The 72089-nt window shown below is 44.0% G+C and overlaps 1 protein-coding gene across 1 annotated transcript; it reads right to left on the bottom strand.

Annotated features, from left to right (window-relative positions):
• Window positions 1-16258: 16258 nt before the first annotated feature.
• Window positions 16259-51194, bottom strand: RPUSD4 (RNA pseudouridine synthase D4; the record flags this gene model as incomplete). The annotated part of the gene is made up of 14 exons (XM_080719751.1): window positions 16259-16399; window positions 17550-17615; window positions 20154-20272; window positions 21565-21745; window positions 21832-21936; window positions 35679-35834; window positions 38185-38248; window positions 40134-40369; window positions 41888-41985; window positions 44925-45069; window positions 45145-45238; window positions 47615-47816; window positions 50451-50616; window positions 51009-51194. 14 exons carry the CDS (start codon window positions 51192-51194, stop codon window positions 16259-16261), a joined length of 1959 nt encoding a protein of 652 aa, XP_080575877.1.
• Window positions 51195-72089: the final 20895 nt, after the last annotated feature.

Consider the following 72089-nt stretch of genomic DNA (forward strand, 5'->3'; position numbering starts at 1 on the left):
GAGCACCAATGGAGGTAAGGGCCTTTGTGCTGCATCCTGACCCCGGAATGAGCATCCCGTGGGGAAACAGAGCAAGCCTTTTCTTCTTATAAAGCCACCACTGCCATCATGGGGGCCCCAGCCTCATGACCTCATCTAACCTTAACTGATACCCAGAGGTCCGCCTACAAATACATTCATGTATAAATTGGCAGGTAAAGTTTAAAACTCATGGACACCTTCGAATCACAGCAGGGAGTCAAAGAGGACGGCTGGAAGGAGAAGTGGGGGGCAGACCTGGTTTTTAACCTTAGCTACTCCTCTCTGGAAGAAGAGAGGCCCCCGCTGAGCCCAGGGCTGTGCAGACGGGGCCTCAGAGGACAGGCCCCACTCTCCTTCCGCCCTTCTGAGTCTCCTGGCTCTTTGCCCAGAGCCTGCATGGACATGTCGCCCTGCTGGACACCACAAGCCCATCAGAGGGGCCCAGCACTGCGGGAGGGGGATCGACATTTGGGACTCAGTTTTCCTGTCTTGCCAATCCCCACCCCATCTAAAGTGAATTTGAGCTCAGAGATTAAAAATGCATTCCCTTACAGGAAACGAATTGCTGTTGCCAGGACCGCCCAGTTGAGAAAATACGAACAAGATGCCTCGTGCTGCTGATGAAGTCCCAACTTCGAGAGCCGGGCCAGTGGCCCAGGCACTCCCATATTTGTTCTCAGCTGGGCTTCCCCCCTCCCCAGGAGCGTGGGCGATCCCTGGCTATCATGACATCCGCCACGATGAAGTGGCCTGTGTCCCAGGGTTATCATTGCAGAGAGACAAGGGCATGATGTAAAGATGGAGCTGTGGTCACCAGCGTGGCAACCCACAGCTCTGTGACCTCAACTGAATCCATTCATCTTGCTAGTACTTCTTGTTGCTGTTGTTGTTGTTGTTGCTTGGTATTTTTTATGATTATGATTATGATTATGATTAGTTTGGCACTGAGAATCCAACCCAGGGCCTGGCACATGCTAGCCACACAACAGGCCTTGGTTTCTTTTATCCACATAATGAACTTGTTGGGCATCAGAACTACATTAGGTTTCTTCCAGCTCATTTAAATTTCTTTTTTTTTAAGTACTGGGGATGGAACCCAGGGGCATTCTACCTCCGAACATCACCCCCCAGCCCTATTTTTTATTCTTCATTTTGAAACAGGGTCTCACTGAGTTGCAAAGGGACTCACTTAGTAGCTGAGGTTGTCCTCAAACTGTGATCCTCCTGGCTCAGCCTCCCAAATGCTGGGATTACAAGCTTGTGCCATCAGGCCCAGCTCATTTGAATTTATGAGAAAGGAATGGAAAGGTTTATTAATATGACCAGAATCATAGCCCAACAACTGAGATCTCTAATTCAACAGTATTTCTTCCTTCTAGAACAGTGGAAATCAAGAAGATGTCATTTCAAAAGCAAGCCAGTGCTTGCTTCAGGCTCCTGGTCAAGGTGAAAGCTGATGGAAGCTTTAGACTGAAAAGGCAAAATGGTTATCCTTGCATATTTGGATGCTAAGGGTCACCTCCCACCTGGAGTGTGTGTGTGTGTGTGTGTGTGTGTGTGTGTGTGTGTGTGTTATTAGAGATTGATCCCAGTAGCATTCTACCTCTGAGTCACACCTCTAGCCCTATTTAATTTTTTTTAAAACAGTGTCTGGCTAAGTTGCTGAGGTTGGCCTCAAACCTGTGATACTCCTGTCTTAGCCTCTTAAGTACTGGGATTATAGATGTGTGCTACCATACCCAGCTTGGGATGATGTGTGTGTGTGTGGGGGGGGTTGTTTGTTGGTTTGTTGGTTGGTAGGTTGGTTTTCTTTTTGGCCTTTACCATATTCTCATTGCCAGATTATCAATTCCCATGCCAGAAATTCCCAAGTGGCCATTGTTTTCCTGAATGGATGAACAGCTCAGCAACCAAGGCTCCCCCAGATAGATGCTTTCAAGCCAAGCTGTCATCCCCTCCTCCTTCTGCACCCCATATGTTGCTGTATTATTTTGCAACAGAATACTCAACATAGAACATTGTAGCAAAATATTCAGTCCTGCATGACAGACTTGTGCTTAAGTACAAACTAAAGACAAGATTCTTTTGTTTAATAAATACTTAAATATAACTTGTGTCCTATAAGCCTCTGGCCCATAGGTTTGCATGATGGATCTGCCTCCTCTATGGATCTGTGATGATGACAGGATCCCCTAGTAATCAATACATGGAGTCCAGGTGCCAATGGCTGAACACGATCACAATAAACCCCTATTCTAGAGACTTCTTCAGCTCTCTTCAGACATGATCTGGCCAAGACAAAGACAATTAGAATCTATCAAAGGTCCATAACAGACATTCTACATGATTCTCTTGGTTTCCAAGAATTGATATTTTTTTTCAGATGACAACTAACAACTATTAGAGCTACCAACATCTGGGAATATGCTCCCTTACCCCAGAAGGACATTGTTCTGGTCAGGATTCTCATAGCCACAGTTTAAAGATCTGACATGTAACTTAGAGGAAAAAAGGTTTATTTTCTCATGATTTCAGGTTCAGTCCATGTGAGGCGGGGGACCACAGATCTCAGGGCAGTGGGCGGTGGAGAGAGGGAGAGCACAAGCACATGGGCTGTGCTCCTCACATCATGGAGGCCAGAAGCAAGAGAGAGCAGGGGGAGGAGAAACCATACATCATCCCAAGGCTGCACCCCCAAGGATCCACCCCTCCAGCCACATCCTACCGGCCTAGGCCACACCCCAGGTAAATCCATTAAAATAGATTTATATACTGCTGGGATTACAACCCTTATTACAATCCAACTGATTCTAAACACCAATTTATGAGCTCTTCAAGAGGCCATTTTTATTTATTTATTTTTTTTTTTATTTTTTTATTTTTTTATTTTTTTTTTTGGTGGTACTGGGGGTGGAACCCAGGGTCTTTTCTACCTCTGGGCTATACTCCCAGACCCATTTTATATTTTATTTGGAAACAGGGTCTCACTAAGTTCCTGAGAGCCTCACTAAGTAGCTGAGGCTGGCTTTGAACCTGCATGATCCTCCTGTCTCAGCCTCCCAAGCACGGGGATTACAAGCGTGCGCCACCATGCCCGTCTAAGAGGCCATTTTATATCTAACCATAATAGACAAGTTTCTTTTGTTTGTTTGGCACTGGGAATTGAACTCAGGAGCATTCTACCTCCAAGTTACAACCCAGGCCCTACTCCCCCCTTTTTTAAAATAAAAGACATGGCAGGGTTTTTTTTTTAGGTACTGGGGATGGAACCCAGAGGCATTGTACCTCCAAGCTACACCCTCAGCCTTATTTTTCATTCTTTATTTTGAAACAGGGTTTCATTGAGTTGCAAAGGTCCTCACTAATTAGTAGCTGAGGCTGGCCGCAAACCACGATCCTCCTGTCTCACTTCTCAATTGCTGGGATTACAAGAGTGCATCACCTCACCTAGCTAGGAGGACATATTTTTTGATAGAGTAACATGATATCAGGAAAAGCTATCCTAGTCTGTTTTGGATTGCTATAACAAAAAATACAAGAGGACTGGATGATGTGTAAAGAAAAAAAGCTTATCTAGCTCACATTCTAGAGTTCCAAGAGCATGGTAGTGGCATCTGCTCAGCTCTGGTAAGGGCTTCACAGAAGATGGCATAACTTAGTTGAAGTGTGTATTAGAGAGAGAGGGAAGGAGAAAGGGAGGAGGGAGATTGCATGGTAAGGTAGGATACAAGGAAGATTCAGAGTATGTACCAGGTTCTCTTATAACAACACAGCTGGCTGTGGTGGTACACACCTGTAACCCCAATACTTGAGAGGAGGGTCGCAGGTTTGAAGCTGGCCTCAGCCACTTAGTGAGACCCTCAGCAATTTAGCAAGATCTTATTTCAAAATGAAAAAGGGCTAGAGGTGTCACTTGGAGGTAGAATGCTTCTGAGTTCAATCCACAATACCCAAAACAATAACAACAACAAAAACTTTTTTTTTTTTTGCATTACTGGAGATGGAACCCAAGGGCATTCTACCTCTGAGCTACACCCCCAGCCCTATTTTTTATTCTTTATTTGGAAACAGGGTGTCACTAAGTTACAGAGGGCCTAAGTAGCTAAGGCTGTCCACGAACCACGATCCTCTGGTCTCAGCCTCACAAGTATTGGGTTTACAAGCAAGCACCACCATATCCAGATTTAAAAAAAAAACAACAACACTTTTAACAACACACTCTCATGAAGAGAAAAAGAAAGGGAGAGGGAGAGAGCAAGAAAGAATGGGAGGGAGGGAGAGGGAAGAGCGAGAGCGAGAGCAAGAGCGAGAGAGAATGCCCTTAATTTCTAATAAATAGGATACATTTATTACGTATCCTATTTATTAGGATATAACTCCCTCCTAAAGAACTAATCACCTCTCAATTGGCCTCACTTCTTAAAGACTCCACCACCTCTCAACATCACCACTGGGGACCAAATTTTCAGGTTATGAATCTTTGGGGAACATGTCCAAGCCATACCCAAAACAGCAAGGATGAACATGAAAACCGTATTAGCTATCCTATCCACTGTGGTGTGATGAATTACTACAGAGTGGCTTCAAGCACATGCATTTATCATCTCATGGTTTCTCTGGGCCAGGTATTTAGGTGCAGCTCAGCTGAGTTCTCTGATTCAGGGTTCTCAAAGGACAGTAATTATGGATATGAAGGCGATCTGGCTGTGACATCTGTCACCCCATTGATCACCAGGGTTGATTCGGCTGATCTGGCTGGCTAGGCGGTGTCCCCTTCCTTCTTCACCACTCCACGTGCGTCCCTCCTGAAGCTGCGCACTCGGTAAAAGAGGACAAACTTCCCGGAATAGAGGAGGACTGGTCTGCAGTCAATGTTATACAAGTAGCTGGGCTCCCCTCCTAGGACCTCCAAACAAGCTCTCAAATAGTAATCAGGTTATTGGCCAAGATTGGGGTCTCCATGAGACTCAGATGGGGAAGAATTTGTTTCCACAAAGGACTGTTGGGAGGATTTAATTGCTCAAGTGAAGCAAGGCTAAGGCAGCCCTCAGTTTCTTGCCATGTGGAACTCTCCAGAATGTTCACTTCCTCATCAAAGTGTGCAAACCAAGCTGGGTATGGTGGTACACACCTGTAATCCCAACATTTGGGAGGCAGAGACAGGAGGATTGCAGATTTTAGGCCAGCCTCGGCAATTTCGCCAGACCTCCTCAACTTAGTAAGATCTTATTTCAAAATAAAAAATAGCACTGGGGGCGTAGCTCAGAGGTAGAATGTCCCTGGATTCTATCCTCGGTATCCCCACATTCACCAAAAAAGGTGTGCAACCCAAGAAGGCAATAGAAAGCCTCTGCTGGCAAGAGGTAAGTCACAATCTTAGTAAGTAAAGAAGTGACATCCCGTCCCCTTCATCCTATCCTATTTATTAGAAATTAAGTCAAGGTCCCACCCGTACTCAAGAGGAGGGGACTTCACAAGGTAAGAATATTGGCAGATGGGAATCACTGGAAGTCACTCTAGGGGCTGTCTGCCACTGAGGGGGCACCATGAGAGCATTCACTGAGCCTTGACAGGCAACGTGGAGACAGGTGTCATAGCCAGACTGGCTTACATCCAAAGGACATGTATGCTGGGAGTGAACTTCAGAGTGGTGGCATCTCAGGATGAGATGATACCGCCTCACACACATTGACAGAAAGAACCAGTGTCCTGAGAGACACAGCCAGCATCTAGGTGATTGTGTAGAATATTATTCTGATTCACAAGCTTTACAGAAACTGTTAATCCTCGCAACACCTATGAGGAGGTTAATCATGGTATCCTTATATGAATAAGGAAACTGAGGCTCAGAGAGATTAAGTGGCTTGGGCAAGTCCCATAGTCAGTAGAAAGACAAAAGGGCCCCTGCCTACCCACCACCCAGCTCCAACCTTGCTGTCACCTGAAAACATCCTAAGAGAGAGAAGTTCCAGGTCTCCTGCCTAGAGATAAGCCAGGCACTTGGAAGTGATCCTCCACCTCCAAGCCATAAGTTCAGAGGCCCCACAGGCCTAGGCATGTTACTGAATAGCTCATAGTAAGTGGTGGAAATGATCTGAGTAATTGATTGGCTGATGGAGTGGGTGAAGGGGAGGACTAAGACAAGGTGAATAGAGGAATCCTAGCCCAAGGAATCTCCAAGTCTACCTCCAGATTCTAAAAAGCCAGTGCCTCTACCTGCACCACTTACCTCTCATTGTCTCCCTGAACAAAGAAAAGTTATCTTATTCATAGAAAAAAGAAAAACCCTGTCACTCATAGAAAAGATGTTTTAGTCCAGCAAAGGTGCTCCTGAGCCTAGAGAAGTCCTAATGTATTAGCGATGCTGGGGATTGGAAGAAGGCAAAAAGCTGCCTGTCCTCATGCCTGAGCCACTCAAGACAAAGTATAAAAGGAAGCTCCACTGCTGCGGAAGGGTACAAAAGAGTTAAAAGTGGAAGGGGTCACATCTCCAAGGGAGTTCACAACAAACCCTGAGGAGCAGAAGTGTCAGAAAGCAGAGCGGGTTGTCGTCTATTTCATAGCTTTTATGTTTGTGTGATATTGGAGATGGAACCCAGCGGAGTTCTACCTCTGAGCTACACCTCCAGCCCTTTTTATTTTTCATTTTGAAACAGAACCTTGCTAAGTTATGGAAGCTGGTCTTGGACCTAAGAGCCTCCTAGCTCAGCCTCCCAAGTACTGAGATACAGCTATGTACCACCATGCCTGACCATATTTTTAAAGATGAAAAGATGAGGACTCTCAGACACCAGTTGGCCAAAGGCACATGGCTAATCAATGCTCTTGGGTAGGAGAGGAAGAAGAAGATATAAAGAGAAAGGGAGCTTTTCAACACATGGTGCTGGGACCACTAGATAGTCACATGCTAACCAATGAAGTTGGACCCCTTACCTTACACCATATACAAAAATTAACTCTCTTAAATGTAACAGCTAAAACTATAACACTCTTAGAAGAAATCAGAGAATTCTTAGAAGAAAGCATAAATATTTGTAATCTTTTTTTTTTCCTTTTCTGTACTGGGGATGGAACCTAGGGGCATTGTACCTTTGAGCTACACCCCCAGCCCTATTTTTATTCTTTATTTTGACTCACTAAGTAGTAGCTGAGGCTGGCCTCAAACCATGATCCTCCTGTCTCCACCTCCCTAGTGCTGGGATTATAAGCGTGCACCACCACACCCGGCTCAATATTTGTAATCTTTTTTTTTTTTTCTTGCAGGTCTGGTGATTGAACCCAGGGGCATTCGACCTCCGAGCTACACCTCCTGCCCTATTTCTTATTCTTTATTTTGAAACCGGGTCTCACTGAGTTGCAGAGGGCCTCACTAAGTAGCTGAGGCTGTCTGCGAACCATGATCCTCCGGTCTCATCCTCCCAAATGCTGGGATTACAAGCGTGTGCCACTACGCCCGGCTTAATATTTGTAATCTTGACTTACACATTTTCTTAGATCTAACACTGAAAGCACAAGCAACAAAAGGAAAAGACATAAATAGTAAAATAAAAACCTTTGTGCTTCAAAGAACAGCATCAAGAAAGTGAAACTACACCCACAGAATGCAAATACATTTTGTCAATTATATATTTGATAAAGAACTTATATATAAGGGACTCTTGCAATTCAATAATAAAAAGACAACCCAAAATTTTTTTGTGGTACTGAAGATGGAACCCAGAGGCATTCTGGCTGGCCATGAACTGGATCCTCCTGTCTCAGCTTCCCAAATGCTGGGATTACAAGCATGTGCCACCGTGCCTGGCTCAAATAATCCAATTTTGAAACAAGCCAAGAATCTGAATAGACGTTTCTCCAGAGGGGAAATATGCATGGCCAATAAGCAAATGAAAGGATTCTCAGCATCACGGGAAATCATAAAAATTCAAACCAAAACTGCAATGAGATAGCCCTTGATAACTACTAGGATATATAAAATATTGTTGTTGTTTTTATTGTTTGTTAGGTGGGATTGAATGCAGGGGAATTCTACCTTTGAGCTATATTCCAGCCCTTTTAATCTTTTTTTAAACAAGGTCTTGCTAAGTTGCTGAGGGTCTCCCTAAGTTTCCAAGACTATCCTCAAAAACGCAGTCCTCCTGTCTCTGCCTCCCAAGTACCGGGCTTACAAGTGTGTGTCACCACACCTAGCTTGCTGTCTATAATATTTTAAAAAGACAAATAACAACAAATGTTGGCAAAGATGTAGAGAAATGGTAACTGATGTGCTGCTGGGAAGAACATGGAAGGTTAACAACCCCTGCAGAAAATGATTTGCCGTTCTTCCAGGACAGAACATAATTACTATATGACCCAGTAATTCTACTCCTAAACCCAAGAGGAAAAAAAATACGTACTCATGCAAAAACATATACATGAGTATTTAAAGCAGCATGACTCATAAAAGTCAAAGAGTAGAATCTACCCAAATGTCCATTCATTTCTACATTCCAAAGGAATGAATAAGCAAAAATTTGGCATAGTCATTCAATGGAATATTATTCAACAGTAAAAAGAAATGAAGCACTGATACATGTTACATTATAGATGAGCCTTGAAAACATTAAGTTAAGCAAACGCAGCCAGTTTAAAAGGACCACACGTTGAGCCGGGCGTGGTGGCGCACGCTTGTGATCCCAGCATTTGGGAGGTTGAGACCTGGAGGATCGAGGTTCGCGGACAGCCTCAGCTACTTAGTGAGGCCCTCCGCAACTCAGTGAGACCCGGTTTCAAAATAAAGAATAAAAATATAGGGCTGGGAGCCGGGCATGGTGGCGCATGCTTGTAATCCCCGCGCTTGGGAGGCAGAGACAGGAGGATCGCGCAGGTTCGAAGCCAGCCGCGCACGCTGGCTTAGAAGACCCTGTGTCCAAATAAAAATGTAAAAATAGGTCTGGCAGTGTAGCCCACAGGTAGAAGGGCTTCCAGGAACCCCAGTATTACTACTACTACTACTACTACTAATAATAATAATAATAATAATAATAATAATAAATTTAAAAATAGGGCTGGGGGTGTAGCTCAGACGTAGAATGTCCCTGTGTTCCAAAAAAGGACCACATGTTATATGATTCCATTTATACAAAATATCCACAATAGAATAAGTGTGTGTGTGTGTGTGTGTGTGTGTGTGTGTGGTGTTGGGGATTGAGCCCAGGGCCATTTTCTGAGCCACACCCCAGCCCTAATTATTTATTTGAAAACAGGCTCTTGCTAAGTTGCTAAGAGCCTCACTGAGTTGCTGCGATCCTCCTATCCCACCCTCCCAAATCCTGAGATTACAGGCATGTGCCAACACATCTGGCAGAATAGGCTAATTTTTAGAAATAAAAGGAGATTAATGATTTCCTAAAAATGAAAAGAACAGAAGGATTGGGATGATGGCTAAGGAGTACAGAGTTTCTTTTAGGGGTATTGAAAAAAATTTTTTTTTTTTTTTTTGGTGGTACTGGGGTTTCTGGAAGCCCTTCTACCTCCGGGCTCCACTCCCAGACACCTATTTTGTATTTTTATTTGGAAACAGGATCTCTTAAGCCAGCGCATGCGCCTGACTTCCAACCTGCGCGATCCTCCTGTCTCTGCCTCACAAGCGCGGGGATTACAAGCGTGCGCCACCACGCCCGGCTGAAAATATTTTAAAATTGATTGTGGTGATGGTTGCATAATTCCATGAATATACTACTAAACGCACAAAATCACACTATTTATTTATTTATTTATTTATGGAACCGAGTATTGAACCTAGGGGCATCCTACCTCCAAGCTATACCCTCAGCCCTTTTTATTTTACATTTTGAAACAGTATCTGACTAAGTTGCTAAGGCTGGCCTAGAACCTGCAATCCTCCTGTCTCAGCCTCCCAGGTACTGGGAGTAGAGGTATGTGCCACCATGCCCAGGTTAAACTGCACACTTTACATGGGTAAGTTTTATAGTATTATGAATTCTCAATAAAGCTGTTAAGAAGAGAAAGAAAAAGACAAACAGAACCTCATTTCCCAGGAAATATTCTTAACTTGGGGCCCACAACTCCTCTGATAACAAGATAGTATGCATAAGAGTGTTTGAACATTTTCTTAGGCCTGCAGCTTCCTCAGATTCTCCAAAAGGTCCAAACCACAGAAAAGAACCCCTGTTCTCAAGCTGAGCTGGAGCAGGGCCTGAAGGTTGGGCGGCATCCTTTGCAAAGTGGCTTGGAACCTCCCTCCGTTCCTGGTTCCTCGATGGCCCCAGGTGGGAGGGGGCCTCCGCCCACTTCTCCTTCAGGACCACATTCCATTTCAGCCTGTTTATTTAATCTTCTGCTCAGCTGTGTTGTGTTCGCAGCGGCTCACCCAGAGCTCTGACCACAGCCCGGGGTCTCAAGGCTCTTGCTCTTCCCAGACGTTTCCCCTCCGTGGTAACCTCATCTGCACTATTGCTCTCTGTCCAGGTGTACACACCTGTAATTCCAGTACTCAGGAGGCTGAGACAGGAAGATCACAGGTTCAAGGCCAGCCTCAGCAATTAAGCGAGACACTGTTTCAAAATAAAAAATAAAAAGGATTGGGGGTATAGCTCAGTGGCGAACAACCCCTGGGTTCAATCTCTAGTACTACAAAATATAAAAATAAAAACAATGGTGACGCTCTTCATTAGCCCCCGCTACCCTCCATCACCTCCCAGGCCTCTCTCTTCCTTCAAAACCACAAACCCTGTCTTTCCTATTTTATATCACTAGCACCTGGCATGGATTAGGTGACTGGTAAATAATCCTTTCCAATAAGTAATTTTTGAATGAAGCACTGGCAACATTAGGCTAAACTTCTTTTATTATTTTTAATTACTTAATTAATTAATTTATTTGTTATAGTGCTGAGGGTGAACCCCATAGGTGCTCTACTTCCGGACTATACTTCCAGACCTATTTTATATTTTTATTTGGAAACAGAGTCTCACTAAGTTGCTGAGAGGCTCACTAAGTAGCTGAGGCTGGCTTCGAACTCTGTGTGATCCTCCTGTCTCAGCCTCCCAAGCGCGGGGATTACAAGCGTGTGCCACCACGCCCGGCTTAAGCTAAACTTCTGACTCATTGCATAAGGCTGTGAACCCCACGGACCCCAGGCCTCGGGGTGTGGCATCTCCTGAGACCAAGAAGGGCAGACCCCACTGAAACTCACCCACGTGGGTCAGGAAGAAGGTTGCCAGGCAGAGAAAAGGAATGTCATCTTCTGTGGGCAGAGCTGCTCTTCTCTCCTACTATCCCTACTAACCCTATCATAGCCCCTTTAGCCACACCCATTTCCTCTGCTTCAAAATGAAGGGAAATACTCTTTTGTTGTATGCAAGGGTGTACAGTGAAGATGGAGTTCCCTGAGACTTCGGATTGAGGATCCTTTTACTTTTTTTCAGCCTGACAATATTTACTACCCACCTGACAAACATTTGTTAAACACTTGATACCAGGCCGGTGCCCTGTAGGCGATGCCATCACCAACAAGTCAGACAGGTGTCATAGGGCAGTCTTTAATCACAGTATCCCAACCACCTTTAGGATGGAAGGAGACAGCCACTCCTGGGTCACCTAAGCGGGATATCTGGATGTTAATGGCTACCTTTACATAAGGCCTATAAACCCCAGGAGATAATATTTGCGTGACCATAGAACTTCTTCGGGGGGGGGGGGGGGAGGATTAAACCTAGGGGCATTCTACTTCTGAATCATATCCCCAGCCTTATTTTATTTACTTATTTGTGTGTGTGTGCTCACACTACTAGAGATTGAATCCAGGGGTGTTTTGTTTGTTTTTACCTCTGAGCTACAACTCCAGCCCTTTTTTTTATTTTTTATTTTGAAATAGGATCTCACTAACTTGCTAAGAGTCTCACTAAGTTGTTGAGGCTGAACTCGAACCTGCAATGCCCGTCTCAGCCTCCCAAGTACTAGGATTATAGGTGTGCACCCTCATACCTGGCGACAATAGAACTTCTGGGGTCCAATAGGACCATTTCCAAATCTCAGCTCTGTTTCCCTTGGGCCAGTTATCTGCTCTCTGGCTCATTTGAAATCTGTGTTCCATCATGGAGCAGGGTTCTAGACAGCTCATGAGCACAGTGTCTGGCACTGGGATCCTCAGCAATGCAGTGAGGATTTTCAGATACCCAGTTAACTGATGAGCTCAGTATCAGTTGATATTACTCTGTTCTTAGAGATTGGCTGCTAAATTCAAATGGTTTGAAAAGTCACCAATGGGCACTTTTTACAATTATAGATTACTACCTAGGCGTGGTGGCACATTCCTATACTCCCCAGTACTTGGGAGACAGGAGGATTGCAGGTTTAAGGCCAGCTTCAGCAATTAGCAAGGCCCTCAGTAACTTAGCAAGACCCTGTTTTGAAATAAAAAATAAAGCCAGACGTGGTACTACACCCTTGTAATGCCACTACATGGGAGGCTGAGACAGGAGAATTGTAGGTTTGAGGGTAGCCTCAGCAAATAATGAGACTCTCATCAATCTAGCAAGACCATTTCAAAACAAAAATAAGATTGGGCTGGGGGTATAGCTTGGAGGTAGAATTTCCCTGGGTTCAATCCCCAGTACCAAAAATAAAAATTAAAGAATAAAAAAAGCAGGGTGTGGTGGTGCATGCTTATTATCACAGTACTTGGAAGTGCTGTGCAAATAATGAGATTCTCATCAACCTAGCAAGACCCTGTTTCAAAATAAAAATAAAAATAGTTCGGACAGGCGCGCGGGCCCCACGGTGCCTCGCCCTGATCCCCGGGAGAGCCGTGCAATTAAAACTTTACATACCCCCCCCAAAAAATAGGGCTGAGGTATAGCTCAGAGGTAGAATGCCCCTGAGTTTAATCCGCAGAACCAAATAAATAAATAAATAAATAAATAAATAAATAAATAAATAAATAAGGCTGGGGGTATAGCTTGGAGGTAGACTACACCTAGGTTCAATTCCCAGTACTGAATAATAATAATATAAAATTATAGATTTCCAAACCAGAACCCAACCCACAGAACCAGAAACACCAGGGATGGAGTGCTTCTGTAGAGGTCTCCAGGCTTGCAATCTAGAGTGCTGAGCACTGTTTCTCAAGTCCGGCTGCACCCAAAAGTCCTGCATGGGGCAGCAAAGGTGCAGGAGACCCGTCAGGCCCCAGCCTATGCCCCCTCCCGTCCTCTGCACTGCTTGCCTCCCCAGGCTGTGGTGGGCCTCCCCAGTGCTGCTCATAAAGCTCCTGATGAAAGGCCAGACAGACAGGAGAGGGCAGAGTTCAGACCAGCTGCTCCGCCTCCTGTTCATTTACAAGTGGCAGTCACCTCATTAAACCCCAGCTCTTTCCACCTCACCCACCCTCACCCCACAGCCCACCCCTCACAGCCCACACCCAGCTCCTCCGCCAGCCCCCTAGCTACTGAAAGCAGGTTGGAGAACCAGGGGTCCAGGGGCAGACAGCTACCTTCCTGGCCGCGTCTGCCCACACCCTCTTTGGCAAGACCGTCACTCCCTCCAAATTTGCCCAGTGCCTGGCTGGCCTAGAGAATGCACTCAGCAAATGATTGTTAAACTCAGGCATTTGCAAATTCATAAAGCTGTCATTTGAACAAGCACAGCGTAACTTGTACCTGGTTTGTTTTGTTTTGTTTCTTGGTTCTGGAGATTGAACCAGGGGTGTTCTCCCTCCGACCTACACCTCAGCCCTTTGTATTTTTCATTTTGAAACAGGGTCTTGCTAAGTTGCTGAGGGTGTTGCTAAATTGCTAAGACTGGTCTGGAACCCGTGATCTTCCTGTCTCAGCCTCCCGAGTACTGGGATTACAAGCGTGTGCCACCATGCTTCTCCAGCATGTATTCTCTGAGACGTGCCTACTGCATTCTGTTTAGATCTTAGCCTCTCCCCTCCATTGCTGTCTATTCCCTGCTCAGTTTTCTCTCTGGCCCTGGACAGCCACCCCCATCCTTTGTTGCAATTCCCTTCCCCCATCTGGGTGGCAGCTTGAGCCCAGGCCTCTCTGCAGCCTCCCTTTCACCAGGAGAACCTTCTTAGGGGAGCTTCTGACTGCCTCCAAGGCCTGCTGCCATGCCTGCCTGTTTTCTCATTTTGAAACTAGGCTGGCCTTGAACCTGTGATCCTCTTGTCTCCTCCTCCCAAGTATTGAAATGACAGATATGCACCATGGCATCCACCTTGCAACTTGCACTTGGATAATCGGCCCTTAGCCTTCAGGCAGAGTCCTGGAGGGCAGGAAAGTTGCACACCCAGGGAGCCACTTTGCTGTGTGCCCTGCATGGATTTCCTTCTCACCTCCTTAATGAAAGAAGATTTGATGATTAAATGAGGTGGACCACATAAAAAAAAAACCTAGTTTACTTGTGGATATTCAGTAAATAGGTCTCCCTGAACCCTTGAGGGCAGTGTCTAATAGGGATCAGAGCTTCATGAAAACATTACTGCAATCATGACAGCTACATGAAGGTCTGTGGGGCTGGTGGTCAGGTGGAAGGAGCTAGCGTCCGGAGCAGCTGTGGAGCCGACTCTCTGAGCTAGGGACCACAGTGTAGAGAAAAGCCACGAGGTGTGCAAGCCTATGAGTTTGAAAGGGGCCTGCCCTGTGGGAGGACAGGAGATGGCCCGCTGGGGTGTCTCACTGTGAATGACAGTGACTGAGAAAGTCAGGCAAGGCCTGAGAGAGGACAGTGGGACACACACAGGACCCAGGAGGCCTCCAAACTCCTGCTAAGGGCACTTGAGGCCACAGAGGTGCTCTAGGCAGGGTCACGGCAGGAGTAGATTTTAGTCTTCACACCACTTTATGAGCCATCGAAGGACCCCAACTCTAAAGTTATCCTGCAAGCAGGGCGTGCTGGCACACACCTGGAATCCCAATACTTGGGAGTCTGAGACAGAAGGATCACATGTTTGAGGCCAACCTCAGCAATCTAATGAGGCCCTTAGCAACTTAGCAAGAACCTGTTTCAAAAAAAAAAAAAAAAGGAAAGTTGGCAGTCATGGTGGTGCACACCTGTGTAATTCCAGTACTTTGAAAGCTAAGACAGAAGGGTCACAGGTTTGCAGCCAGCCACAGCAACTTAGTGAGGCCCTCTGCAACCTAGTGAGACCCTGTTTCTAAATAAATAAATAAATAAATAAATAAATAAATAAATAAATAAATAAAATAAAGCTGGGGGTATAGCTCAGAGGTAGGATGCCCCTGGGTCCAATGAAAAAGGATAAGGAGGAGGAGGAGGAAGAAGAGGAAGAGGAAGAGGAGGAGGAGGAGGAGGAGGAGGAAAGGCTAGGAGTGTAGCTCAGAAGTAAAACACCCCTGATTCAATCCCTAGCACCAAAAAGATAAACTCATCCTGCAGGTCACTCCGTGGGATATCGGTGCACAGAAATGCCCTTCTCCTCCCAAACCTGCCTGGCTCTCCACAGCAGGAGCGCTGGTGCCACCCTGGGGTGGTGGGGGTCTCAGCATTCTGGCCAGAGGCGTACAGGGAGGTGGCCCTGTGGAAGGGAGGCAAGGGTTCTAGCTCAGTTTGTCCCTAGATTCTGTGTTTGTTTGGTGGGGACTGGTGGAGCCAGATCAGGGGCCAAAGCACACCCCAGCCCCACAGAGCCTCAGCTCTCATGCAGAGAAAAGGGTGCCATTGCCCCCAGGTTTCTGTAAAGTGTATCCCTCTGGTGGGGACTAGTGAGACAAATGAGATTTTGGGTGTTTCTGAGGAGGCCCTGCTGTGCCACCCACGTACCTCGGCCTGTGTGACCTTACCTCCCTCGGAGGTTTTGTGGGGGCACCCCCATCAGCACCCTGTGCCTTGGAGGCTGTCAGAGCCTCCCCTAAGAGGGTTCTCCTGGTGAACGGGAGGCTGGAGAGAGGACCAGGCCCAAGCTGCCAGCCAGATGGGGAAAGGGAATTGCCACAAAGGAAAACTGAGCAGGGGAGAGACGGGTGCAGCGATGAAGGGGAGAGGCTAAGATCTAAACAGAATGCAGCAGGCCGCCAGAGAACACGTGCAGGAGAAGCAGGAGGAACACCAAGAAGTACTGAGAGGGAGGCAGAGACTCCGGCGGGGATGCAACTGAGGCAGACAAGGATGGTGGGTCTGCGGGGCATGTTTTGGAGCCTGGTCCAGCTGTGCCGATTCTTGATTGGATGGATCCTGGGGGAGAGAAAGAGGAGTGTGCCTTCTCCCTCCCTCATTCTTCTGGCTGGATCTCTAGAGGCAGCTCCAAGTCTTCCACCTCCTGTCTGAGGTCCAGACTGGTGAGAAGGTTCGCAGAGCCGGTGCTGGGCACAGAGTAAGCCTGTGCCCGGCCAGGAATGAAAGGGAGAAACAGCTGAGAAGTACAAAGACCCAGTTGTTAAAAAACAAACAAACAAACAAATAAAGGATCTAAGAGCTGCTGGCCCAGCAGACCTCCTAGGCTCTTTCCAGGACTGACAACACATAGCCTGCTGAGTGGAGACCCCAGACTCAAGAGAGGCTGGGCTCACCTGCTGCTTGGAGACTGGTCCTTTAGTCACTAGCCACAAACGGAATCTAGAGGACTCAGGCCCCTGGTGTCTGTCCCATGGCTCAGAACCACTAAGAGCCACGTGCACAGCTACCCTCTACCTCCCTGGGCCTCCCCAGCACTGCCCTCCTGCCTCCCTCATGAGGGCCAGAGTCCCAGCCCACTAGCCTGGTTTTCCAGGACCTTGCTTCCTCTACAGCTGTGTCTCTTCCTGCCCGAACACCTTGTTGCACTGACAACAAACCACTTTGGGGCCCATCTATATACCATACCACCCTTCCTCTCCTTCCAGAAAATGTTTCTGCACCCTGTAAGGCCTGTCTCCCCTCCCAGGCTGAACTGCATCTTCTTAGAGGGTCAGCACCCTGTGCACATCTACAAGGCATCTGAAACTCAGACTTGCTTACCAAGTCTCCAGGGTATCTGCCACTGCACAGCCCTGAGCCTAGGACCCCAGGGGAATGGTTGGGGGCAAACCAATAAGACCACTCTAAGCTGGTCATGGTGGCACATGCCTGTAATCCCAGCCTTGGGAGGCTGAGATGGGAGGATCTCAGGCTCACAGTCAGCCTTAGCAACTTGGGCTCTTGCAACTTAGTGTTACCCTGTTTCAAAATAAAAAATAAAATAAGGCTGGGGGTATATCTCAGAGATAGAATGTCTCTAGACTCAATCTCCAGTGCCACAAATTAAACAAATAATAAAAAAGAGGAGTGCTGGAGGTGTGGCTCAGAGATAGAATGCCCCTGGGTTCAATCCCCAGTACAACAAAACAAAGAAAACTCCAAGCCATACCCCACTGATAGGTTCCCTGCTTCATTTCTGTCTTTTTGACCAGATAGCAAGTCTCTGGGTGCAGACTTAATAATGTCTTATTAATAATGTCTTAATAATGTCTGATCCTTCTGCCTCTCCCTGGTCCCAGACACTCAACACAGAGAGGCCAAGGTCCTTCTGTGTCCAAGGGACCCACCTGAATTCGTGGAGGCACTTCCAGGCACCAGAGCTGTGCCAGGTCCACCAGGGCTTCTCTCTTTTCCTAGAGACAGCAAAGCTGGGGAGAAACGCCCCCCGCCCCTTCCAGCAGTACCCCAAAGCCTGGCCTGGGGCCCATTCAGGATGATTTCAGGACAAGCCAGCAGGAAGAGACAGAACAGGAGAACTGGGGATAGAGGACTTTTCTTAAAATAACGAGGCAATTAGAGGAGGCGGAGAGCAGTTGCAGATGTGGGTTTTACTGCTGAGACCATGCACAAGCTGCTAATAAGTGAGCAGGCTGGGGAGGGAGGCCGGCTGCAGCTGGCCAGCCATCACGCTGGCCCGCACTGCCCCAGCCACCTGACCCTGTTTGGGAATGAACTGGGCTGGAGCCTGGGGATCTAGAACCCTGGTCTCCAGAACTTCCTCCTAAGACAGAAGGCAGGGCCCCTGGAGCCCAGAAGGACACAAAGGCAGGGGAAGGCACAAAGGCACAGTAATTTCTGCTTCTCTTTGGTTGGGGCCCAGGAGACGACAGCAGGAGCCTCATCGACACCAAGTTATCTGCTGTCACCTGCGTTATTCTGAAGCTTGCTCCTGTCCTCTCTGTGGGCTTCCTGAAATGAAGAAAGACCCTGGAGTCTCGTCCAGGCCAAGCTTTCTAGTGAAGCTCAGTACAGGTCCCTGGGTGAGTGTTGGGGGTTACACATTGTGAGCCCGGGTCCCAAGTCTCACAAAGTCCAGGCAGGGGAGGCAGGACAAGGATGGCGTCCCTTGGGCAGGAAGTGGCCAGTGGCCAGGTGTGCACAAAGGTGGCTGTGTTTCAGCTGCCCCTCCCCCAGCTGCCCTGGACCTGGTCTCCTGGGCCGGTCTTTCCCAGGTGTCCTGGGCTGTGCTTTTCAGTAATTACTGGGATGGGACACTAGCACTGACAGCTCTTATCACAGCCCTCAGGCCTCATTCTTGCTGGGGAGGTGAGGACAGCTTAATTCCCTGCCTTGACACAGGACTGCCTGCCAGAGAGTTCCTGGGCCCACACCCTCCCTCCTAGGAGGTGGGCACAGGGAACAAAACCCCTGGTGTCCCCTCTGCCCTCTTTCCCACTGTGACCTCCCTTCCCCTCTCCCCGCACCAAATAGCAGGTGCCGATGGCAACTAAATTGCCCAGGGATGAGTGACGCTGGCTGCTGAGGAAGAATGGAAGAAAAGTGCCAACACTGGGCGACCTCAGCCTTCCTGCCTGCCTCCCATTTGAAGACAAGGAAAGAAACTGATGACAGACTTAGGGCTTCCCCGGAGTCCTGGGCTTCTGACCCCAAAGGAGGAAACAAAGAGGGCTGGCTTCATGCCGGCAGCCCACCCCACACATCTCAAGGAACCTGGGCCTGCAGGAGCTGGGGGCCATGCTATACACTCCCCCTCCAGGCCGGGGTCTCAGGTCCTCTGCCTGCTCCCCGCCGGGATCCTGGGCTCCTGCTCCTTCTTTAGTTCCCATTCTCAGGGCCATCTCCTAACCTGGTTTGGGGGATCCTCACTGGGGCTGTGTGGGCAGTGTCTGGCCTCTCCCAGTCAAGGCCACCATGCATCCAGCCTGGAGCTCTGCTCTCTGCACAGTCAGGAGGCGCTGATTCCCTTCCTTGTTTTCTTTTCCACTTTGTCCCCAAACTGTAGCAGAATATCCTCACCAGGGCTTCCCTGCATTTCAGGACTCTAGAAAAACAGAGTCCCAAAGGGCCCAACCCAGAGACCTGCCTCCTCTCTATAGGAAGATTGGTGGGGGGTCTTAGACTGCCTCTCTAACAGGGGCAACACAGGCAGTGGGTGAAAGTGTAGGTCCCATCTCAGCTCATCACTTCCCAGCTGCCAGCGCATGGGCTATTTGCCCAACTCGGTTTCCTCATCGCCCAAACTTCTTCTTGACCTGCAGTGAAGGTTTAACAAGGCAGGCAGACAAAGTGCATGGCCCATGCCTGGCATGTTGGAGGTGTCCAACGGAAGCTAGCCGTTGTCACCCTCCTCCTCCTCTTCCTCCGGCATGGATGGTAATGTCAGGGGCTAACCTGTGTCTCCCTGGAATCCATGTGTAGAAGCTCTAACCCCTGGTGTCTCAGGCTGTGATTGTCTTTGGAGATAGGGCCCTTTCAAAAGGTGATTATGTTGAAATGAAGCCACTAGCCTAAATTCTAATTTGAACTGATCTGTATTGTTTTTGAAATCCATTTGGGGAAGAAAAGCAAAGATCTTGTCGCACTGTACCGTGTGTGAAAATCTTGTACACATGTACCATGATGGTGTTTAGAAGCAACTTTCAAGCTGTGTGTAATGGCATATGCCTATAATCCCAGGACTTAGGAGGCTGAGACAGGAGGATCACAAGTTCAAGGCTAGCATCAGCAATTTAATGAGGTCCTCAGCAGCTTAGACCCTGTTTCAAAATTTAAAAATAAAGAGGATTGGGGTTGGAGCTCAGAGGCAAAGTGCCCCTGGGTTCAATTTTTAGTAGCCAAAAAACAGGCACGAGGCCACTAGAGTGACCCTAATAATCCAACCCACCTGGAGTCCTTACAAGAAGAGGAGCTCAGGACACCAATACACTCACCAGCACAGAGGGGTGACCGAGTGAGCACACGGGAGAAGGCACGATCTCCAAGCCAGGGAGAGACTTCAGGAGAAACCAGCCCTGCCAACGCCAGGACATCAGACTTGCAGTCTCCAGAACTGTAAGGTATCAATTTTTGCTATTTAAGCTGCCTGGTCTGTGGTAGTTTGTTATAACAGCCCCAGCAGGTCTGAAACCAGAAGGAACCTTGGGAACTGTCACATCTAGAGGCTGGGATCAGAGACTCTCATTCGTTCCTTTTCCAGGTAAGAACTTGAGGTCCAGAGAAAGAGACAAGGCCCACTGGTGGCAGAATGAACACCAGAACCCAGCTGGCTGGCCCCGCTGTGATGAGACAGCTGTTCTTCCCATCCTGGGTACTCACCTTACTCTGTTCTTTCTGGCTTCTGCTTATCCCTGGTTGGAATCCAGAAGGGCTGGGAAGAGGACATCTGGAACGTCCTGGTTTTTCTGTGAGACACCAGCACCATTGCAGAAATGCAGGTGAAGAGCACAGGCTCCGGAGTGAGACAAGACCCAGGTCAGAACCTAGTTCTGTTGCGTATGGATGTGACCTCAGGAATCGATCGATTCCTCTGGGTTTCGTGTTCCTCTTTTGTAAAATGGAAATGAAAATGGGAAAGAACAGTATATTCCTCACAAAGGAAGTTTTAAATAAGTGAGTACATCTAAGAGGCTCCTCATGGGCATCGAGCATTGAATAGCAAAGTTACCATTGCTATTAGCTTTCTGGGTCTTGTGTGGGAGGAGAAAGAAAAGGAAGAGCCGGTTTGCTCTGCGACTGCAGATCCTTCAAACTCTCTTGCTGTCTTCCCTTCTTGGCTTTTCTTCCCTAGGCCTGAGAAATAGGGGGGATATGCAATATCTGGTTTATAACTCCAGAATTAAGAAAAAAACAGGGAAACTTCTGGAAAATTCTGTAACTTTAGACAGGAAAAAAGCCAGACTCCCTAGCTGAGCCAGGATGAGCTGGCAGACTCTCAGGCCTGGCCCAAGGAGGGTGTGTGTGTGTGTGTGTGTGTGTGTGTATGTGTCCAGGACTGCAAGAAACTTGTGGCAGCCCTGGTGACTCCCTGTCTGTCTGTCCCTCTGTCATCCACCTCCCTTCCTCTGTCCCTCTCATCCTCTCTTCTGCAACATCCAGGATGGGAATGTCAGTGGTCTGCAAGTTCCTTGCAGTTACAGGTGTGTAAGATCAGGCCCCGCAGATATTTCTTAGGAGCAGAGATGAAGGATCCTGCCTCCTCTCGCAGGTAGAGCTCCAAGACTTCTGAAGCCCCTCCCAGCACCGGGCTCCCAGCAGCCTTCAAGGTGGAAGTCCTCCTCTCTGACTCAGAACTGAGCGTTTCAAGCATGAAATGATTACCACATGTCCCTCTAGATTAACTACAGATCGAGTGGGCAGTTGGGTCCGGCCACCAGGAACCCCTTGGGACATAGAATGGAGGCTGAGGGTTGAGGATGAGGAGCCCCATTGCCTGGAGCAGGCCAGAGTTTGAGGAGGAGAACTGGCCCCGGAGAACAGAGAGATGAAAGACGTTACAAAGACACACTGGCATCTTCCCGGAAGCCTACAATGGGAGAGGTGATTGTGTCCAGCTGCGCTCCCCCTCACCCCACGCCCCGACCCTCACCTCCTGCTCCCTCCTGACCTCACATCAAAGTGGGGACCCTTCCCTAGCTCTGCAGCCTGAGCCTCCCAGGTCATCACTGCCTGCACCCTGGAGCTGCTGATGGACAGATGATAATAGCTCCCAGAGTGCTGAAAAAGGACACAGACTTCAGGTCGGGCCGCCCTGCCCGGATCTGTGCTAGGGAAGGCTGCTGTCCTGGTGCCCTGCTTTCTGCATCCACCCTCAGTTTCCCTGGAAAGTCTGGTCAACTCATGCTGGAGGAAGGGGCATCTAGGCAGCTCTGGTGCTGGGTTCAGAGGTCGACAGATGCAGGAGGAGGAAAATGTGGAAGCCGAAGGAGAGCAGCTGAGGACTCCTAAGTCCATGTCAGAGAAAGAGAGCAACTGAGTGAGGATCCTTCAGGAAGACAGGGTGAGAGCCTGCCCTGAAGCAGATGGAGGCTGAAGGGAAGGGCCTCGGCAGGCACTTGCTTTATGCATCTAAAATGAATCCTAAGCATGCACCTTTAACCTCAGTACTTGTAAGGCTGAGAAAGGAGGATAGTAGATTTGAGGCCAGCCACAGTGACTTAGCAAGACCCTGAGGAATTTAGCAAGATCGTAACTTAGCAAAATAAAAAAATAGTAAGATAGGGCTGGAGGTGTAGCTCAGAGGTAGAATGCCCCTGGGTTCAATCCCAGTACCAAAATAACAATAACAACAACAACAACAACAACAACAACAACAACAACAACAACAAAATGCATCCCAGAAGCAGAAGATTCCAAATCTGTCACTCTGATTTTCTCTCCATTATTTAGTACACAATAATTCATCTAGCCATTTTTATTTAGTCAAAGTCATATATAATTATCAATTGGTACATTTGATTAACAAAGAAAGCAAGTTGATATTATATCAAGCCCACATTAAGTCAGCCAAGTGCTAGGGATGCTAGAAGTTTTAGCTACGCCCAGCGGGGAAATATAGATTCTTATTAGGCTTATTGACAGTTGAGAACAGCTTGACTATACTCTTCTCATTCTTATGTAATCACCCTATAATGCACTAATTTATTCTGAGGTATTAGAGATTGAACCCAGGGGCTTTATGCCTCTGAACTACACCCTCAACCCTTTTTAAAAATTTTTTATTTTGAAACAGGGTTTCATGAAGTTGCTTAGAATCTCTGAGGCTGAAAAGGGTGGGTGCTCAGGACAAGAAACACCAGGATTGGGAAGGAGGAGTTAATGTTAGGCGGATCTGACAGGCTGCCTCCAGCAAGAGCAGCAGCCCAGTCCTTTGGTGATACAGGTCTAATAGGGCCCCAGGGTGGGAAACAAATGTTGGGAAAATCTGTTAGGGGTGGGGGTTGACATTTACAGAGTTATTTAGCTATTTTCTGCTTAGTCATGGTCACCTTTCTTTCTTTTCTTTTTTCTTTCTTTCTTTCTTTTTTTTTTTTTTTTTTGGTGGTACTGCGGGTGGAACCCAGAGGCTTTCTATACCTCTGGGCTATACTCCCAGACCTATTTTATATTTTATTTGGAAACAGGGTCTCACTAAGTTGCTGAGAGCCTGGCTTCGAACCTATGGGATCCTCCTGTCTCAGCCTCCCAAGCGCGGGGATAACAAGTGTGCGCCACCATGTCGGGCTTTGGTCACCTGATTTCTGAGAAGCTGACATGGCTGAAAAGTATTAAAATGGCTGCACTTATGCCAGTATTCCCCCTTTTTTTCGTTCCCATTGGGGTAGGAGTAAGGGTGAAGGTCATTCTTCTTATAGCTCCTTCCGGCTGGTAGGGGGTGTAGTAGTCTCACATTCCACTGTCTTGTCTTGTAGGGGGCCATTAGTTACATTGGAGGGCCCTTGGGTAAGCCGTGATATTCTCCTAACATCATCTGATTGACCGTTTAGTTAGTAAAGGTTTTTGCCTTCTCTAGGACTGCCTCTTGGAGGCACTCGAAAAGGCATGGTACTAGAAAGACAATGGCTATAAGGGGGCCTAGAAGTGGGAGAACCCAGGTAAGTACAGATTTCCATAGGGAGGAACACTGGATAGGTTGGCTGGACCCAGAGCCCTTTTGCTGAATTTTAGAGGCCAGATCTTGGAGGGTCTGTATGTTTTGCTCTATTTTGCCCGATTGATTAACATAATGGCAGCATTGCTCCCTTAAAAAGAGTCCATAAGGAGATCCAGGGCCCTTCTATTTTGTAGGACAACCTCAGCAAGTGAGGAAATTTGGGCGTGGAGAATACAAATAGCCTCAGGAGAATGCAAATAGCCTCAGTAGATGTCTCAATAGATTCGGCCACTTCTTCACTCAATCATTCCGACTGTATGGCTAAAGCCAGGCTATCTACGTTCTAGAGCACCTCCTGATAGGCCTAGGGTTGTGAGGGAGGTTGCCAAACTGATTCCCACTAATATGGGTAGAAAAGCTGCTCTTTTTTGTCAGGAGTTGGGATAAGATGCAATGGAGAATTCTGGGAAGCTATACAGAGTAAGCTGGGGGGAAAGCATAATGAGAATGCAGCGGCCCTTGATAGAGGTGTTAATACACATATTTAAGGTATCTGAGCATAAAAAACGAGTGCCTGGTGGGCTGGAAAGGGGGTAGTGGTGGAGTTCATTGTAGTATTAAGGGAACGTGGGAAATTAGAACTCACTGCTCAAGGGGCCCCAGGCCAATCCCATGGAGGGGATGGGAAGGTAATGGGTTAACTTTTATGGGGTGAGAGTACAAGCATTATAAGGGATTGAGACATTAAGAAGCATAACCACTGTAGTAGAAAATCGATTTAGTGGAGTGCAAATGAAACAATCCTTTTGGTGAAGGGTCTGATTGACAACTTGGTGAAGTAGGCTGAGAGAGAAGTTTATGAGCTGCAGCCAAGATAGTGAAGGGTTATTGGGAAATAAAACTGGGAAGCTGTGCCAAGGCGTCTTTAACTAGGTCAATGACAACATCTAAGGATATACCTGGGGCTTGATCATAAGTTCTTACAATTTTTACGGACCCATGTGGGTCTGGGCTTTCTACATACAAGTTGATGGGTTCCTCAACTCTTCGCTCCCACCCATCATCCCGAGAGTCTTTGATATTAAAGGTGAGGTAGGGCATACATTTGTTATGATCTCATTGGCTATATGGGATCTTTGAAAGATGGCCACAGGGGATTCCCTTGCAATGGTAGGTATAGTGATAGTTGCGTGACCAACTTGCACACCCCTTCCAATCATTGTCATTGCATGACCCAGTATTTTCAAATGTAAAGCATAGGTAGAACTGATGAATATCATATCTTTCAGTGATGTATCTGAGCCAGTCAAAGTAGTTAGTTACACAGGCTCTGGAGGAGTTTAAGGTTATGCCAATGGGTTTAGCATATCCAGAGACAGAATGGAAGGTGGAGTTGAGTGAATGGGGGGGGGTGAGAAATCAATGGCATATATTTTAAATTACCAAGCATATTGAGTCTCTGGGGGAGGAGTAAGAGAGGGAGGAGTACACGGAAATTAGAAGAATTAATGGGAATCTCATGGTAATTAGATAAAGGATAGGGGGTGAAATTGATAAAAGGCTATAGCTATTAGGACTCAGGGTCTAAACTGGTATATTGTAATAGGCTTTGGGTGAGCCTTGATACAAAATCAGATTTTTTTTTTGTGTGTGTGTCCTGGATAATTTCATGAAGTTTATCATAATTAATCACCTTGCATGTGGGTGGACTTGCTCAGGCTGGCCAGTTGTCATGTAATGGATCTGTCCCTGCTCATAATTCCGTTAGGGGTGTTATAATCTCATCAGAACTCTCAATCAGGTACAGCCTTGGGACCTAAGGGGAAAGCTGGGTTGGTTTGGTGTACCTCATCTGCATATAAGTGGGCCTGATCCCAGACTCATCTCCCCTCCTCAGGTAGAAGCCAGGATGATACAGATATGAAAGGTTAGGTCATTATAACTAGGTAATATACTGGAACTCCTTAATATAAGTTGTAGGGTTTGAGGTGAAGGAACCAAGATTTTTTTTAATTTGGGAAAGGTCATTATAGGCAAAGGAAATGTAAACCCTGAGTATTCCCTCACCCCAGCCACTTCACACAAAGGAAGGAGGGACAAAAGAAGGAGGGCTGAGGGCTAGGAAAGGGAAGGGGAGAGGCGTTGGGAAAAAGGAGGGGGATCTTGAGGAGCAGGAGATGGAGGGAGTGGGTTTTGGGAATGGCAAGGGGGAGGATCGTCTGCCAGATTGGGAGAGAAAGCAGAGGGTTCAGCATGACCATTGGTGGATGTGGGGGGGACAGATGGTGAATATTTGGGGTCTCTGGAAGTGAGCGTAAGTTGTGCAAGGGAACAAGAAGTACAGAGGGAAGGCCTAGAGCAAAGATAGGAGAAGGCCTGGATGTAAGAAATCTGTTTCCATTTTCCCGAGCGCTGGCAAGAGTTATAAAGATCCCTAATAACGGCGGGATCGAAGGTGCCGTTGCGCGGCCACTTTGAGGCACCGTCTGGGTCATAAGCTGGCTAAGCCTGGTTATAATGGAAAGTAAGTTTGTCTCACTTGAAATCTGGTATCAGCCAGAGACTAGGTTGGCAAGGAGGCACCTGACGGGAGAATAAAAGGGAGCATGTGACTGGGCCGCCCCCATGGTGAGCTCGCAGGTGGGAGTGATTGGAAGCGGGTGTCCCCAGACCCAGATCAAACTGTAGAGTAGGATTAGGGAGACAGGAAGGAGGATACTCACCCAGACCTTTCTGAATTCCGGGCAAAGGCCCATAGGGGTCTTGGTTCCTGTTAGTAGGGCTTTCATAGACTGGGAAGGCTGATCCAAGACCAGAGAGAGAGACTCACTGGGGAGGAACCCAATGGATCCGTTACCCAAGTAAATTGGAGGGCTGGGTGTGGCTGTAAAGAGTGCTCAGTGGAGGAAGGAGGAATGACAGTCCTGGGCCTAAGAGCCAGAGTCCCAAAGCAGCTTGGATCTCCCAAGGGAAAGCAAGGTCGATGGGAGAGCATGGGTCCAAGTCACAGCACCAATGAAAGGGGTGGGCGCTCAGGACATATCACACAAACACCAGAACTGGGAAGAGTTTAGTGTTAGGCAGACCTAACAGGCTGCCTCCAGCAAGACGAGAAAGCAGCAGTCCAGTCCTTTGGTGACACAGGTCTTATAGGGCCCCCGGGGTGGGAAACAAACAGCAAGAAAATCCATTAGGGGTGGGGGTTGACATTTACAAAACTATTTTCTGCTTAGTCATGGTCACCTGATTTCTGAGAAGCTGACATGGCTGAAGAGTTTTTAAATGGCTGCATGTATACCAAGAGAGGGTCTTGCTAAGTTGCCGAGGCTGGCCTTGAAGCTGTGATTCTCCTGTCTGAGCCTTCCAAGTATTAAGATTACATGTATGTATGCGCTACCATGCCCTACAACCTGTAATGCTTTTATAATTGAGTGTGTATGCATCAAATTCTATTTCAAAGTCAGTCAAGGAACCCAAAACATGTCCTTTACCTGCTACTTCCTCCATATCAAGGAACAGAAAAATATACTCAAGTTATCTAAAAAAAAAAAAGGAGGGGGTGGAGATTTATGTTTATCAGGAGATAAGAAAAAGATATTTGATATTTGGTTAGACTGTTTCCACTTTTTGGAATGGCTTAGGCAGGAATGGGACAAAAATATGGAGAATGCTGCCATCTGGTGGCATAATTAGAAAATGGGTTTCAAGCAGGCATGGGGGTGCACACCTGTAATCTCAGTACTTGGGAAGCTGAGAATGGAGTCACTGAGTAGAGACCGGGTTTAGCAATTTATTGAGATTCTCAGCAACCTAATAAGACCCTGTTTAAAAACAAAATATAAAAAATAGCTGGGAGTGTAGCTCGAAGGTAGGATGTCCCTGGGCTTAATCCCCAGGACCCAAACAAAAAAATGCAATTTGCCGGGTGTGTTGGTGCTGCACGTTTGTAATCCCAGCATTCAAAAGGTGGAGACTGGAGGATCAAGGTTTGCAGACAGCCTCAGCTACTTAGTGAGGCCCTTAGCAACTCAGACCCTGTTTCAAACATAAAAAGGCTAGCCGGGCTTGGTGGCACATGCTTGTAATCCCCGCTCTTGGGAGGCAGAGACAGGAGGATCGTGCAGGTTTGAAGCCAGCCACGCTGGTTTAAGAGACCGTTTCCAAATAAAAAAATATAAAATAGGTCTGGGAGTGTAGCCCGGAGGTAGAAGGGCTTCCAGGAACCCCAGTACCACAAAAAGAAGGAGGAGGAGGAGGAGGAGGAAGAGGAGGAGGAGGAGGAGGAGGAGGAGGAGGAGGAGGAGGAGGAGAAGAAGAAGAAGAAGAAGAAGAAGAAGAAGAAGAAGAAGAAGAAGAAGAAGAAGAAGAAGAAGAAGAAGAAGAAACATAAAAAGGCTAAAAAATAGGGCTGGGAGTGTAGCTCATAGATATAATGCCCCTGGGTTCCATCCCCAGTACTGCAAAACAAACAAAAAATACATTTCATTTTATTTGTAATACCACAATAAAATCAAAGTGTATCTCATAAAACTGTCTACATTTAACCCATTGTAACCTTCAAAAATTACAAATTATCAAAATAATTCTATGACGGAAATAAGAGTCTTTTAAACAAATGGTGTTGGGATGACTGGTTACCCAGGCAGTCATCTTCCTTACATCATACAGGGAGGTTAACTCAAAATGGATTCAGCCTAAACATAAGAGCTCAAACTAGAAAGAAAAATATAAGAGTAAATCCCTATGACACTGGGTTAGTGGTTTCTTAGACATGAATCAAAATAATAAATAAATTGGATTACATTAAAATAAAAAATCTCATGAGAGTGAAGACAAGCTACAGAAGGAGAAAATACTTCTAAATCATATATGTGACATACCTGGTATATATCTAGTCCTTTTCTTAAATTTTGAAACAGGTGATCCTCCTGTTTCAGCCTCCCAAGTATTGGGATTACAGGCATGCGCCACCACACCCCAGATGGGATGAAAATACTTTAACATTATGTTACGGTTTTGAGAATATGTTACGGTTTGGGAAAACTGTCCCTGGGGACCCCTGTTAGGGTTCCAGACACAATTTCCCTCAAAACACAAAAAAACACTAAAACAGAAAAACTGCGGGTTCTTGTCCTGAGCTAAGGATAAATACACATTAGCCTGGACTCTTGCTGAAGATTTAAAGAAGTTTATTAAAAAGATAGAAATACAGAAGACAGCTGGGCATGGTGGCGCACGCTTGTAATCCCCCCACTTGGGAGGCAGAGACAGGAGGATCACGCAGGTTCGAAGCCAGCTGCGCTGGGAGTGTAGCCCGGAGGTAGAAGGGCTTCCAGGAACCCCAGTACCACTAAAAAAAAAAAAAAGAAAGAAAGAAAGAAAGAAAGAAGACAGTTACAGCCCCATGCCATTCAGAAATGGCACAGGGTGGGTGGGGGTTTTTCGAACGAATTCACCAAAGATACAACACGTGGACCAGACTTTTTTATACACATGACCTCCATCTTTTTCACGTAATTCTGACGTAGTAAACGTCCCTGTAAGGTACCTCCCCTTACTTCCCGCCAAGGTGTCTTTCACAAGGGTCAATCCCCTCCTCCCATACTAGCTAGATTATTATGTAGATCTGTCTTTAGAAAGAGGAAGTCCAGCCGAGCATGGTGGTGCACGCTTGTAATCCTTGCGCTTGAGAGGCGGAGACAGGAGGATCGCGCAGATTCAAAGCCAGCTGTGCTGGCTTAAGAGACCCTGTTTCCAAATTTAAAAAAAGTATAAAAAATAGGTCTGGGAGTGTAGCTCAGAGGAAGAAGGGTTTCCAGGAACCCCAGTACCACCAAAAAGAAAAGAAGAAAGAGGAAGTCCTAGCTCCCCTCTCCTATGGACTTGCTAATTACTTTTAGCTAAATCAATCTAAGTTTCAATAGCTGTTTGCTTCCTGACTGAAACCAAGACCAAGTCTTTTACAGATTTGCTCCCTCACCCAATTTTTGAAATATCTCAATAATTAGAGCTTTCTCAAATCTTCCTAGGCCATTCCCAGTACTGCTACACATTAGATCATGGTAATAGCTGTCCAATTCTGAGGTTATATCATTGAGTTAATGATGCACTCTAAATGGATAAATTATCATATATGAATTATATCTGAATAAAGATATTTGTTGAATGGTATTTTAACATTTCACACTGACAAATTATTTTGATTTGATACTTGCCTCAAGTAAGAAACTCTTCTGGGAAATTAAATATTAATAATTTCATTTAATCCTTCAAATATCTGTCTAGTAGAGGTACAATTGTTATAACCACATTGTGGGTAAAGCAGAGACAAGTTAAATAAGAGACTCATTCAAATAAGCAGTTTAGCCATAATTTGAACTCAGGCCTTTCTGGTTCCACAGCCTAAGTTTCGCTGCAGGACCAGGCCTGCCCCTCTGTTTGGCAGTTGCTTTTCAAAGTGCAGGACTAGAGGGCAGAGGACATGAAGAAGAGATGTGATGTGTTATGGCCAGATACAGAATGTCCCCTTGTCACGAGTCAGCACGATGACCCCATGGAGAGTCCTGAAGAGTTCTCCAGTTAAAGGAAAACTCACCCCAGAGCCCGTGGGGTCCTTGGCTTTTGTGGTGAAAAGAATTTCAGCACACGCTGGTCAAAGAAAAGGTAGAGGTTTATTAAGGAAAATGAGAATACACATTCAAGAGAGAGGATGGGCCAGCTTGAGAGCATGAGAGGCCCCAGGGGTCTTTGGGATCCTTCCTTTATAGGGGTCCTGGGAGGAACTAGGGGCACATGGCTGGGGTAGCACTGGGTGTTATCTGACCTTGTCCCTCCTAATGGGTTCTTTGCTTATTAGGCATCACAGGTGCTTCAGGTGGGTAGAGGGGCAATTATGATTAAGGGTGTGGGCTCATTGAGGCTTCCTGCCTAAGTAAGACAGAATACACTCTACAGGATGGAGTTAGATTATGAACTTTCCAGATTTTAAAACTATATGTTTCTTTTCTTCTCAATTCACCTCCTTTTTACCTAATGTTTTATTTCTTCTACCTCACCCTGAAGAGCTCATGGTTGATATAGTTAAGTCATGAGGGCTGTAATGTCATCAGTAGATAAACTATAATGGATTTACCTGGGTAGTAACCTAGGCCTAGGTGTGGCTGGAGAAGGTGGGTTCCTGGAGGTGCGTCTTTAGGGATGGTGCTTGTGTCTTTGAATCCCCTTGCTTGCTTGCTCTCTTGCTTCAGACCCCCGTGATGTGAGAATGAAGCTTTGTGCTCTCTCTCCACTTCCTGCTGCCATGCCTTGAGCTTCAGACCCTGGCCTCACATGGACTGAACCCAGGATTTCCAAAAAACTGTGAACAAATTGTTATGGTTTGAGAAACTGTCCCCAGGGATCTTTGTTAGACTCCTGGGAATAATTTCCCGAAAACTCCCCAAAGAAACAAAAAACCAGAAAAACAGAAAAAAGCGTGGGTTCTTGTCCTGAGCTAAGGATAAATACACATTAGCCCAGACTCTTGGTGAAGATTTAAAGTTTATTAAAAAGATAGAAATACAGAAGATAGTTACAGCCTCATGCCAGAATGGCATGGGGGTGGTGGTGGTTCAAATGAATGCCCCACCAAAGATACAACATGTGGACCGGAATTTTTATACCCATGACCTCCATCTTGTTTACATAATTCTGACGTAGTAAACATCCCTGTAAGGTTCCTCCCCCAGCAAAGTGTGGCAAGGTGTCTCCTTACATGAAGGGAAGGTCGACCCCTCCTCCCATCCTAGATTATCCAATTATTATGTAACCCTGTATTTATTTATTTATTTATTTATTTACTTACTTACTTATTTATTTATTTATTTATTTATTTTGCGGGTCTGGGGATGGAACCCAGGGGCATTTGACCTCCGAGCTACACCCCAGCCCTATTTTTTATTCTTTATTTTGAAACTGGGTCTCACTGAGTTGCAGAGGGCCTCACTAAGTAGCTGAGGCTGTCTGCAAACCGCGATCCTCCAGGTCTCAGCCTCCCGAATGCTGGGATTACAAGCGTGTGCCACCACGCCTGGCTTAAACCTGTCTTTAGAATGAGGATGAGGAAGTCTAGTTCCCCTCTCCTATAGACTTGCTAATTGCCTTTAGCTAGGTTAATTTACATTGGAATAACTGTCTGCTTCTAGGCAGAAACCAAGTCCTTTCATAGATTTGCTCCTCACCCAATTTTTGGAATATATTAATAATCACACTTTCTCAAATCTTCCTAGGCCATTCCCAATACTGATACATTCTCCCCTCTGTCTAGTAACTTCCTGACACCTGTCAGGCCAAAGGTAAATATAGAAAATACATTTTGACTTTTACAATTTTACAAACATTTAACATGAGCTCAATTTCCATTAATTTTCCCCTCATTTCTATCACATGAATGTACACCTTAGCAGAAGAATAAGGATGTCGAGTCGGTCATGAACTGCTTCTAGCTGAACAGGGACGAAGTTGGGGGCCCCAGATTTAGGGTGACATTCATGCAGGGTGGTGGTGAGGGAGTCAGATGGGTGAGTATGTCTCTATGGCCATCCAAAGGGCTTTGATAGATGTTTCTCTTTGGGTCTGCTCATACCACCATCTGATGTCTAAAAGCTTCAAACCTATGAGACAACACTCACAATACAGGTTAAGCATGAAAACCTAAACATAGCACTTAAATGAGAAATTAAAACCTGTTTTGCTGACTTAGGCTGAAACACAAAAGTGGGATGTATTTAGTTTATTTTGCGCCACGTGAATCCAGAAATTAGTGCTGTGGAGACCTGAAATAGGCTTTGGGGCAATTTGAATAGATTTTAGATGAATTGATGAGTACCAGGTCACCTGGACAAAACAGAATTTACCCTTTTCCTCTGGCACTGTTTGGAGTTTACTTAAAACTTGCTGGTACCCTGAGAACAGGGTAACATTGTTATCTAGGACTATGTCCCAGCCAGAAAAGATCTAAAAGTTTTCCCTGGCATATGAGTGAAACCAAGCTGCCAATCTTCACCTGGACATGTGTCCTAGATTGCTTGCCTGGTGGACTTAACAAGCTATTTTTTGAATGAATTTCTAAAGCAAATTTCAAATCCCTGTATGATACAATTTAGTCTCCTGTAACTTTTCTCGTAAACAATCTTGAGGCCAGTTTTAAAGAATTATTATAGACTTTGTGGTCTCCCGATTTCATTGCCAAAAGTAATCCTCTAGCCTTACTATCCATAGTACACCCCTGCTGCTGAACTCTAGCACTTTTCTCTTGGGAATATATAAGTGGTAGGCTTATTAGAGACCTACACACTTTTAATAATCCATCTTCATCACATATGCAAATAAACAAAACACAAACACTCTGCAACTTGTTTTAACCCTCTGATATTTCTATTCTGGTCCTTCCTTTCCCATTTTGGACAATCTTAGGATAAACCTTACAATATGCTTTCTTAGTCTCACGAAATTTCCTTTTTTTTATTTACCAAAATATAAAGAAGTACATCTTTAGACTCTCTACAGCTGTCTTTTGTTGTTACATACATGCAAACCCAAAAATAAAAAAATACCATTTAATAATGTTGTTCATATACCAGCAATTTAAAAAAACCATTTAAAGGACTTAAGTGTTACTTTAAACCTTATGAAGTTAAGAGCATTTTAAAACATTGCATTTTGTATTTCCCCAATTTAATAGTTGAAGACATTAGGTAAATGTCACTAGCACTTTAAAACCTTAATTTTGCAGGATAACTGTCTCATAGATTACCACAGAAATACATGACATTAAACTTTATGAGTGTCCTAAAACATTAATTCTGTCAAAGAGAAAATGACTATTTAATCACATCTCACAGGGGTCTAATTGCACAGCTTTTTAGGAGTTTACATTTTAGCTAAGACTGGTTGAAATTAAAAAAAAAAAAAAAAAACGAGCAATAACTTTAGTGACACCAGCATAAAGGAAAAAGAAGTTGGTTTCCTGAGAGGAGCTGAAATCTCTAGTTTAACTGAGAATGGGAGAATTGGAGGTCACCCTGGAGGCCACAGGCTGCAGGCTGAGTATTGGGTAAAAAAAAAAAAAAATAGTTTGGGGGCTGGTTTGAGCTGCCCCCCAACCCTAGCTAAGCTTTTGGACCCTGGGCTGGGAAAGAAGGGCAATGCCTTAGATCTGCCCTCCAAGATCTCACTGTGATTGCCTAAGGCTCTTTAGTCTTAAAACTCAGGTGGTTGGAGTTGGGAGGAATCACTGGGAACCTAGGTCTGGGGATTCCAGTTCTCTCTGGAACTGGGGGCACTCAGCCATTTAATGGTCCCCCTTGCCCTGTGAGCCAGGCCTCGGAAGGCCCTTTTTGGCTTCATGGTTGAGGGCATTTATGCCAGGAATGCCCTTGTTCTCCACCCCTAAAACAGACTTGAGCCTAGGCTTCTGTGCTCAGCCAGACTTCTTTCATGGCTTTTGCCCCTGTCTTTCCCTTTTCAAGTCCCTGTTAAACCTAATTGGCAGCCTGCAGTAGTAATCTTTGTCTTAAGGATGACCTCCCCTTCTACCGGATAAAAAATTGACTAAGACTGCCAGCACCTATTGTTTGAGTTGGTGATGTAGCCTCACACCTCAGCCCTTAAGGAAGAACTACATATGGATAGACTGAATTCTAAACTCTCCCTCCCCACCCTACTGTAGCCAAGGCTGCCACAATTGTTTCAACCCTGCAACCTTTAAAGAAATCTGGGTGGTCTTGAAGGTTAAAGAACAGCTGAAGATAAGCTACTTCCATCTATCTTTCCTCCTTTTAAAAAAAATAGATCTAGTTGCCAAATAGTGTTGTAATTTAAACCTCCCTGACGGGGCCATGTGTCTCCATCCCCCAGCGCATACTTGGGTACAGAAAAAAAAAAAAAAAAAAAAAAAGGTTTCTTTAGCGTTTTGGGATCAAACTTTTCCCAGTTTTGGAGAACACATGCAAGTGGAGATCCGGCTTTCACTGTGGATTGCTGGGATCCCATCTGAGAGAGAGAGGGTGGGGTTTTAGTGGCCTGTCTGGGCAAGGTCACCCCCCCTTCCCAGAGCTTCTCAATCTAAAACCAATTACCCTAGCATTTAGGATATTGCTGGAATCTCATTTAAGACAGAGAGGGTATTTTGTGCTCAGAAGGTCATCCTCCTGTCTCTGCACCCTGTGTGTGGGGGCCTTGAGGGTGGCCTCATTTCCCACCAGTTACTGCCCACTGGGAGGGTATTAAATGGGAAGGGGCTTTGCCACCCTTTCCCCTTGCTCCATATTCCCCTGTCATATGAGGAAGTCCTAGTTCCCCTCTCCTATAAACTTGCTAATTGCCTTTAGCTAGGTTAATTTACATTGGAATAATTGTCTGCTTCTAGGCAGAAACCGAGTCCTTTCACAGATTTGCCCCTCACCCAATTTTTGGAATATATTAATAATCATACTTTCTCAAATCTTCCTAAGCCATTCCCAATACTGGTACACAAATACATTTTCCTTCCTCTAAGTTGTGTGGTCAGTCACTTGGGAGTATAGTAGTGAGAATTTTGACTAACATGCTGCCTTCAAGAAGCTCCCAGGCTAAGTGATGTAATTATAGGAAGCAATTGAGATGTACTGTCCTAAATACTGACTGATAGACTTCTGTGCTCACAGCTCCAGGCTAATGCTGCCCTCTGGCCATTGCTCTGTGACTCCATGAAGAAGTGACAATACTGCGTCAGGATCAGGGAATCTCCCCAAACAAGTCCCTCCCCACTACTGTCAACTCATCTACTTGACTGCTCAAGCAGACCCCAGGGTCATCCCTGGTTTTCTTTCAGCAATGCCTATTGTACCTGAAAGCTGTACTTCAAACCTTTCTGCTCCTCCCTCCAGTGCCCCACCCAGTGCAAGTCACTGTCACATGTCCCATGGAGGACTGTGTTGGCCCCCTCCTGTTTACCCTCACAAAACATTCGGTATCCCTGAACTAAAGAGCTCCACTGAGAGACCTGGTGTAAAATAACTCAAAGGCATGAGAGGAGGGAGTTAGTCCTCACAAGGTGCTAAAGTGATAGGAATAATATGTGGGTTCTCAAGTGTGCAGACAGTTCTAGAATGTGGGGTATGTGTGCATGAATAGGGATTGAAGCTAGAAGGGACAGATCAGCTGTTTGTTTAGGATGTGTTTGGCTACAAGTCATGAAAATACCTGAGGAAGAACTTCAGTCTACTGTATTCACCCCTGACTAAACCCCCAATAAGGATGGCAGCAGAGGAGAACATGTGGAATCAGGAGTGAAGTGCAATGAACAGAAAAGTCTCAAGGCCTCTGGCTTAAAAGGACTCCAAGACCCCAGCAGATGGGGACATCTAGGCAAAGAGCCACCAAGACCGGTCTATCACTGGTGCAAGCAGAGTAAAAAGATCCCTAATAGAACACTAGGAGATGGCTGAAGGAACTGGGGATAGAGAAGGGAAAAGGCATGCTATATCAGGCATGCGCCTAGTCTTTGTCCTAAATTCCTGGAAAGGAGTTGCTAAGGCCTTGGAATTGTCCAATGATAGGAACGTCTGTTATTTATGATGGGCCTTGATAGTTTATGCTATCTAGAACCCTAGGTAGTTTCAGGGTGGGGGTGATTAAGGGGCTGCAAGTTAAAAAATTGAACCAAGTTAAAAAATAAAAATTGGAATTGAGTTACTGTTGGTAGCTGATGATTCAAATCATTCGTGATTACATAATGATGCCCCAGTAAAAATTCAAACTCCCCCAAGCTTGGTGATGTATATCCATGTGGTGTGTGTGTGTGTGTGTGTGTGTGTGTGTGTGTGTTTGGCGTGGGGTTCCTGGCTTCTCAGGAAGAGGACATGGTGGCTTCTGGTTTAGGACTCTCCCAGGGCATTGCTTCTTTTGGTTGGTTCTGATTTGTATCATTTTATTGCTATGATAAGATGGTAGTAGCTCATATAACACTTTTTTGGGGGGTATTGGAGTTGGAACCTAGGGCATTCTACCTCCAAACTATACTCTCAGCCCTTTTCATTAAATTTTGAAACAGGAACTTGTTAAGTTGCTCAGACTGCCCAATACTGGGATTATAGGCATGTACTACTATGTTCAACTTGTAGTTCCTATCTTTAAATCATATACATATACACAAAGAACTTAAAAAAAATTTAAGAAAAAGAACTTTAAAAAAAAGAACTTAAAAAAAAAGATTTAACAAAAAAGAATGGAACTCCATTTTCTTATACTTATATCAACACCATTTTCTTATATAGAACACCATTTTCTTATACTGACATGTCTCAATACTAAATCAAATATTTTAACTGGCTCTAATGGATATTCCAAAATAGATGAGGTTCATTTCAGGCATCTTCCAAGGTCCTTTGTGGCTAACTCCAGCTCCCCAGGTCACACTGACCTGGGGTACAATTCCTCTTAGATTATTTACACTAATTAAAGATAGTCAGTGTATTCAGCAGTACCTGCTGCTCAGGTAGTCCAGCCTTGTAAGCATCGGAGAGATGCTTAATCCATTTTTTTTAGGTTTAAGAAAACAGAGAAGGAACGTCATCATCCCTTGCCCCTTCCCCGAACACTGCAAAGTTCTGAGGCTTTAGCAGCCACTTCACTTCTCCCCCAGCTGACACAGCAGCATTGGTCCATCCTGTACCCAGCCTGCCGCATGCACCATGCTGCCTAGGTACCTGAGATTAGGGGCCCTCTTCATCTGTCTCTCTGAATCAAAGTCAATTATCAACATTCCTGGGTGTTACTTTATCATCCCTTTTCCTGAGAAGCATAGCTTCCTAGAGCAGAGCTAGGAACAATAGCCAGACTACAGACAGCAAGCTGAATATAGCCCATGTTTTTGTATGACCAGTCCTTAAAAACCAGAGTCTGCTTACTCAACTTGAAAAGGGGCCCAATGAATTGAAGACAAGTTGTTGTGTGAAGGAAAGATAAATTTACAATACTAGCAAACCTAGAGATAGCAGGCCACTGTTACTCTCCTGACGGCCATCTTAACTCAGAACAAGTTTCAAGCTCCTTTTGTCCGTAGGCAAAGAGAAAGAATGAGGGTTCAGGTCAGGAAAGGACTGATGACCAGAGACTCTAGGGGCCTTGGCAGTGCTCTGGAATAGGATGTGGTAATGTCCCTGGAAATCCTGAAAATGTCTTAATTTTATCTTGGTGGCTTTAGCCTTGAAAGGACAGGAGATTGGGTTAAGTTTAGGAGAAATCAATCTTGTAACACCAAACCTGGACAAATATTCCTTAAATAATTAACAAATATATGCAGAGATCAAGCACAGATAAGGCAGCAAGCTTTTCCACCCTATTTTAGTTACCTGTTGGACACTTTTGTAGTCATGAGCAGAGTCAATGCTTTCAGCAAAAGTGGCTTTCAAGTCCCTGAAAAGTAACCTAGGCAACTATTATCACCCTAACACACATAGCCGAAGTGTTAAGACTAACCAGATACTGCTGGGCCGTGTGACCTCCACAAAGAGCAATGTCTAAAGTCAACTAAAATCCAAGTGTAGCTAGGATTTACTTAATTTCCCCTTAGTTACACTGTGAGTGAAAAATGGCTCTTAAATTTTTAAATAATTGGGGAGCAAATCAGAAGATTCATCTTTGGTATTAAAAACAGTATTGTGCTCTCTCTCCCAAAGTTTGTATGTTGAAGCCCATATACTCCAATAGGGCCTTCAAGGAGATAACTAAGATTCAATGAGCCGGGCGTGGTGGTGCTCGTTTGTAACCCCAGCATTCAGGAGGCTGAGACTGAAGGATGGCAGTTCACAGACAGCCTCAGCTACTTAGTGAGGCCCTCTGCAACTTAGTGAGACCCTGTTTCAAATAAAAGAATAAAAAATAGGGCAGGGGATGTAGCTCAGAAGTCAAATGCCTCTGGGTTCCATCCCCAGACCAGCAAAAAAAAAAAAAAGATTCAATGAGACCATACAGGTGGGACCCTGATCCAATCTGGCCTGTATTCATAAAAGACAGTGGGGTGTACATACACAGAAGTCATTGAGATGGACACAGTGAGTGGACAGCCATCTGCAAGTCAAAGACAGAAGCCTTAGGAGAAACCAGACCTGCCCACACCGTGATCTTGCACTCCAGCCTCCATGACTGTGAGAAGTAAATGCCTGTTTTTTATGTCTCCTATCTGTGGCACTTGCTATGGCAGCCTGAGCTAATATATTTGGTGACACATAATACATGAATTCCATATTCCAGAGTCCCTTAATAAAATTTTATTGGAACACTGCCTTATTCATTTAAATATTCTGTAGCCATTTTCTTGCTACGTGGCAGCTGAGTAATTGTGACAGGGATGCATGACTTGCAAGGTCAACAGTATCTGCTACAGGCAAATCCTATTTTTTAAATAACAGCTCCCTTGCAACAACATGTTTACGGATTAACCAAGCTGTCTCCCAGGTCTGGAAAGGACAGATAGTGTGGCTGAAACACCAACCACTGACCCAGCACTTTCATGATGCATCGCTCCCCACACTTCTACACTGCTCAGTAAACAGATCGCAAATTAGCAACCTGCAGACCAAATTTAACCTGCAAATATGTGCTTGGCTGCCTAAGTGACTTTTTAAAATTTGACTTGGTTGGCAACTGAGTGGGCGAGTTCACACAAGTTATCTGGGTTCCTGACTCTGAAAAAAAGTTGATCTCCTCCCACATGGCAACACTGCCTAGGGCTGTGGGTAAGACAGGGTACACACTCCTGGTGTGTCATCCCCACCACTGCCTTATACCCTGCCCGCTTCCCTCATGATGTCATCTGCCTATGATTTAACCTATGCCTACTCTGCTTATCAAATACCCCGCCTTGACCACACCCAAACTCTTCCTTCTGAGGCTCCTCATCACTAGTGCCTACCACGCCTATGATACAGCTGGAATTCCAGTATAAGTGTTTACCCATCTTCCTGAAAGCACAAGAGCTTTGCTGTTGGATGAAACAGTTCCTTTTAGTTCTCCTTTTAGTTCAGCCTTTTAGTTCTCCTTTCTCAATTACTGCACAAATCTCCCTGGCCCAGGGCTCTCTTCCATCTCAGCTAGGAGATGCATGGTTAGAAGGCTTCCAGTTCGCTTTTCCAATGTGGCCAAATTCTCAGCATATAGACTTTATTCTCCATTAAAAGCACTGAAGCAGCTGAGTGTCTTCAACTTATTCCCCCTGGTTCTTCTGAGTCTGTTCCAAGAGAGAAGTTCGTAGACTCCATGAAACAGAGTTCAAGGGGCCACACTGCCCGGCAATCTTCACGATGCTTCCACATGCCCAGCTTTGTTGTCCCTGTCTTGATCCTTATCTGGTATCTCTAGACCCAGGCGGCGCAGGGAACGTACAAAGAAGTGAGGGAGCTTGCTGATCAAGTGGAGCTCCTCCTTCCTGGATCCCAGAGCAGGCAGGATCAGCTGCCGGGCATGCAGGTGAAGGGGGATATGTCGAGCCTTTGACTGTGTCAGCCCCAGCTTCTTCAGGGTGCCAACAGGAAGCTTCTACACAAAGAAAAGGCAGACCCTTGAGATCAAGGCCACCCTTGCCCGCCCTTGCTCCGCATGCAAGTACAGAGGACGTCCACAAAAAGGAGCCACAACCAAGCCCCTGGACAGCCCAGTGATGAGCAGCCTGCGTGAGGGCCATATCTAGGAAGTGTTCAGAAACCACGTAAGAAAAAAAAGAAAACCATACCAAATAGACTTTTATTGGCCAATGTTCTGGCCTTCCAAGAAATTTCAGGCTGTCATATCAAAGGATGAAAACAATTCTACCATGGTTCTTTGGAGCACCATGAAAGGTGGGTGTTAGTTTCAGAAAGATCCCTCCCTTGCCCATAGCCTCTCAACAAAATCAGACTAAAAGGAAGCACTAAGACGTGCTAAGAGATCCTGCAGCTCCATAAAGACAATAACTGCTTCTGAATAGTCTAAAGCAAATAACCAGTGCAGTACCATGCCTGTGGAAAATCAACACCTCTTTGTTAAGACTCACTTTACGTTTTGTTTATGGTATTGGAGAATGAACCCAGCAACACTCTACCTCCAGATACAACCCCAGCCCCCCTTTTTTTTTGTTTTTGTTTTTATTTGAAACAGGGTCTTATTAGGTTGCTGAGAGTCTCACTAAGTTGCTGAGGCTGGCCTCAAACCTGTGCTCCTCCTGTCTCAGTCGCCCAGGTACTGAGATTAAAAGTATGCCAAGCCAGGCGTGGTGGCACACACTTGTAATCCTTGTGCTTGGGAGGCAGAGACAGGAGGATCACGCAGGTTCGAAGCCAGCCGCGCTGGCTTAAGAGACTGTTTCCAAATTAAAAAACAAAAGTATAAAATAGGTCTGGGAGTGTAGCCCGAAGGTAGAAGGGTTTCCAGGAACCCCAGTACCACCCAAAAAAAAAAAAAAAAAAGAAAGTAAAAAAAATAGTATGCCAAACCAGGCATGGTGGTGCACGCTTGTAATCCCAGCATTCGGGAGGCAGAAACCAGAGGATTGTGGTTCGCAGACAGCCTCAGCTACTTAGTGAGGCCCTTGGCAACTCTGTGAGACCCTGTTTCAAAAATAAAAAGACTAGCCGGGAGTGGTGGTGCACGCTTGTAATCCCAGCATTTGGGAGGTTGAGACCGGGTGGATTGCAGTGTGCAGACAACCCCAGCTACTTAGTGAGGCCCTCTGCAACATAGTGAGACCCTGTTTAAAAATAAACAATAAAAAATAGGGCAGAGGGTGTAGCTTGGAGGTCAAATGCCCCTGGGTTCCATCCCCAGACCTGCACAAATAAATAAATAAATAAATAAATAAATAAATAAATAAATAGGGCTGGTGCCATAGCTCGGAAGTACAATGCCCCTGGGTTCTAGTCCCAGTAAAACACACACACACACACACACACACACACACATACACACACACACACACACACGTATGTGTCATCATATCCAGCCAACTTTAGGATTTTTAACAAAAGGAAAGCATAAATTGTCTCCCTTATTCTGTAAAACACTGGGATAAACCAGTATTACCTGGGGAGCCAACTTATTCCAGTCTGAGTACTTGTGATCACCAAGAACTGGGCAATCCAATCCAAAAGATAGGTGAACTCGAAGCTGATGTTTTACTCCTTGAGAGAGAAATAGAGAGAACTTATGAAGAGATACAGAAACAACGCCATTGCTAGCATCTGAGTCAAATCATATTAAAGTACAGTAAAATGGCCCCTGTGATAAGGTATAAAAAATAATGTCACAAGTTATAAGCTATAAAGCAACAGCTAGTTTAGGAAGTAAACATTAATAATCTAGATAACCATTACCATGAACTTGGCATCTATCATTACACTAACTTTTTAATAACTTTACTACATAATGATTAAACAGTATTATTTAGCACATTTAAAAATATTTTTTGCCAGGCACAGTGGCTCATGCTTGTAATCCCAGTACTTGGGAGGCTGAGACAGGAGGATCACACAGGTTCGAAGCCAGCCTCAGCTACCTAGTGAGGCTCTCAGCAACTTAGTGAGACCCTGTTTCCAAATAAAATAGAAAATAGGTCTGGGAGTGTAGCCCGAAGGTAAAAAGCCTCTGGGTTCCATCCCCAGCACCACAAAAAAAAAAAAAAAAAAAAAAAAAAAAAAAATTGGTACTTTGGATTGAATCCAGGGGCATTCTACCTCCAAGCTACATCTCCAGCCCTTTTCATTTTTTACTTTGAAATAGGGCCTAAGTTGCTGAGGCTGGCCTTGAAATTGTGATCCTCCTGTCTGAACCTCCTAAGTACTGGGATTAGAGGTGTGTGGCACCATGCTTGGCAATTTTGCACATTTTAAAAACTGTAGTAGCAGCTGGGCGTGGTGGCGCATGCTTGTAATCCCTGCACTTGGGAGGCTGAGACAGGAGGATCATGCAGGTTCGAAGCCAGCCTCAGCTGGCTTAAGAGACCCTGTCTCCAAATAAAATATAAAATAGGTCTGGGAGTGTAGGCCAGAGGTAGAAGGGCTTCCAGGAACCCCAGTACCAAAAAAAAAAAAAAAAAAAAAACCTGTAGTAAAGCATACATAAAATTTCCCATTTCAATCTTTGTGTCTGTGTGTGGCACTGGGGATTAAGCCCAGGGGATTCTACCTCTGAGCCATACTCCCAGCCCTATTTTATTTTTATTTAGAAACAGGGTCTCAGTAGGCTGATAAGAGTCCCACTACTTGCTGAGGCTGTCTTCAAATTTGCAATTCTCCTGTCTCAGTTTCCTAAGTACCTAGGAATACAGGCATGTACCACCATGCCTGGCTTATTTTAATCATTTGTAAGTATACAGTTCAGCAGCATTAGGTCTATTCATTGTTTTAAAACTATCATCACCATCTATTTCTAGAATCTTTTGATCTTTCCAAATTGAAACTCTACACCATAAAACAGTGATTCTTCATTATTCCCCTATCCCCTCCACTTCAAGCTTTCAGCAACTACCTATCTTTCTGTCTCTATGAATGATTGCTCTATGAATGATTACTCTATTACTCTATGAATCTGATTACTCTAGGAATCATATGGAGCTGGGCATGGTGGTGCACACTTGTAATCCCAGTACCTGGGAGGCTGAGATAGGAGGATCACAGGTTCATGGCCAGTCTCAGCTACTTATTGAGCCCGCCCCCTCCAACCCCACTGCAACTTAGTGGGATCATGTTTCAGAATAAAGAACAGAAAATAGGACTGGGGGTATAGCTCAGAGATAAAATGTCCCTGGGTTCAAACCCCAGTACCGCAAAAAAAAAAAAAAAAAAAAAAAAAAAAAGGAATCACCTGTCCTCCTGTGTCTGGGTTACTTCACTTAGTATAATGCTTTAAGGTACACCCATGTTGTAGCATATATATGGGAATTTCCTTTATTTTTTTCCTTCTTTTATTTTTTGGTATTGGGGTTTGAAGCCTGGGGTGTTTTATCACTGAGCTACATCCACAGACTTTTTATTTCATTTTACTATTTTTCATGGTACTAGGGATTGAACCCAGGGACATTCTACCTCTGAGCTACACCCCCAGCTTTATTTTGTTATTTTTATTGACTATTTGTGGTACTGGGAATTGAACTTAGGGGCATTCTACCTCTGAGTTATACCCCAGCCCTATTTCTATTTTCAAAACAGGGTCTTCCTAAATTGCAGAAGGCCTTTTTAAGTTGCTGAAGCTGGTTTTGAACCTGTGATCCTCTTATCTTAGCCTCCCAAGTACTGGGATTACAGGCAAGCATCACCATGCCTGGCTTCCCTAAATGTTTTCATTTTTGTTTGTTTGTTTTGTTTGATCTTGAGACAGGGTTTCTCAAGTTGCAGAGGTTGGTCTTGATCTTGTGATCCCCTTGTCTTGGCCTCCCAGGTGGCTAGGATTACATGCATGCACCATCATGCCCAGCATCCTTTAATTCATTTAAGGCTGAAGATAATATACTTTTGTACATGTATACCACATTTTGCTTCTCCATTCATCCATCAATGGGTATTTGGGTTGTTTCTACCTTGTGGCTATTGTGACTACTGCTGCTATAATTGTGGGTATGCTAATATCTATTTGAATCCCTGCTTTTAATTCTTTTGGCTATATAACAAGACACAGAACTGGTGGGTCATATGGTAACTAATCTTTTGAGAAATTGTTTTGCACATTTTTTTCCCCTGGTGGTACTGGGGGTGGAACCCAGGGGCTTTCTATCTCTGAGCTATACTCCCAGACCTATTTTATATTTTATTTGGAAACAGGGTCTCACTAAGTTGCTGAGAGCCTCACTAAGTAGCTGAGGCTGGCTTTGAACCTGTGCAATCCTCCTGTCTCAGCCTCCCAATCACGGGGATTACAAGTGTGCACCACCAGGCCTGGTTGCTTTACACATTTTTAAATAAAGGTATTCATACTATATTCTTCTGCTACCTACAACTGCTAGCCTCAAGCAACAAGAGAAGAACATGACCACACAAGTCAGCTGCATCCTCGGTCCACCCACAGTACTAGCTGCAGGCCCTGGCAAAATGTGGCAGCACCTTGTTTTAGGACGGAGCCCCCTCACCAGTGACAGGCTGGAGCTCCACGAAGGCAGAGGAGAGAGTGCTACTAAGCACCTGGTACTGAGTTACAGCGGTGTGGGAGTTCCTGCTGGTCCGCGTTTTCACCACTTTCCCATTGTCCATACGGTAGCTTGGGGATAGTGTCATCTGAAGGCAAAGAAATGAAGATATGATTTCCAAGGAAGAACAGAGACACAGAGTTCGGGGAGGGAGCTCACCCACCTTGTGGTGTTGCTGTTGGCCTTGCACCTCCTTCTCGGTGATGGGGATATCTACAACTCCTGCGGAGGGCATGGGGACACGCACAGTGACAGCCCTGTGGGGACACACAGACTGCTGCTTTAGCTACAGAAGCCAGGGAGGAGCTCCAGTTCTGTTTAGAGGACTTAGTTCTGTTAGTTCTGTTCACGGCAAACCTGTACTGACAAAAACATTCCCTGTGCCTATCTGTGATGTGATGAGGAGACCATACACCAAAGAGATTTGGAATGGGTTACTAAGTTGTGACTGTGGTTCCTGTGCTTCTTTGGAAACTGGACTTTCCTGATTTACCCACCTGGCAAATAGGGCAGGTGTCGCCCTGAGTTTTTCATTAGGATCATTCATTCATTATATGATCAGAACTCATTATCTTTTATTATTTTAAAAAGAAAAACAGGATACAAAACTCTATTATCCTAACTTTCTCTTAATTGTACATATCCATTTTTAAAGGTTGGAAATAAAGACCATGTTATGTGGGGAACAGTGGCATGTACCTATAGTTCTAGTACTTGGGAGATGGAGAAAGAAGGCTGGCAGGTTTGAAGCCAGCCTCAGCTACTTAGCAAGACTCTCTTTTAAGATAAATAAATAGATAAATAAAATGGCTGAGGGTATAGTTTGCAGATAGAATGCCCAAGAGCTCAATCCCCAGTAGCAAAAAATAAAAAAGTTTTATTTACTTATTGATTGATTAATACTGGGGATTGAACCAAGGAGCATTCTACCTCTGAGCTACACTCCCAGGTCTTTACATTTTTTATTTTGAATGGGCCTAAGTTGCAGAGGGTCTCACTAAGAGACCCTCCTGCTAAGAGACCCTTGTGACCACAGTCACAACTTGCCAATCACCACAGCCACCAGGCATGAATCCAAACCTCTGTGGGTAAGTTCTAATCATATACGTTTTGAATGGGCTCTCAGAACACAAAGTATCTGCAAGACTGTTAAATAAAAATAATTAACATCTAAAATATAAAATACCTACAAATCAAACAGAAATGATAACCCATTAGGAAATTAGATAAAGGACAAATAGTCTATTTCCAAAAAGGGAAACTCAAACAGCTAAAAACAAAAATGATAGCAAATATCACTAGTACATAGGGAAACAGAAAATATATTTATTTTTAATAAATTTTTTTATGGTACTGGGATTGGACCCAGGGCATTCTACCACTGAGCTATACTGCCAGCCCTATACTTGGGAAGATTAAGACAAGAAGATTGAAGGTTCAAGGACAGTCTCAGCAAGTGGTAAGACTCTCATCAACTTAGCGAGACCCTTTTTCAAAATAAAAATAAAATAAGGCTGGGATGTAGCTTAGAGGTAAGAATAGCCCTGGGTTCAATTCCCAGTGCCTCCCCCCCCCCCACACACAAAATGCAGAACAGAGGATTTCTTTTTGGCTCATGCATCTTTTTCTACTAAAAAAAAAAAAAAAAAAAAAAAAAAATGAGGTGGACCTCATTTGCACTAACACTGAAAGACCCCCAAGTCACAAAGTTAAGTGAAGAATAAAAGGTTGAATGTTGCCAGGCACAGTGGTGCATGCCTGTAATCTTGGTACGTGGGAGTCTGAGACAGGATGATCACAGGTTCAAGGACATCTTCAGCAATTTAGTGGGGCTCTCAGCAACCTAAAGAGCCCATTTCCAAATAAGAAAATTGATCTGGGGTAACTTGGAGGTAGAATGTCTCTAGGATGAATTGCCAGTACCATATACACACAAAAAAAGGTTGAATGTGATAGATATATATGCACATACACATGTGTGCAAATATAACATGCATACTGCATATATGAGGTATGTTTAAAAGAGTATATAATAAAAATAAATGTGGAATAAAAACAAACATGCTAGAGTGGTTGCTATCTCAAGAGAAATGACTAGATTAGCAGAGTGGGTGGATTCAACAGAGGCTTTTTGTTTTATCTTTGTTGACTATTTCAGCTCAAGAATTAAATCAAGTATTTCTTGCATAATTAATTTTGATGCACAGCCATAATTAAGAACTACTGCCTTACCAGACTCTTAACAGTCTAAGCACCAAAGCTGCTTCATATATATATATATATATATATATATATATTTTTTTTTTTTTTTTCTTTTCTTTTTTTGGTGGTACTGGGGTTCCTGGAAGCCCTTCTACCTCCGGGCTATACTCCCAGACCTATTTTTACATTTTTATTTGGAAACAGGGTCTCCTAAACCAGCGCTCGCAGCTGGCTTCGAACCTGCACAATCCTCCTGTCTCTGCCTCCCAAGTGCGGGGATTACAAGCATGCGCCCACACCCGGCTTGCTTCATGTATTTTTAAAATCTTCACAGGTCTAGTACAGTGCTAGATAGTCCTGCTATACGATGGATGAGTAGATGGAGATGCCTCCATTTATACCACCTCAACTGCAATCAATGGGTCTCATACCAGTACTTCTTTGCCACCTGACGGGTTCTAAACAACTCTTGGACTTGATGTGCCACATCCTTTTCCCAGGCCAACACCATTACGCCTGTGGTTTCCTTGTCCAGTCGGTGGCACAGATGTAAGGGCTCTGCCTTATGGCCATGAAGCATCTTTGCCAAGATAGGCAGTACATCACTGATGCAGAGTTTGACCCCAGGGCCACCTAGGAAGAGAAAAGCCAGAGGTTTAGAGCTTTCATTACAGAGCTCTTCTTGGGAGAAAAGTCCTTATTGTATAAACTGTTGATGCTTTTAAGAGTTGTACTACTAAAATGTGCAGATAATAGCAACATCAGTATGCCCAAAGATCTTTTTTTTTTATTTTTTTGTGGTACTGAGGATTAAACCCAGAGGCATACTACCTCTGAGCTACACCCTCAGCCTTTGTTTGAGTTCAGGAGCCCTCTACCTCTGAGCTACAGCCCAGTTCTCTTTTATTTTTTATTTGGAAACAAGGTCATGCTAGGTTGCTGACTGAGGCTGGCCTTGAACCTGCAATCCTCCTGTCTTAGATAGCCAAATCTTGGGATTACAGTCATGTACCACCATGTCTGGCTGCCCAGAGATCTTGCTTGCTGGAAATGAATCACAGACCACCAACCCAGACTGCTACATCAGAATTGGTACTTTAATAATTAAAGTCTAAGAAACATTGTTATAAAGCCTTTCTCCTCAACATATTTTGCAGGACAAGGATGCCCTCCCAAGACATTACAGAGAGTAATTATGAGGATGGATGGGTTTTGAGATTACACACTGCTGGGTTTTGCTCTTCATAGTCTCTTAATTAGCTATTTGACCTTGGATAGATTACTTATCTTTCCAACTTCATTTTCTCATCTTAAAAAATGTACCTGGCTGGGCGTGGTGGTACATTGTGAGAATACTGAGATGCAGGCTCCTGCTTAAAGGGCTAACAAGCAACTCTGGCTCCTGAGAAGCAGCTTGGAATGCCAGGCTGGGAGGCAAGCATACTTCATCTAATCAGCGAGCTACGAGTTTTGCCAAGTCCTCTTGAAGGTCAGGAAGCGGCTCCAGGCCTCTTTGCATGTCCTTCCCAGCATAGACATCTCTCAGAAAACTTACTGGTATGATAAACAGCTTGAGATGTTATGAGTGGTCACAGGTGTTCTTTGCTTCTATTTGTAAAAATAAAGAGTTGCTTAAGTTTGAGATTAGTCCTTTGGCTTTACTTACACACATCCATTGTTGCTTTAAGATAACCTTGTAATGTCTAAAATAGTTAATTTGTCTATAGATCCCATAGAAGCTTTCTCTATAAAAATCTGATTGCTCTCTCAATAAAACATGCAGTGTACATGAAACCTGCATCCCCTGTGTCCCATGAATCAGCTTTACCCTTAGGTCTCCAGTGCACTAGACACTGACAGTAAATGCTTGTAATCCCAGCATTTGGGAGGCTGAGACAGGAGGATTGTGGTTCCTGAACAGCCTCAGCTACTTAGTGAGGCCCTTTGCAACTCAGTGGGACCCTGTTTCAAAATAAAGAATAAAAATAGGGCTAGGGGTATAGCTCTAAAATTATCTGGAAAGTAATCTCATTGGGGAATGATAAGGCAAGAGGCTGCTGTGAGAATCAAAAGAGGAAAAAAGCATGCAAAGCTCCTGGCAATGCCTATTTTTTTGTTTGTTTTTTTGCACAATTTTCTCTGCACCTCTTCCAAAAGCGTGTGTGTGTGTGTGTGTGTGTGTGTGTGTTTTGCTGGGATTGAACCCAGGGGCATTCTACCTCTAAGCTATACCCCTAGCCCTATTTTTTAATTCTTTATTTTGAAACAGGGCCTCACTAAGTAGCTGAGGCTGGCTGCAAACCTGCAATCCTCCTGTCTTAGTCTCCCAAGTACAGGATTACAAGTGTGCACCACCACACCCAGCCCAAAAAACATTACTTTTTTCTAGCCAAAGTATTCCTTTTTCCTCTGCAACTCTTTCACAATTGCATTTTTCGATCTTTTTTTTTCTAATTCATTTCAGCTGTCCCTTATCACTACATTTAATGTTTATTCAAAGACTTTCAGTGTCCATTAAATTCCAGACACTCCAGGGTTTCATGTTAGATATATGCTAACACACAGACACAGTTACCATTATTCCTCTTACTATATTATTTCCTGTTTCCCAGTTGAATGTATGAGTTTGGGGCTTTTGGGGAAGGGTGGGGGGGGGGGAGACTGGATCTCACCAAGTTACCCAGGCTGGCCTAGAACTCCCTATCTTCCTGCCTAGGCCTCCCAAGTAACTGAGACTATAGGTACTTGCCACCACAGTCAGCTCTCTTTCCCTGTTTTTTCTTGAGGGCATGTATGAGAGAGTACTGGGGATTAAAACCAGGGGCATTCTATTTCTGACCTACACTCCCAGCCCTATATTATTTATTTTGAAACACGGTCTCACAAGTTGTTGAGGGCCTAAGTTGCTGAAGCCAACCTGTGATCTTCCTGTCTCAGGCTGCCAAGTACTGGGATTATAGGCCTGTGCCACCACACCAGACTTCTTTCCCAGTTTTGATGGAAAATAACCTGATAGGAACAGCATACAGCTTTGTATTTTTCTACAGACATCTCTATAGGAGTCTGCCCACAGAAAATTCCAGGAATGGCTGCTGTCTGATGTTTGAAAATGTGAACTATCTTTTTTATGTCTGTATTCTCATCAGTACCTTGTATAGAATACTATGCAAAGGTTTAGAGTATGGGTGCCTCACATGCTCCAAAGTTGCTCTTAGTTATTGCAGAAAGCAGTAACAAGTCCCTCTTCCTTGCCCATGCGGTCCTTACCATGAACAGGGAGACCATAAGGCTTATTGATGACCACCAGCTCTTTGTCCTGATAGAGAATTCCTCGGCTCAGGGCCTTCGCAAGCACGTTAGGGTGAACACGCTGCAGTTGCTGTGTGAACCGCACTAGTTCTTGCACCCTCCGCTGAACAGGGTTTGTGGACACCTAGAGGGAAGAGAAGGAACAGATGGTGAGTAGGGACGGGGAAAACAAAAGGGGAGGCCATCTGAAAGATCTGGGCGAGTCTTTAGGAAGGGAATGACTGTATCTTTGCACAGACCCATGCTTTCCTCTAGAGTAGTTTGAGAGCATGTGTAGGTGTTGCTTTGCCTGTCTAACCACGCAGTGGTTAAGGCTGAGCCCGGCAGTGGCCAAACCCTACCCCACAGCAAGACACCATAACCCGACTCACCTCTTCCCTCCGCTGTCTCCCGTTTTCCCGCTAGACACCCTAGACTTCAACTTACTTGCTGTCAAAGGACCCTCCTGCCACACCCCCCGCCTGGGAAAGCAGTGAGCGCACTGGCTCTTGGTAGTCCTGGTTATTCCAGGCTCACCGGCTTCTTGGTCTCTTGATCCCGTTTCTGGGCTCGGAGCCTCTCCGCTAACCTCTGGGCATTCAGGGGCCTGGAGGCAGCAGCGGCGGAACAAAACAGCGTTGAGTCCAGAGTAAAGAGATTTCCCAAACGGAGGCCAGCACCCCGGACCCAGAGGCCAGGCGCCCTCCAACTGGGCGCCGCCATCTTGCCAAGGGGCGGGGCGAGCCGAGACCACGTGGAGAAAAGCGCTGCGCGGGAGGAGGGAGGGACGGGCGCGGTCACGTGGCCCACGGGGGCGGGGCCTGGGTCACGTGCGCGGCGCGTGCTCAGTGCGGCTGCGCCGGCCGGTAGCTGCAGCTGGAGCGGTGGCGTTTGGAGGAGAGACGGTGAGTGAGTTGGGAAGCCGGACTCTGGCAGGGGCAAACCGGCGCCTCATCATTTTCCGCGTCCGCAGCGTTTCGGTTCTTGGAGATCACTGCTCTAGGAAGCCCCTCTCCCTTTGGGACACGACCCCACTCAAAAATACTTCCCCGCCCCCGCGCCCTCTGAGGCGAAGCCCCGCAGACGCTCCCGCCGCCTCCCCGGGCGGCTCCGGGTTCCTCTGGCAACCGCGGCGCGGCCAGCCCCCCGGGGCGCGCGGCCCCTCTCGCTTCCTTATCGCTCAACCTCTGGCGCCGCCCGCCTCTCCTGCGTATCCACACCTCACCTTCCGACTCCCAGCCTCTTTGTTCCTGTTTTAAACTGTCGTCTCCAAGGATGACGGCCCCTTACTTTATTGAGGGCCCCCAGCCCGTATTTCCTGCTCTCTACGAGCACCGCCGGTTTCTCTGTTCTTGTTCAACAATTCATTTCTTGCGTTCTTCTCCTCACTTCTTTCCCCACTACCCCCACCACCACGGGAAAAAAAAAAAAAAAAAGGCTGAAAGTGCAGAGCACACCTGCCCGTCTCCCTTTTGCTTCCTTTGTTTTCTTAACCTGTAGTTTACAACTGTCCCAAACGCTTTTTCTCCTCTTACAAGATACGGTGTTGGGACTTCCATTCTTGAGCTGTAAGCGATTCTATGATTCACCAAGAGGCGGCTGGGAAAGTGAACATCTGTTTGGGATGGTAGTCTTAAAAAAATAATAATACTTTGAGATATGTATGCAATTCGTTAAAAAAAAAAAAGGCTAATGCTTAGTTCTGAAAGAATGCATTGAAAACCGAGCATACAGGGATAGCATGTGGCTCCCTGAAGAATTAGAGAGTAGATAGTGAATTAGGTTTAAGTCCTATCCTACCGGAAGAATTGTCAGAGGAATTCATATTGAGTATGAAACAAAGCTGAACAGGTGGAGCCAGCCTGAAGAAGGCTTAAGTTGAACAAGAGTCTGCGCTACATGGGATAGGTGGTTGAGAATCTTTGAGCTTCTTTAGAGACTCATTGAAAGTGGAGATCCAGAAATTAATCTGACAGTAGAATGCAGGACAGTTTGAAAAGGAAAGCAGGAGACATTGAAAAAGAAAGGGTTTGGTAGCAGGGAAACCAGCTGGCATGCTGCAATCTAGGTGGCCGGTAATGAAGTCTTCAAGTGGTCTTTTTGCCCTGTAAGGGTATGGTCCTTTGCATTTGAAATGATTATGAGTTAAGGCAAACCATTGGCCGCTGCTGTTGATCTGAGTCCTTTGAGGATTCCTCCCGGTCCTGGCTCATAATAAGCTCACAAGTATTTGTTTAGATGGCCGAAGTGTATACTATGTACTTGTTATGTGTTTTGGAACCTTTGAACTGTCTTATTTCTGTCCATTTTTTATCTGAAGAATGAAGGCAGGGGTAAATATGTAAAGAGTAGGGGAAAAGGCTTGTGTTTGTTTCTGAAGTAAGAGACGTTATCTGGCTGTAAATGCAGAGAATTCCAAGGGAGAACAGGGAACTACCTGTAGTTCTCCTTCTGTCCCCCTCCCCGCTCAAATTATACAGATAGAACATAGCTCTATAAAAGTTGAGAAATTCGGCGTTAAAAAGTACTTCCTTTTCGTGATATGTTGCAGATCCAGTTTCTAGTTTCACTAAACTGTTGTATATCACTTGTTACTTAGTTACACTAAGGCCCCCTTTTCAAGGACCCGAAATATAGACATCAGGATTTTTTTTTGGGGGGGGGGGTACTGGGGATAGAACCCTTCTATCTCCAGGCTATCCAGGCTACACTCCCAGACCTTTTTTTTTATTTTTTGGAAACAGGGTCTCTTAAGCCAACAAGGCTGGCTTAGAACCTGCACAATCCTCCTGTCTCTGCCACCCAAGCGCGGGAATTACAAGCGGTGGCCACTACACCTGGGTGGACATCAGGATTTAAATCAAAGTCATTACATTAGTTACAAATCTCTTTTGGGTACAGTACTATTATGGTTTGAAGAAAGTGCTGGGAGAACTTTTCTACCTTTCCCTATGGCTGTCAAGGATTTGTGCAGAAATGGCATTTTGTAGTAGAAAGCAGAGCTAAGAACCAACTCAGATGGCATTGCTATTTTCACAGAACTTGTGTTCTTGAGTTTCAGGTTAACTCAAGGTGCACACTATACCTGAGAATAAACACACTGGTCACTTTTTTTTTTTAAAGAAACTTTTAAGTTTTTCTTGTTGAAACTTTGTAAGAAGAATTAAAAGAATTCAAATGTTTTGTTTTTCACTGTACAGCATTAGCCAATGTGGCAACTTGATGTTTCTTCTATGAGTCAAGGCATTTGATGATTTAAAGTATAGCTGCTTTCTGAGTATAAAGTATCATGTCTCCCCATCCTCCACTGGGAATTGAACCCAGGGTTGCTAGATCACTGAGCTGCATCTCCAGCCCTTTTTAGGGTTTTGTTTGTTTGTTTGAAACAGGATCTTGCTTAGTTGCCCAGGCTTACCTCAAACCTGTGACCCTCCTGACTCAGCCTCCCAAGTAGTTGTACTTACAGGCGTGCACCACCAAAACCAGTGTCTTTTTTTTTTCTTTTTTCCTTTTTTTGTGGTACTGGGGATGGAACCTAGAGGCATTCTACCTTACTAAGTAGCTGAGGCAGGCTGCGAACCATGATCCTTCTATCTCGGCCTCCCAAATGCTGAGATTACAGCGTGCACCACCCTGCCCAGCTTCTTTTTGTATATTTTTAATATATTGCCTCTTTCCTTTTCCTTGTTCAATTGGTGGTATTTTAGGCTTCATTTTTCTACTTCCATGCCAACTCACATTGAATTTTTGGTTGGGGACTCCTCTTGTTTGTACTGTTTGCCCAGTACAGGGAAGGAAGTTCTATCATCATTCTTATTGAGTACAACTCTGTTTAAACTTGGCTTATTTACATAAATTTTGATATGTCACAATATGTGCCCCTAAAATAACTACATTAAGATGAGCCTGGTTGTTTTAATGATGTGTTTCACATTATGCAAGAACAAAAAGGCTGCCACGGTAATTTCACAAATACAAACAAGAAGTGACTAGTAAAGAAACTTATATTTAATGCATTAAGTTCAATTTCATCTCCTCAAGCAGTAGCGTGCTAGTTGCAGATTAACCAGAGATCCCATTTCCCGAAGAGCAGGAAACACTTGGACACTGTTTTACGGTTTTAGAGAGATTAAAAGAAGCAATTAGCCTGAACTCTGGAGGTGGCCTGGAAAGTGCAGTCATTGGGAGCTAGGAGATCTGGGGACTAGTCCCAGTTCAGCTGCTGTGAACTTGAACATATAATTTAGGTTCAGTCTTTTGTCACTTAAAGATCTTTATAGCTATAAGATTCTGCTGTGTGAAGATTATCCAGTGATACTTCAATACTTTTCTTTTCAGAGTTACCTTGAATACATTTAGCATTGGCACAGAGACTCTAGACTCTGCTTTTGTTTCCCAAATTTAACACTCTGTCACTGAGGTAATATTTATATTTGGAGTTTTATTTCATTGAATGATGTTGGAATAATTAAGATTTCCTAAGTAAGGAATGGGACAGAGAACAGATAGAAAAAAATATTAGGGACCGGAAAGTGTAACTCACTGATAGAATACATGCTTAACATGTGTGAGGCCCTGGGTCCAATCCATTGGACTGGAAAAAGTAGGGGGAGGCATTATTAAAATATTCGACCTACAGCATGATGTTAGTTCTTTTTGCCATGCTGGTCTTTAAAAAGCAATTCTATCAAACTCTTACCTCTCATACTTTCAGTTAGCTTTGAATAATAATCAAGATAGGTCTAGTTTTAGTTTAAACCAGTGCTTCCAAGACTCTTTCATTTTATAGCACTTAAGGAAATAATTGTTGTATCGCTGGTTGAAACTGGAGGTGGTCCACAGAAAGCAACTGGCCTGGGGGCTCCACCTTCCACATATCTCACTGGGCAGCGTCAGAGATTGAGGAGGTACATTCCTTCCTAAAACCTGTCTGACCATTAGGAAGGTTAGGTTTGCACATTAAAGGTTTTTGTTCCAAATTCTGCTTGGCCATGAATAGGAACTGTATCACTGATTATTTTTGTTAAATTGGTCTCTAATCTTAATTTCATGTTTATGCACTTTTATACTTTTGGCCTGTTTATGTTTAAAGACTGTATTTGTTCTTCCACAGTGGCCATTCTAAAAGTGTAAGACTAGTAGTTAACTACTAGTTAGACTACAACTGCTTTGCCATGAGGTTTTGACCTCATTGGGTTATCGTTAGTTTTGGTTTGCCTATTTGGAAAAGATAAAGAATATCCAGAGTCTAAGATCACCATGTAAGGAATATGTGCATTTCTTTAAATAGTTTGTTTTATGATTTTTATTATAAAAGTAATACTAAAGCAAGGCATGATGACGTATATTTGTAATCCTAGTACTTAGGAGGCTGAGACAGGAGGATCCCAGGTTCACAGCCAACCTCAGCTGCTTAGTAAGGTCCTCTGCAACTTGGTGAGACCTTGTTTCAAAATAAAGAATAAAGCCAGGCATGGTCACACACACTTGTAATTCTAGTACTTGAGAAGCTGAGAAAGGAGGATTGCAGTTTCATGGACAGCCTCTGCTACTTAGGCCTTCTGCAACTTAGTGACACCTTGTTTCAAAATAAAGAATAAAAAAATAGGACTGAAGATGTAACTTGGAGATAGAATACTCCTGGGTTCAATCCCCAGTACCACAAACACAGATGATAGATAGAGAGATTGAATGAATGAATGAATGAATGAATGAATGAATGAGCGAGCTGGATGTGGTGGTACATGCTTGTAATCTCAGTATGTGGGATGCTGAGACAGGAGGATCGCAGGTTTGCAGCTAACCTCAGCTACTTAGGCCCTCCGAAACTTAGTGAGACTCTATTTCAAAATAGAAAATAGTAGGGCTGGGGGTATATCTTGGAGGTAGAATGCCCCTGGGTTCAATCCCCAGTATTGAAAAAAAAGTAATACTTGAAGATAATGTGAAAAATACAAAAATTAGAAGGGAAAAATCATTTATAATTCTGGTTTCCAGATAGTTAAAATCATGGTTTTCCTCCAGTCTTTCAAACATTTCCAGAAGTAGAGAAAATACTCTAAAAATTCTCATGTACCCATCAACCAGCTTCTGCAATTAATCAGCATAGGATCGCTCTTGTTCTACATCCCACACCATACCTCTACCTCCCAGATGGTTTTGAATCAAATCCCAGATACATTTCATTTGTAAACACTTCATTTTTAACATAACCACAATTCTATTATCCCACCTTAAAAATAAATGTATTCCTTAATATCACCAAGCAACCAGTTGACACACAGATTTTCTTGTTTAGCTCTTTTCTTAACACTTGAAGAGTTTGAATTGAGATCCAAGAAAGACCCATACATAGTGCACATGCTTTTAATTAGAAGAACAATACCAAATGGACTTTTCTGAGAAGAGAGGTGGACTGAGAACCTTGCAGATAATAGAGCATAGAAGCCAAGAGTTGTGCTTTGGAGTCAAGCAGGCTGATTTCAAGTTTTAGTTCTGCCAGTTGGTAGCTGTGTAACCTGATGCAGGTCACTTAACCTTTCTCACTTTAGTATTTTAATTTGGGATAGGGTGCAGGGGATCAAACCCAGTGCCTTGCACATACTAAACCTGTGCTCTACCACTGAGCTACACTTCACCCCACTTCAGGGTTTTTTTGTTTTTGTTTTTGTTTTTTGATTTTGTGGTACTGGGTATTGAACTCAGACCTTCTACCTCTGAGCTCACCCCAGCCCTCTTTTGTTTTATTTTGAAACAGGACCTTACTAAATTGCTGAGGCTGACCATGAACATGAGCTCCTCCTGTTTCAGCCTCCCAAGTACTGGAATCACAAGTATACACCACCACCCTACTTTATTTTTTTGTTTGGAAACAAGGTCTCACTAAGTTGCTAATGCCCTTGCTAAGTTGCTACAGCTGGCATTGCACCTTGGATCCTCTTGTTTCAGTCTCCCAAGTACTTGGATTACAAGCATGCATCATCATACCTGACTTGGAAAATTCCCCGGCTCCCACTTAAGTATTTTTAAGTTATAAAATAAGGGTAAACCAGCATGGTGATGCACACTTGTAATCTCAGCATTTGGGAGGCTGAGTCAGGAGGATTGTGGTTTGTGGACTGCCTCAGCTACTTAGTGAGGCCCTTTGCAACTCAGTAAGGCCCTGTTTCAAAATAAAGAATAAAAAATAGGGCTGGGGGTATAGCTCGAAAGTAGAATGCCCCTGGGTTTCATCCCCAGTTCCACAAAAATAGATTAATTAACTAATCGATTAATTATGGATAATACTTCCTTTAACACTATTTGAGGATTAAGTGAATTAAAGCATGTTAAAGCACTCTTATAGTGTCTAGCATATCATTAGTGTTCATTCCCAGCACATAGAATCGTGCCAGGTGCACAGATACTTGTCAGATAAATTGTAAATGGACTAAGAGACAAGCAATGAGAAATTTAGTCTAATTCTTTCATTTAATGATTCACTTTAAAGTTTGGGATCTTAAATTTCTCACCCAGAGCCAGGCACACCTGTAATTTTAGTACTTGGGAGGGTAAGACAGGAGGATCCCAGATTCAAGGCCATCCTCAGCAATTTAGCAAGACCCTGTTTCAAAATAAGAAACAAAATGGGTCTGGGATATAACTCAGAGGTAGAATGCCCCCAAGTTCATACCTCAGTACCATACACACACACACACACACACACACACACACACACACACAAAAAAAAAAAAAAAATTTGTCACCCCCCCAAAAAAGGTAGATTGGACAACTAGATGGTCCTGACATTTCACTTACAGAAAATTAACTGCTTGATATTTAGAAAGGTTATGAATTTTGGAAAAGTTTGCATCAGGGGTCTTGTCATTTACAAGCATTTAAGCCCTCCAGTCTAATTTTCTTCATATGTAAAACAGAATTAATAAAAACCTACCTAATAAACCAGGCATGATGGCACATGCTTTTTTTTTTTTTTTTTTTTTTTTTTGGCGGGTCTGGGATTGGAACCCAGGGACATTCGAATCCGAGCTACATCCTCTGCCCTATTTTTTATTCTTAATTTGAAACCGGGTCTCACTGAGTTGCAGAGAGCCTCACTAAGTAGCTGAGGCTGTCCGTGAACCATAATCCTCTGGTCTCAGCCTCCTGAATGCTGGGATTACAAGTGTGCGCCACCACACCCAGCTGCGGCTGCACATGCTTTTTTTTGCACGGTACTAGGGATGGAACCCAGGGGCATTCTACCTCTGAGCTACACCTGAGTTGCAAAGGGCTTCACTAAGTAGCTGAGGCTTGCCACAAACCCGGATCCTCCTGTCTCAGCCTCCCAAATGCTGAGATTACAAGTGTGCATCACCATGCTGGTTTACCCTTATTTTATGCTGGTATTACAAGCATGTACCACGCCTGGCTTCATGCTTTTAATCTAGTAATAATTTTAAAACCCCAGTTCCCAGCTGGTACTTGGTACACACCTGTTATCCTAGTGCTTGGAAGGCTAAGACAGGAGGATCTCAAGTTCACAGCCAGCCTCAGAAACTTAGTGAGACACTGTTTCAAAATTTATAATAAGGCTGGAGGTGCAGCTCAGAGGTAGGATTGCCCTGGGTTCAATCCCCTGTACAGAACAAAAGCCTCAATTCCCTCCATCTCTCAGTACTTTATAGTTCAGTTTCTACTATGGACTTGTAATTCATCCACCCCACACTTTGCTACCTCTCCATACTCCTTGCCCTCTAACATAGATTGTAATCTTTGGCTAAAACAAGCAATTTTTATGTATTTACACCTCTGCCACATGTTGTTCACTGATGAGCCAAGTGATCTTGTAAGGCTTTATTCTTTGTAATGCTTAGGTTGGCTTGTATCTGTGTTTTTCATGTACTGACTGTTATTATTTTTTTTTCTTCCTGAAAAGTGCCAATGTATTTGTCACATTCTTATCAGTAACATTGTCTGCGAGCTCAGACTATTGCTTCATTTGTGTATTGGAGCCCTGCCTCTTCCTCCTCCCATCTCTACTGTTCTTTCTTGTTTTGCTGCCCAAGTGTCCTGGAACTGTCCTTCTTGTGTCTTCCTCTTTCTGAGCTTATGTCTTTGTTTTCTATACTACAGGTATAGTGTTTGAGATCTGTTTTATGTAACCTTATTTACTTTATTTTCCCCTCCCTGGAAGCTGTGAGGATGTTCCTTGGTGTTCTACAGTTTTGTGATGGTGAATCATGATTGTGGGTCTTTCCTCATCTCTTATGCTGAGTTAATGGTGGGCCCTTCATTCATGTCTTTCACTTCTGGGCATTTCCTTGTGCCATTTCTCTGACTTCTCTCAGATACCTTTCCTTTTTCTTTGGTCTTTTGGTATAGTATCCATTCTTGTTAGGTGCATATGATAGGTTCAGAGAGGACCCACTGTAGTTTTTAGACTTCCTCTGCTCTGCATTGGCTCCATTCTTTCTAGGTGATGGAAGGTATTTGTGCTTGTGCACCTTTACCTGGATGTCTCTTGTCTCAGATATCTAATGATTTGCCAGGTGTGGTGGTGCACACTTGTAATCCCAGTACTTGGGAGGCTGAGACAGGATCACAGGTTTCTGGCCAGCCTCAGCTACTTAGTGAGGCCCTCTGCAACTTAGTGATACCCTGTTTCCAAATAAAGAATAAAAAATAATAAAATAGGGCTGGGGGGTGTAGCTTGGAGGTAGGATGGCTCTGGGTTAAATCCCCAGTACTACAAAAAACAAACAAACAAACAAACAAAACTCGGCATGGTGGTTTGTAATCCAGAACTTGATTGCAGGTTTGTGGCTAGCCTCAGAATTAATGAAAGGCACTCCGCAACTTAAAGGTGAGACCCTGTTTTAAAAACAAAGAATAAAATAGGGTTTGGGGGTGTAGCTTGGAAGTAGAATGCCCCTGGATTCAATCCCCTGTACTGCAAAAAAAAAAAAAAAAAAAAAAAAAATCTAGCGATTTGCTCCCTTACCACCTTCAAGTCTGCTTAAAGTCACGTCAGTGAAGTGACCTCTGTCTAAAAATAGACCCCCATTCCTCTTCCCTGCTGTTTCCTCCAGAAGCATTTATCACCATGTAGCCATCATACCATGTTACTTACTTATCTCCCTCCCTACCACAATACAAATTTCACAAGGGCATGGGTTTTGTCTTGTTTCCTTCACTACCCTAGTTCCAGATCTAGAACAGTGCCTGACGCTTAGTAATTAAGTAATGAATGACTTGTTTTTATCTTGGGTCAAAGGTCTAATGATCCTAGCTGATTATTCTTTTTGTATGCTTTCTTTTTGTTATGTTTTTTGTTATTTATTTATTTAATTTATTGTACTGGAGGTAGAACCCAGGGGCTTTTCTGCCTCTGGGCTATACTCCCAGACCTATTTTTTACACTTAATTTGGAAACAAGGTTTCACTAAATTGCTGAGAGTCTCACTAAGTAGGGAAGCTGGCTTCTAGCCTGTGCAATCCTCCTGTCTCAGCCTCCTAAGCACTGGGATTACAAGCATGTGCCACCATGCCCGGCTGTTATTGTTGTTATTTTAAGAGTAAAATATCAGGTTGTGTTTTGTTAGGCAGTAGGCATTAATTATTGCAGGGTGATTGGCATGTATGGATTTTGTGCATGTGTTTGTACAGATGTATGTGTTTGCTGGTACTTGTTCAGCTGATGTTTTGGTTGCTAGGGAAAGATGGGAGCTTGAACAGCCTTTCAGTACGCACCTTTTGGCATAATCTTTATGTTCATTTCTTTGTTTTTTGTGGATATATTTGACTCTGGAATCATTTCAGATTTCGATTCATTTTCCTCTAAGCCTCTAGATTTGGAAGTGAAGAAAATAGATGAGCAAATTCTGTGGCTTAGCAGGGGGTGAAAAAGAGAACTGTGCATTAAAAAGACTTCCTGCTAATCCAGTCTGCATTTAAAACTTGCCTCCCATCTTATAGAAATTTATTAAAAGTCTTCTATTCCCTCATTCTTGGTTTTATACCTCTTAGAAAAGATCATCTTTTGTCATTTAAATAGACATACTTAGAAAGAGAATAAGTTATTTTAAGTATTAGTGACAGGTGGCAGCACAGTAATACCTATACTTCAAGCAGGGAGAAAGTACTCATAAATGTCCTTAGTTATTTTCAGAAGTTTATCCTTCATCTCTTGCTTATTTATCTCCAGATGCCTTATGGGTCAGCCTTGCCTTTTTAATTCTGTGTCCACTGAGCTGAGATCTGTTGCCAGAACTTAGTGCTTTGCCTCAGTGTTAGAGAGGAGCTGGGGTGGACTGTAGGAGGGGCCAGGATGTAGCTCAGTGAAAAGCACTTGCAAGTACAATGCTCTGGGTTCAATTCCCAGTTTCAGAAAGAGGAGACAAGTGGGGGGGGGGCAGAAAACAAATAGGCTCAGAACAAGAAATTCCAAGGGGTCCTATCTGGGCTGGGGAGCATCTTGTCCTCCACCGCTGTCCTTGGTTCCCACTCATCCCAGTGTGTCATGGTCCTCTGCCACCTAACATTTACTCTATTCTACTCTTCCCTCCCTCCTTCCCTCCTTTCTTTCTTTCTTTCTTTCTTTCTTTCTTTCTTTCTTTTTTCCAGGTCTGGGGATGGGACCCTGGAACCCAGGGTCATTCGACCTCCGAGCTACACTCCCTGCCCTATTTTTTATTTTCTATTTTGAAAGAGGGCCTCACTAAGTAGCTGAGGCTGTCCGTGAACCGTGATCCTCCGATCTCAGCCTCTCGAATGCTGGGATTACAGGCGTGTACCACCATGCCTGGCTTCTCTTCTTCTTTTCTTTCCTTTTCTTTTCTTCCTTTTCCTTTTCCTTTGCAGTGCTGGGATCAAACCCCAGGCCTTACTCATCCTAGGGAGGGGTTCTATCCTTGAGCTATACACCCAGCACCACTGTCACACTTTTGATGAATTCACAAGCTGTTTGAGTTTTTTTTTTTTTTAAAGCTGATTTTACTAAGATACCAAGGTAAATGGAAGAAGAAAATTTGGAAAAAACAAAACACCAAGAAGAGGAACTTATATGCAAGACTTGGTGTCAAGAGGGGCATACTCGGGTGAATGACTCATTATGCCAGCACTCATTATGAACAAGAACTTAAGATGCTCCGTTTTCTTCCAAGACTTCCTTTTAGGTTTGCGTCTCCATATAGACCAAAATTTAGGCATTGGTAATCTCCACATGGACCACAAAGAGGTTTTCAATTTGCTTTCCATTAATGGGACTCTGCATATTTCCCGCCTATGTGGGATCTGATCTTTGCAACCTAGGAGGAAAGGTGCTTTCTTTTCCAAGATGAGTGTCTCCCTCTGTAGCAACTCCCTGGGAGTCTTCCTTCAGTTGACTCCCTAATCTCCTTATAAAGTATGTTTTTCAGTTCCTCTAACCTGACTTTCTCTCACAATTTTGTCCCTCAATTATAGGCAGTGACTACTTTTAAAATGATGCTTCCAGCCAGGTGTGGTGGCGCACGCTTGTTGTAATCCCCGCACTTGGGAGGCAGAGACAGGAGGATCGCACTGGCTTAAGAGACCCTGTTTCCAATTAAAAAAAATTTTTTTTTTTAAAATAGGTCTGGGAGTGTAGCCCAGAGGTAGAAAGGTTTCCAGGAACCCCAGTACCACCAAAAAAAAAAAAAAAAAGTGATGCTTCCTCCTAGCAAAGACTTTTCAAGAGCTATTTCTTCTAAGTTAGTACTTGGTGGACTTTGTGGAAAATAATTTTTCCCCCCATTGGAGCTCTCAGATTCTTATTTCAGGACTACATAATGCTTTCAGCTCCTTTACATACCAAAGAGAATATTGAATTTCTAATTTTCATTAGGAAAAAAATATCTTTCAAAGTATCGTGCTAGTGTAAGTCATTTATTTAGGTTCCCTTTGGTTCATCATTCTCTTAACGGATTATTGAACAAGAATTAAAGAATATGCTTGCAAGTACTTTTTTTTTTTTGGTGTGGTACTGGGGTTTGATTGGACAAGGGGCATTCTACCTCTGAGCTATACCTCCAGCCCTATTTTTTATTCTCTATAGAGTCTCACTAAGTTGCAGAGGGCCTCAATAAGTACCTGAGGCTGGCCAGGAACCTGCGATCCTCCTGTCTCAGCCTCCCAAGTACTGGGATTACAAGCATATGCCACTACTCCTGGCTTGCAAGTACATTCTAAAAGTATAGGACTGCTTTTTCAAAATTATCATTACTTCTGTTGGCAATCAATAAGCATTTGAAACAGAAAGAAGGAAATAACCATATTACCCAGAGATTATTTTTTACCATTCAGGGATCTGTAATACATGATAGGGAGCAGGGTGCTCAACTGTGTTTTCACCTCAAAGAAAAAAACTACTGAAGGGCTCTCTTAACAGAAACTTTAAATTAGGCATCTCTTGAGCCTGAAGTTCGGCAGAGCACTGAGCTGGGAGTCTCTAGCAGTTATTTGGTATTTTAGGCCATAGGAGTACTGAGGTGGGAAAGGGGGGAATGTGTGAAGTGAATAGGTAGGGAAAGCCCTAAAGACCTTCAACTTCAAGAGAATGAGCAGAAGAAGATCTTCTGTTAGAGGGGTGGAAAGGAAGCCAGAAAAATAAGAGAGTAGAACAAAGTGTCTGGTGCTTCTAGGAGGTAAAGGAAGATAAACAACGTTTTCACTGCATTTTGCCTTAAGGACAAATCTCCCTTAAAACTTTCCTTTAACTGCCTCCAGCGTAAGGGGTAATCTCAGAATCTTATGTATGTGTGTTAAACTCGACACAAGCATGGTATAAACACCTCTTTATAGCTCTTTTTAAAGACAGATTTTAAGGGGATGGTCCATGTCTTGCTCATTTAACAAGGTAGATTCTGAACTCCGTGTCCATGTTTACTGTTAATACGTGGGTCACCTTTAGCAAGCTACTTTACATGTGTGTGTCTCAGTTGCCTTATCTATGGTATTTGGGGATATGTGATGATAACAGAGTGAATGTTTATGAAACATAGAAAACGGTGCCTGGCTTATTATAAATGCTATGTAGTGTGGAGTTAAGCTTAATGCTTAACCAATATCTAGCACATATTTGAACATAAAATTTAGTTTGTGTCGAATGTGAGTCCTATAAACATATATAGACTATAATCACAGTGAGACCATAAAAACTACAAACCAGAAGTGAATTGGGTATGGTCATGCACACCTGTACTTCTAGCTACTCAGGAGGCTGAAGCAAGAGGATGACAAGTTTGAGGCCAGCTCTGGCCACTTAGACTCTGTTTTAAAATAAAAATAAGAAGGCCTGGGAGTATATTTACTTCAGTGGTAGAGCACCCCTGGAGTTAATCCCTAGTACAATAAAAAATGTAAAAATAAATTTTAAAAAGTGGACCCAATTAAGTACACAGAGATTTGTTTCATAAAACACATCAGTAACTGGTGGGTGTAGTGGTGCACGCTGGTAGTCCTAGCACCTGGGAGGCTGAGACAGGAGGATTGCAGATTTGTGACCAGCCTCAGAAACTTAATTAGGCCCTCTGCAACTTAATGAGACCTTGTTTCAAAATAAGAAAATAGGGTTGGGGATAGAGTTCAAAGATAGAATATTCTTAGGTTCAGTCACCAGTATCCCCCCCACACACACAGAAAAAATCAGACTTTTAGTGGAAGTATTCCATGACCTGACCCTGGGTTCAATCACAAGTACTACCAAAAAAAAAAGTCCTCTGAAGCAGTTGAATTTGTTTGTTTGTTTGTGTGGTACTAGGGGTTGAACCCAGGGACATTCCACCTCTGAGCTCTATTCTCAGGCCTATTTTTATTACATAACAGGGTCTCACTAAGTTGCAGAGGACCTCACAAAGTTTCTGAGGCTGGCTGCAAACCTGTCGCAGCCTTCCAAATACTGGGATTATAAGCATGAGTCACCACATTTGGCTTTGACAATTTTTATGTGTAGGGACAAAAATTAACCTTCAGCAAGTGAGTGGTGGATGTCAGCCACAGAAGGTATATGTTTTCCATGAATAAAAATACTATAACTTAACAAGTAAGAAAATTAGACATATCAATTGATCTTATAGGCATTCACACATAATATATACACCCACTGGGTCCATAGATATTTGAACATTTACTGTGCTACATAAACACTCACCATGTAATAGAAACTGGGATGGGGTTGAGGATAGGATGGTCAATAAGACCAGTACTGTACTTGTACTAAAAGAGCCTTTGTTCTTGTGGGAGAGGCCAATAACTGCAAGTGTTGGGAGAAGCATCCAAGATGCCCACAGGTAGAAGAGACACTTGGGTAGAGGGATGGCAAACTAGACTGTAGACAGGAATGGTAAACTGGGAGAAGCTCAGAGAGTGGGGGGAGAAAGTGGGTTTTGAAATCCTTTTTGCTGCTTCATAAACTTTTCTTTTTTCTCTGTATCACCTTTAGATAGATTGGTAAAATGAGAAAAACGGATTTTTTAACCCTAAATTCTGATGCCCTTAATTCATTTGCTAGGATTTCTTCCCTTAAGAAACTACTCATAAGCCAGGTATGGTATGCTTGCTGTAATTTCAGGTAGGCTAGGGCAGGAGGATCAAAGTTCAAAGCCAGCCTAGGCAATTTAACAAGACCCTGTCTCAAAATAAAAATTTTCTAAAGGAATTGCAAATGTTACTTAGTGGTAGAATATTTGCCTAGTATGCTGAAGACCCTATTACACACCCCAAACCCAACTTTAAAAATCAGTTTACATCTTAGCTATCTGAAACTTGAGTTAAAAAATAAAGTGATTTATTTATAAAATATTCAATTAGTGCAAGATAATGGTCTTGAAACCTTAAGCCTGAAGTCCTTCTTTTTCCTTTTGAATCAGATTCCCTTCACTCATTATTATAGTCACTGACATATCTAAAATGGTAGTCTAAGTGTTGATTTACTTGTGTACACTGTTTCCTCCCATTTATTCCATTGAAAAACTAAAATTGTGTGTGTGTGTGTGTGTGTGTGTGTGTGTGTGTGTGTGTGTGTGTGATACTTGGGGATGAAACTCAGGGACATTCTACCTCTGAGCTACTCCTACATTATTTTATTTTTTCTTTTGAAAAGTTTGAGGAAGTCCTTTCAATATAGTCCTCGAGACTCTTGCCAGAGTGATAAGGCAAGAGAAGGATACCAAAGGAACTCAAATAGAAAGAGAAGAAATGAAATTATCTCTATTTTAAATGACATGATCCTATATATAGAAAACGCAAAAAAAAACTCAACCAAAAGACTTTTAGCACTGATTGACAAATTCCACAAACTGTTGAGATACAAAATCAATCTTAAAAAAATCAGTAGCCTAGCCAGGTGTGATGGCACATGTTTGTAATCCCAGAATTCGGGAGGCTGAGACCAGAGGATCAAGGTTTGAGGACAGCTTCAGCTACTTAGTGAGGCCCTCTGCAACTTAGTGAGACCCTGTTTCAAAATAAAGAATAAAAAATAGGGCAGGGGGTGTAGCTTGGAGGTAGAGTGCCCCTGGGTTCCATCCAACTATTCAGATACAAAATCAGTCTTAAAAATTCAGTAGCCTAGCCAGGTGTGGTGGCACACATTTGTTAATCCCAGCATTCAGGAGGCTGAGACCAGAGGATCAAGGTTTGTGGACAGCCTCAGCTACTTAGGCCCTCTGCAACTTAGTGAGACTCTGTTTCAAAATAAAGAATAAAAAATAGGGCAGGGGGTGTAGCTCGGAGGTAGAGTCCCCCTGGGTTCCATCCCCAGACCCACACACACAAAAAAAAATCAGTAGCCTTTCTATATATAAAACATGAATTCACTGAAAAAGAAATCCAGAAAACAATTCCATTCACAATAACCTCAAAAACAATAAAATAATCTAGGAATAAATCTAACCAAAAAAGTAAAAGACCTCTACGATGAAAATTATAAAACACTAAGGAAAGATCCAGGTGTGGTGGTACATCCTTGCAACCCCAGTACTTTAGGAAGCTAGGACAGGAGGATCGCAGGTTTGTGGCCTGCCTCAGCAACTTAGTGAGGCACTCTACAACTTAGTTAGACCCTGTTTCAAAATTAAAAAACAATAATAATAAAATAGGACCAGGGATGTACTTGGAAGATTCAACCTCCAGCAAACACACACACAAACACACACACACACACACACACACACACACACCCCACCAAAGAAAGAAATTGAAAAAAGATCTTAGAAGATGGAAAGATCTCTCTCACTCTTGAATAGGTAGAATAAATATTCTATCTGGGTGTAGTGGCACATGCCTATAAGCTCTGCACTTTGGAAGCTGTGACAGGTGTGAGGACAGCCTTAGCAAGTAGTGAGACTCATCAACCTAGCAAGACTCTGTTTCCAAATAAGAAAATTGGGCTGGGATGTATTGGCACAAAAACGACACATAGACCAGTACAACAGAAGATACAGAAACAAACCACACACTTATAGTCAGTTGATTTTCAAAAAAGGTGCTAAACACATATATTGGAAAAGAAGATGGCCTTTTCAACTGATGTGCTGTGGAAACTAGTTATCTATTTGTAGAAAAATGGAATTAAGCCCCAACCTCTCACCTTGACAGAGTCAACTCAAGATGGATCAAAGACCTAGAAATTAGACCAGAGACTTTGAAGTTACTAGAGGAGGGCGTAGGTCCAACATACAGACACAGGTAGACACTTCCTCAGTAAGATCCCAAAAGCTCAGGACATTAAAATAAGAATTAATAAATGGGATGGTGAGCTGGGTGTGGTAGCGCACACTTATAATCCCAGTACTTGGGAAGCTGAGACAGGAAGATCATAGGTTTGCAGCCAACCTCAGCTATTTAGTGTGGCCCTCCGCAACTTAGACCTTATTTCAAAATAAAGAATATAAAAAATAGCCAGGTGTGATGGCGCACACTTGTAATCCCAGCATTTGGGAGGCTGAGATCGGAGGATCGCGGTTCAAGGACAGCCTCTGTTACTTAGTGAGTCCCTTTGCAACTCAGTGAGGACACCCTTTTTCAAAATAAAGAATAAAAATAGGGCTAGGGGTGTAGCTCGGAAGTAGAATGCCCCTGGGTTCCATCCCCAGTACTGGGTGGGGGGGAAAAATATATATATATATATGTATTTAGAGCTGGGTGTGTATCTTGGAGATCTCCAGTACCACACACACACACACACACACACACACACACACACACACACATAAATTAAAAATAAAAATATAAATGGAATGGCATTAAACTAAAAAGTTTCTGCTCATCAAAGGAAACCATTGAGTCTAAAGAGAGCCTGTAGAATGGGAGAAGATCTTTGTCAGCTATCTCTCTGACAGAGGACTAATATGTAAAAATCTAAAATCAAAGAACTTAAAAGACTTAACACTTAAAAAAAAAAACCCCAGTCAAGAAATGGACAATTGAACTAAATAGTTCACAAAAGGAGAGAGACAGATGGCCAATAAATACATGAAAAAAAATCATTAGCAATTAGAGAGATGCAAATCAAGACTACACTGAGATTCGATCTAACTCCAATCAGAATGACAGTCACCAAGAAGTCAAAAACAATAAATGCTGGTGAGGATGTAGGGAAATAGGAACTCTTCTGTTGGTGGGATTGCAAATTAGTGCAGTTGGTATGGAGATCAGTGTAGAGATTCCTCAGGAAATTGGGAATGGATCCACCATATGATCCACCTATACCACTCTTGATTATCTTTCCAAACAGACTGAATCAGAAAATTAAAGTAATACATGCGCCAGGCGTGATGGCGCACACTTGTAATCCCAGCATTTGGGAGACGGAGACTGGAAGGTCACAGTTTGAAGACAGTCTCAGCTATTTAGTGAGACCCTTATAACTCATTGAGACCCTGTTTCAAAATAAAGAATAAAAAATAGGGCTGGGGGTATAGCTCGAAGGTAGAATGCCCCTGGTTTCCATCCCCAGTACCGCAAAAAAAAAAAAAAAATTATAGTAATATGTGCATATTCATGTTTGTAGCATGTCCATGTTTATAGCAGTATAATTCACAATAGCAAAATTATGGAACCAACTTAGGTATCCATCAACAGATAAATGGATTACAAAATTATAGGATATCCACAATGAAATTCTACTCAGCAATAAAGAAGAACAAAATAATGCCATTTGCAGGAAAATGAATGGACTTGGAGAACATTATGTTAAGTGAGATTAGCTAGTGGCAGTAAGTGAAGGTTTATATGTTTTTTCTTATATGCAGAAGCTAGTGAGTAATGGGGATTGAAAAGGGACTTTAGATAATGCAGGAGAGCCGGGCATGGTGGTGCACACCTGTAACCCCAGCATTTGGGAGGCTGAGACAGGAGGATCATAGTTTGTAGACAGCCTCAGCTACTTAGTGAAGCCCTTTGCAGCTCAGTGAGACCATGTTTCAAAATAAAGAATAAAAAAAAAAGTAGGGCTAGGGGTTAGCTCAGAGGTGGAATGCACCTGGGTTTTATCCCCAGTACTGGGGGAAAAAAAAAAAAAGATAATGCAAGAGAAACTTCAGTTGGAGCCAGAGGTGGTCTAGGGAGTGGCAGGATAAGGGTGGGGGGCAAGAGGGAAAATCAGTGAGGGAATCACTTCCATTGATATTATGTACATATGTGAGAATACCAATATCATTCTCAATGCCCTGTATGGGGAAGATGGGATGGGAGAGTGGGGAGGGAGCCCAGAGAAAGCCCACCAAGTACTATGTGTATGTTTGTCACTATCATGAACTACATTATGATGTGAGGCTATAATACACCAATAAAAGTATATAAAAAAGTGGTGGAAGTCCTAAGTTGCTGAGCCTAGCTGCGAATTTGTGATCCTCTTGTCTCAGCCTCCCAATTACTGGTAATTACAAGCATACACACCACACTCGGCTAAAATTGCCTTTTATGGTCCTTGCTGTATCAAAAGCAGTAATAGAGCTGAGAATGGTGGTGCATGCCTGTAATCCCATACTTGAGAGCTCAAGACAAGGAGGGTTGCAGGTTTGAGACCAGCTTCAACAGCTTAGTGAGACCCTCAAGCAGCTTAGCAAGATTCTGTTTCAAAATAATAAGGGGGGGTGGGATCTGAAGGCATAGCTTGGAGGTAGAATGCCCCTGGGTTCAATCCCTAGAACCAAAATGAATAGAGTGGTAACAGGGTGTTTTCAAATGTGGTCTTGTTATGTTACCCAGGTTGATTTTGAACTCCTGGGTTTAAGCCGTTACTTTCCTCAGCCTTCCAAGTAGCTGCGACTACTTCTGTAGAAGGTACATACTTATGTGCCTGGCTAGCAGATTGCTTCTTTTTATTGAAAATGCTTTCTCTATTTCACAGGAATTTTTTCATTGTAATTCTGATTGTGAGCAACATCTTTCATTTGAATTCATGAAATAAATATTTGAATACCTACTATATCTCAGGTACTGGTCTGTGATATACCCATGAACTAAACAAGCAACACGCCACTGTCTTTAGGTTTCAGTGAGAGGAGTCAAATGTTGAATTATAAACATAAATGGTGTAGTTACTATGCTATTAGTAAACATAATTGGCATGGTGGTGGTGGTATGTCCCTTGGGGGAAAAAAGTTAATATGTGGGAGAAGGGGAGTGTATGCAGTCTGTGTATGTGTGTTTGAAGAGAGGGACACACACACGCGCGCGCGCGCGCGCGCACACACACACACACACACACACACACACACACAGGATTGAACCTAGGAGCAGTCTACCTCCAAGTTTCATCCCCAGCTTGTTTTGAAACGGGTTGCTGAAAGTCTCGCTGTTTTGTGTGGCTGTCTTCCAACATTTGATCTTCCTGTCTCAGCCTTTCAAGTAATGGAATTACAGGCATTTACCACCATACCTGGCAATTTGCAATTTTAAGAAGAATGGTTAAGGCCGGGCATGGAGGTGCACGCTTGTAATCCCCGCGCTTGGGAGGCAGAGACAGGAGGATTGCTCAGGTTCGAAGCCAGCCACGCGCACTGGCTTAGGAGACCCTGTTTAAAAAAAAAAAGTAAAAATAGGTCTGGGAGTGTAGCCTGGAGGTAGAAGGGCTTCCAGGAATCCCAATACCACCAAAATAATAATAATAATAAATAATAATAATAATAATAATAATAATAATAATAATAAAAAATAAAAGAAGAAGAAGAATGGTTAAAGTAATGTCAAATTATTAGGTGTGATTTGAGCAAAAGTTTGAAAACCTATGCACATATGTAGGGAAAGAGCACTCGAGCAGAAGAAACTGCCAGTACAAAGAAAGACCTTGAAGCCAGAGCGTAGCAGGCCTAGTGGGGACCACAGGGGCCAGTGTGGCTGAAGGGCGGAAGGTCTCTGCTGTTTAGAAATGAGTTTTTCCTTCAGTTTCAAAAAGTTCTAAAGGCTGCTGGGCATGGTGGCACACACTTGTAATCTCAGTACTTGGGAGGCTGAGACAGGAGGATCGAGGTTCACAGACAGCCTCAGCTACCTAGACTCTTTCAAAATAAGAAATAAAAACTAGGGCTGGGGATATAGCTCCAAGATAGAATGCCCCTGGGTTCTATCTTCAGTGTAATGGAGCCCCGCGGTTGGGCGCCAAAACTGTAATGGTGT

This window comes from Muscardinus avellanarius (genome assembly GCF_963383645.1).
Source record: "Muscardinus avellanarius genome assembly, chromosome: 1".
NCBI classification, from domain to species: Eukaryota; Metazoa; Chordata; class Mammalia; order Rodentia; family Gliridae; genus Muscardinus; species Muscardinus avellanarius.